This window comes from Capricornis sumatraensis, chromosome X (assembly GCF_032405125.1).
Source record: "Capricornis sumatraensis isolate serow.1 chromosome X, serow.2, whole genome shotgun sequence".
Classification (NCBI taxonomy): Eukaryota; Metazoa; Chordata; class Mammalia; order Artiodactyla; family Bovidae; genus Capricornis; species Capricornis sumatraensis.
This window is the reverse complement of record NC_091092.1, coordinates 71,591,690-71,663,778: the sequence shown is the minus strand read 5'-3', so window position 1 is coordinate 71,663,778 and position 72,089 is coordinate 71,591,690.

Here is a 72,089-nt window from a genome sequence, read left to right as displayed (position 1 = left end):
TAGGGTACATGTGTCTGTTTCAATTCTGTTTTCTGCAGGGTGTACACCCAGCAGTAGGATTTCTGGGTCATATAGCAGTGTCAGAAGATACCTCATTGTGGTTTTGATTTCCGTTTCTCTAATAATGAGTGGTATTGAGCATCTTTTCATATGTTTATTACGCATCTGTTTGTCTTCTTTGGAGAAATATCTGTTTAGGTCTTTTGCCCATTTTGTGACTGGGTTGTTCATTTATCTGTTACTGAGCTTCATGAGCTGCTTGTATATTTTGGAGATTAATTCTTTGTGATTTGTTTTGTTTGCTATTAGTTTTTCCCATTCTGAGGGCTTTATTTTCACATTGCTTATAGTTTCCTTCATTACGCAAAACTTTTAAGTTTAATTAGGTCCCATTTGTTTATTTTTGTTTTTATTTCCATTACTCTGGGAGGTGAGTCATAGAGGATCTTCCTGTGATTTATGTCATAGAGTGTTCTGCCTATGTTTTCCTCTTAAGAGTTTTATAATTTCTCATCTTACATTTAGGTCTTTAATCCATTTTGAGTTTATTTTAGTGTGTGGTGTTAGAAAGTTATTCTAGTTTCATTCCCTTACACGTAGTTGACCAGTTTTCCTAGCACTTGTTGAGGAGACTGTCATTTCTCCATTGTATATTTTTGCTTCTTTTGTCGAAATAAGTTGTTTAAAGTTGCATGGATTTATCTCTGGGCTTTCTATTTTGTTTCATTGATCTATGTTTCTGCCTTTGTGCCACTACCATACTGTCTTGATGACTTTATCTTTGTGGTATAGTCTGAAGTGAAAAAGATTAATTACTCCAGTTCCATTCTTCTTTCTCAAGATTGCTTTGGCTATTCAGGTCTTTTGTGTTTCCACAGAAATTGTGAAATTATTTCTTCTAGTTCTGTGAAAAATACCATAAGTAGTTTGATAGGGATTGCATTGCATATAGACTACTTTGGGTAATATACTCATTTTCACTATATTTATTATTCCAATACAAGAACATGGTATATTTTGCCATCTATTTGTGTAATCTCTGATTTTTCATTCTTGTTTTATAGTTTTCTGTATACAGATCTCTTTTCTTTAGGTAAATTCATTCCTAAGTATTTTATTATTTTTGTGGCAGTGGTAAATGGGACTGTTTGCTTAATTTCTCTTTCTTTTTCTTTGTCAGTGTATATAAATGCAAGGGATTTATGTGTATTGATTTTACATCTTGCAATTTTACTATATTCATTGGTTAGCTCTAGTAACTTTCCAGTGGCATCTTTAGGATTTTCTATGTAGAGAATATAGAAGAAGTTGAGGTCTCCCTTGACCACGCTAATCTTATTCTTTATACTCCCTCCTGAAAACAACTACTTTCATGAGATACTGTGTATCCTTTTACATGCATAAATATACAGTCATGAGTAATATACAATATTTTGTATGTATTCTTAATTTATATAAATATTGCACCTAGTATATGTCCAAGTTCTAGTCTTTTACCTCAGCTTTGTTTTTGAGACCTATATGTGCTGACTTATGTACATTCGTATATATAATAACCCATCATATCAACATGCCACATTTTATTTATCTATTCCCATCTTGATGCACATTTATAAACTGCTTTCATTTTTTCAGTTATAAGCAGTGCTACTGTGATTCACTGTGTCTCACTGTACACGTTTGCAAGAGTCTCTAAGGTCTATACTGGATTTGGAACTACTGGGACATTAGGGTAGAAATAGTTCTTTTGAAATGAATAAGAGTAGTACCATTTTATATGTTAAAAGGTTTTATATACTGAAAAAATGAATATTCAGAAAGGAGTTAACTTTTAATGCATTTTATGGAAGAGCTAGCTTTTCTTTGGAAATTGGTGCCTCCTTATTTCAAGAACAGTACAGTGAAATAAGATTGCCTACTGTGTGCTCAGTATTATAAAACTGATGTTATCAATAACAGATTACTGAGCTGGATGGATTCTGAATCTGATCCAGAATGGCTTTTATTATGCTTTATTCAATTAGAAGGAAAAATTATCTACAGAACAAGATCAATGTATCAGGCAAAAGTCTACAAAGAGTAAATATAGCAGGTTAATTGCATATTTGATTTGCATAGCTCTGGTGTAGAATGTTTGTCAGGCACTTCCATCCTCTCTGAACTTCAAAATTTTAAAGACTATTGTTAGCTGTAGGTGAGCTATACTAAAAATTAACATTTCCATGTATATATTAATAACTCCTTCCTAAAGTGGGGTATTGGGTAAAGCATGTGAAGATATACAGGAAAATATATATCACTTGATTCACAATAAAACTAGAATAAAAAAGGCAGCCAGTTAAAAAAAATTCTCATAAGAATGTAAAGAAAAATAAGAATTTATTAAAAAAAATGTCAAAGTATAAAAAGCCAATCCTATGGACACTCAAGACAGTAACTTGTTCAAATGGTGTTAATCAGACTTTTCATATAACTTTTCATTGAGATAACCACTCTGACTACAATAAGTCTCAGATTTTGTATCTGGTTAAAAAAGAAGAAAACCCAAACAAAAAAACTCTTATTATTCCAAACTTTGTGTATCTCAGTTGCCTGAAAATAAAACAGTGACTTTCAATGGCAACCAAATTCATCTGACCCACTTCCAAGTCAGGTCCTATGCCAAAGTTTAATCAGAACTGACAATTGTCCCGATTACACAAAAATTAATTATGGTCTGTTTCTGTTTTTCAGATTTAATTCTTTGTGAAAAAGAGATCATCTGATATTTGACATCTATCTAACTGAAGTTTCACTAACTGAAGGTAAGATAGGAAGTTTAGAGAGATGCAAGTTTACAAATTAGAGGAAAAAAGAACAGTTATATAACTTGATAAATACTGTATATCAGTTTGGTATGAATTAAGCATTGCATTCTTTATTTTGCCCTTCAGATCACACATCATTTAAGATGCTTTTATGAACAGGGTAGAGGATCATCTTGAAAATTCCCTTTGATAATAATAATAAATAAAGTATGATTTTCATAAATAGTTGTTCAACTTTGGATAGAAGAAAGATTATAGATATACACTTGACATATGCTCCATTATATTATTCTTTTGCATTTCTTTTTTTGTTTAAACTTGTATTTCTCTATTAGTATCCCTTTCTCCTTTGTTATTAACTTTCTCTATTTTGTTTTTAATTTTTGTATTCATCCACAGTACAGCTCTTTTGGATAATTCAAAAATTATGCTTGACCAAGGAATCTCAAGCTCAACCTAGCTTTTTATACTTTAAACCCAAAGGAATTTACTGGAACTCATAGGATGCAGTGCACTTAAAATGAAGTTTTAGTTCATAGTCTTATGCTAAGTGCATGAGTGTATAAGTGTCCTAGAAGCCATCAACTTCTGAAAAGATGGCATTAAAATTTAATATCAAACATTCAAAGTGATGTGGGTTTTCCAGGTGGTCCTAGTGATAAAGAACATGCCCGCCATTGCAGAAGACAAAAAAACACACAGTTCAATCCCTAGGTTGAGAAGACCCCCCCCCCCCCCACGGAGGAGGACATGGCAACCTACACCAGTATTCTTGCCTGGAGAATCCCCATGGACAGAGGAGCCTGGCAGGCTACAGTCCATAGGGTCGCAAAGAATAGGACACGACTGAAGTGACTTAGCACACATGCATTCAGAGTGATATAATTACTGTGGTAATCACACTGGTAAACAAGTTGGGTTACTACCTAAATTTATTATCATTATTATTGTTTGTATGTGTGACTTTTTATTGTTTGTTTGTTTGTTTGTTTGTTTTACGCTAAGTTATGTGTGACTCTTTTGCAAACCCATGGATTGTAAACTTCTAGGCTTTTCTGTCCGTGGGATTTTCCAGGCAAGAATACTGGAGTGGGTTGCCATTTCCTTCTCCAGGGAATTTTCCCAACCCAGGGATCAAACATGCATCTCTTGCATTGGCAGGCAGATTGTTTATCCACTGAACCACTTGGGAAGACCTATGTGTACATTACCTCTTAATTAATTTATAATCTTCCTTAGGATTAAGTCATTTTATTCCTTATGTGACTTTGACCACTGGAACCAACTGATTTACTTGCATATAGCTGAAATTTATTTAGTACACTTTTAATGTTGATGAGATTTTATTATTACTTTTAAAAATAGAATTGTTTTATTCAGAGAGCTATCTTCATATCCTGTTACATTTATTTTATTGAAAGAAATATGCAAATGTTTAAGAAGTAAGATATAACAGATAATTGCTGAAAAGAAAAGAGAAACTCTTAGGCTATTTTCAATAGCCAAAAATGTCTGTTAAAATCATCTTTCTCCTTAAGTGAACAGTATATCTAAAGTTGAGAACTGCTTGATTAATACAAATAGCAGATGCTTTATATCTTAACATATTAGTTACTTTTGATACCAGTCAGTAAATGAGCATGAATCAACTTCCCACAGAATTAGCAGTGGAAAATACTCTTTTAATGAACCTTGGATGCCTTTGGGCTGATAGTGATAAAACAACATAATTTTGGTGCTAGCAAAGCTGATCATGATTTTATGAATAATATAATTATAACTTAATTGACTGATGATCCTGCAACTTTATAGTTATTCAGTTCAGTCACTCAGTTGTGTCCAACTTTTTGCAACCCCATGGGCTGCAGCATGCCAGGCCTCCCTGTCCATCACCAACTCCTGGAGTTTACTCAAACTCATGTCCATTGAGTCAGCGATGCCATCCAACCATTTCTGTTATCCCCTTCTCCTCCAGCTTTCAATCTTTCCTAGCATTAGGGTTTTTTTTCCAATGAGTCAGCTCTTCGCATCAGGTGGACAAAGTATTGGAGTTTCAGCTTCAACATCAGTCCTTCCAATGAATATTTAGGACTGATTTCCTATAGGATGAACTGGTTGGATCTCCTTGCCGTCCAAGGGGCTCTCAAGAGTCTTATCCAACACCACAGTTCAAAAACATCAATTCTTCATCACTCAGATTTCTTTATAGTCCAACTCTCACATCCATACATGACTACTGCAAAAACCATATTCCATAAGCCATATTCCAAATAAACCATATTCCAAAACCATTATAGTTATTAAATATCATATATTAAAGTGCCTTTCTGGTTACAATTCCTTTCAAGAGAAATGTGTCCTCCCCCACCACAAAAAACAATATTTATTATGAGTAGCTAAAAAAGAAGACCCTGTCAAAATACCATGTAGTTATGTGTTACAGCAAGGAAGCCAACAAGTCCTACTTTATTATTATCTTAAACTGTATATGAAGCATTTTACTGATATTTAATAGAAATAAATGTAGTAAGAACTTTTAAATACTGTCCCTCTCTAAAATGGAATAGATAAAGAGCTGTCTTCCAGTTTATAATCATAAGAAAAATTGAAATCACAGACTTCACAGAGAACACACCGATTTTATCACAACCAATAGTTTTCTCCATGAAGCAGACTATGGTTGTAATTACTTTTAGGAATTTTTTCTTTGTAGATAGGCTTTCCCTGTAAAGTCTTTATACTAATGACATAATAGGGAATATCTTTGCTGAATCTAATTAATCAATTAGTACACATTGATGGATACCTTCTATTTCCCCACACTCTGGATGAAAAAGAAATGTAAGACATGAATTATGTCCTCAGGGAAGTTACAACTCAGTTGTAAGAATCAAGCCAGCATATATTACATAATTAGATAGTATCAAATGTCGACTTCACAGCTCTGGCATAAAAGAGATCAATGTTGATTAGAATGATCAAGGCTTTATGCAAGATCTTATACTTAAAGGATTAGGATAGGCCAAGGGAAAAAGGAAAGTAATTCCAGATTGGTAGAATGACAATAATGAGAACAGAGAGGTAAGAATTAATACCTGTTTCCACTCCAGGGGTATGCCTGTGTTTGTTTGGTCAGTAACTCCACCTTATATCCTGAGAGACTATGAAACTAAGTTTTGTATAATATCTTAATAACATTTCCCCAGTTAATTCTGTTCTAAGTAGTAGAGATTAAAGATGGAAATCTTTAAAATATAGCTCAGAGCTGTATATTAAAATAGTTTTACAGGTTTCAGAACCAGATGGGTGAGACTGAGAAATCTGTTGACCCTTTTTTATCATTTGATATTTACAACATCATTACACTTGTATGCTTAGTCACTCAATTATATCTAACTATTTTCTACCCATTGGATTGTAACTCACCAAGCTCTTCTGCCCATGGGATTGTCCAGACAAGAATACTGGAATGGGTTGCTGTTTCTTTCTCCAGGGAATCTTCCTGACCCATGGATCAAACCCATGTCTCCTGCATTGGCAGGCAGAGTCTTTACTACTGAGCCACCATAGAAGTCCATTTTACAGATAAGCAAACACAAATTGTTAGATATTTTACTGTATTATGTATAGTTACATCAACATTTTTTTCACTTTTCAGTTAATATAACAGAAAACAATGATACCACAATAAGGTCCCATTATTACTAAAGAACTCAATAGTATAAAAATAATGAGATAGTTGACTAGTTGTGAATAAAACTGAGGTTGTTAGTATTTAGAGATGCATTCTTTTTATCTGTTCTCTTGAATAAATTTCAAATTAATACTGTATCATTAGATGGGATATCAACTACCACATAGTTCTAATAGAAGAGTAAAGATGAATGAAATTTAGGCATTTGAAGCAAAAGAAATACCATTTGATTCAGGTATATGTGGAAAATATTTTGATAGTTTTAAACGTTCATTTTAAAAATTGGTAGCCTTGGTTCCTGTTCAGACTGATTAACTATACAGATTTAAAGTAGAATTTTGGTGTAAACAAAATTAATCTTACATTTGGTAAACTGGAACTAAAAAACTGGTTTTAGTAAATCATGATATTTCCTCCTTAAGTACAGAATAAAGTTCAACACAATTTCTTGGTCTTTGGAGGTCTAGGAGGATTGCAGATTGTTGGTTGCACATGATAATTGGAGAAGAGTGGTGTGTGACATTTGATAGTTTGTGATCAGAGAGGTTACAGAGCAGTAGCTCAACTTCTCTGGATGTTTGAGATAAAGGTGTGTATATTAGAAGAACTATTGATAATACTACATATTGAAACATAATTGAACATTTTAATAGCTCCAAGTCAAGCAAAGTAGTTTTGTAGAGTGTCCTTGTTATTGCTGACCTGTATATGTAGAATGCACTGTGCTTAGTTACTCAGTCATGTCCCAACTCTTTGTGACCCCATGGACTGTAGCCCGTCAGGCTCCTCTGTCCATGAGGATTCTCCAGGCAAGAATACTGGAGTGGGTTGCCATGCCCTCCTCCAGGGGACCTTCCCAATCCAGATATCAGACCCAGGTATCCCACATTGCAGGTGGATTCTTTATCATTTGAGCCACCAGGGAAGCCCAAGAATACTGGAGCGGGTAGCCTATCTCTTCTCCAGGGGAACTTCCCAACCTAGGAATCAAACCAGGATCTCCTGCATTGCAAGCAGATTCTTTACCAACTGAGCTACTTGGGAAGCCCATTTGTAGAATAGAACTATATAAAGTTTAAGATGCTAAGGCTTTTAATGATCTAGTTCAACCCTTTAATTTTACAGAGGAGAAGACTGAGGTGCAAAGTGGTGAGGTGATTACCAAGTCTCACACTCAATATTAGGGTCAATATTAAAATATAGATATCCTCCCTTCCAATCTAGTCCTTTTTGTTTGTTCTATAACATATTGCCTATATGAGATACAGTATGATTGAAAGGTTGTTGTTAAAGATGCTAACCTCAGTAAATCCTATCATTGTTCCTCTCATGCACCAGAAAATTTCAGTATCAGTAATTCTGTTTTCATATTCCCTAGGGAAATTAACTCTTCCCTGGTGGGTCAGATGGAAAAAAAATCTGCCTGTAATGCAGGAGATCCATATTCGATCCCTGAGTTGGGAAGCTCCCCTGGAGAGGGAGATGTCTACTCACTCCCGTATTCTTGGATGGAGAATTTCATAGGCAGAGGAGCCAGGCAGGCTACAATCCATCAAGTCTCAAATAATAGGACACGACTGAGTGACTAACATGCTTTTCAAAGAGAATAACGTATAGCTAGCAACCACTTTCAGGAATCAAATCCTTTTTTCCCCCTAGGAATAATGATTCATTACTTGCTAATTCAGTGTTTAGCAAATGAAACATAATTAATGCAAATAATGAGAATCAACTATATGTATTCTTAACTGTGTTTGCAGTGCTTTCAAATTCTGACAGGAAATGGATCTTTTTTTCTGTATGGTTTTAAATTATTTCTTCCTGGCCAATTGATAACATATAGTTTCTCCGAATCTTTCGTACATCTGTTGAGTTATCTCTCCATTTTTTATTTTATATTCTCATTTAACAAATGTTTGATAATCACTTTATTCAGTATGTGTTTATTGTGGAATTAAATATAAATTGTCCCAAAGTATTTTAATTTATAATGTTATGTGACCATGTAAGTGAGCTGAGTTGTGTCAGATGTTTTTATTATTTCAGTGTCATGTAATGTAAATACAACCTTTGAGCATAAGTCTAAAGCAGTAACAAAGCTTAGTCATATTTTCAAAGTAAGCATTCTAGTTCTCTTCTACTCTCTTCTTAGTAGAAGGCTTCCAGCATTCCAAGAGTTTTGTCTTGGCCTTCTTGATTCCCTCCCATTAGCTCTCTTTTGACAGTACATCTAACTAGCTCTTTGTCAACTGAGCCTATCTCTCCTAGAACCTCTACCTTAAAAGACAAAAATAATAATACAGCTCTTCTTGGTCCAGGAGCTCCTCATTTCTTTCATTCAATCAAGAAATTCCAACAGCATTTTTTAAGGGATTATGAAATAAAACATAAATCAGCCACATGGCTTAGACAATCCTTATTTGCAGTTAATAAGTCTCAGTGTCTTCTTGTATTCATTGTCAGAAAAAAAAAAAGATAGCATTTCTAGATAAAGGAAATTATAAAAAGATAAACCTGAATGAAAATTTCAAACCTGTCTCAAGATAGATAACATATGGATAAATACCATATATTGTTATGTGAACCAATCTAGTCATGCAGTGAGATTTTCATTTTGCTTAAGCTGTTATTCAGTAGAAGCCATGTAATTTTGATCAGGAATTTTAGAGGTGTTAAAGAGTACTAAACCATTGGTAATATGGAGGAAAACATGGGTCTTTAAGATTCTTGTTTTAATTTTTTAAAATTTTATTGGAGTATAGTTGATTTGCAATTTTGTGTTAGTTTCAGGTGAATAGCATAGTGATTCAGTTATACATATGCATATGTATTCATCCTTTTTCAGATTCTTTTCCCATATAGGTTATCATAGAATATTGAGTAGAGTTCCTTGTGCTACAGAGTAGGTCCTTGTTGGTTATTAGACTTAAATTGAAGAAAGTGGGGAAAACCACCAGACCATTCAGGTATGACTTAAACCAAATCCCTTATGACTATACAGTGGAAGTGAGATAGATTTAAGGGACTAGATCTGATAGAAAGAGTACCTAATGAACTATGGATGGAGGTTCGTGACATTGTACAGGAGAAAGGAATCAAGACAATCCCCCCCAAAAAAAAAGAAATGCAGAAAGCACAATGGCTGTCTGATAGACCTTACAAATAGCTGGGAAAAGAAGAGAAGCAAAAGCAAAGGAGAAAAGGAAAGATATACCCATTTGAATGCAGAGTTCCAAAGAATAGCAAGGAGAAATAAGAAAACCTTCCTCAGCAATCAATGCAAAGGAATAGAGGAAAACAATAGAATGGGAAAGACTACAGATCTCTTCAAGAAACTTAGAGATACCAAGGGAACATTTCATGCAAAGATGGGTTCAATAAAGGACAGGAATGGTAGGGACCTAACAGAAGCAGAATACATTAACAACAGGTGGCAAGAATACACAGAAGAACTGTACAAAAAAGATCTTCACAACCCAGATACTCACGATGGTGTGATTACTCACACTCACCTAGAGCCAGACATCTTGCAATGTGAAGTCAAGTGGGCCTTAGGAAGCATCACTACAAACAAAGCTAGTGGAGGTGATGGAATTCCAGTTGAGCTATTTCAAATTCTAAAAGATGATGCTGTGAAAGTGCTTCACTCAATATGCGATCAAATTTGGAAAATTCAGCAGTGGCCACAGGACTGGAAAAGGTCAGTTTTCATTCCAATCCCAAATAAAGGCAATGCCAAAGAATGCTCAAACTACCACACAATTTCACTCATTTCACAAACTAGTAAAGTAATGCTTAAAATTCTCCAAGCCAGGCTTCAGCCATACATGAACTGTGAATTTCCAGATGTTCAAGCTGGTTTTAGAAAAGGCAGAGGAACCAGAGATCAAATTGCCACCATCTGCTGGATCATGGAAAAAGCAAGAGAGTTCCAGAAAAACATCTATTTCTGATTTATTGACTATGCCAAAGCTTTTGACTGTGTGGATCACAATAAACTGTGGAAAATTCTGAAGGAGATTGGAATACCAGACCACCTGACCTGCCTTTTGAGAAACCTGTGTGCAGGTCAGGAAGCAACAGTTAGAACTGGACATGGAACAAAAGACTGGTTCTAAATAGGACAAGGAGTATGTCAAGGCTGCATATTATCACCTGCTTATTTAACTTATATGCAGAGTATATCATGAGAAATGCTGGAGTATATCATGAGGAAGCACAAGCTGGAATCAAGATTGCCAGGAGAAATACCAATAACCTCAGATATGTAGATGACACCACCCTTATGGCAGAAAATGAAGAACTGAAGAGCCTCTTGATGAAAGTGAAAGAGGAGAGTAAAAAACTTTGCTAAAGCGCAACATTCAGAAAACTAAGATCGAGGCATCCAGTCCCATCACTTCATGGCAGATAGACGGGGAAACAGTGGAAACAGTGGCTGACTTTATTTTTTGGGCTCCGAAATCACTGCAGATGGTGATTGCAGCCATGAAATTAAAAGACACTTTCTCCTTGAAAGGAAAGTTATGACCAACCTAGACAGTATATTGAAAAGCAGAGACATTACTTTGTCAACAAAGGTCCATGTAATAAATGCTGCGGTTTTTCCAGTAGTCATGTATGGATGTGAGAGTTAGACCATAAGGAAAGCTGAGCATCAAAGATGCTTTTGAAATGTGGTGTTGGAAAGGACTCTTGAGAGTCCCTTGGACTGCAAGGAGATCCAGCCAGTCCATCCTAAAGGAGATCATCCTGGGTGTTCATTGGAAGGACTGATGTTAAAGCTGAAACTCCGATACTTTCGCCACCTGATGCAAAGAGCTGACTCATTTGAAAAGACCCTGATGCTGGGAAAGACTGAGGGCAGGAGGAGACGGGGATGACAGAGAATGAGATGGTTAGATGGCATCACCGACTCAATGGACATGGGTTTGGTTAGACTCTGGCAGTTGATTATGGACAGGGAGGCCTGGCGTGCTGTGGTTCATGGGGTCACAAAGAGTCGGATACGGCTGAGCGACTGAACTGAACTGAACTATTGGTTATCTATGTTATATATAGTAGCATGTAGTAGTGTGTATATGTTAATCCCAAGATCCTGATTTATCCCCCCACGCCCTGATATTTCCCTTTTGGTAACCATAAGTTCATTTTAAAAGCCTGAGAATCTGTTTCTGGTTTGTCAATGAAGTGAAGTGAAGTGAAGTGAAGTCGCTCAGTCGTGTCCAACTCTTTGTGACCCCATGGACTGTAGCCTACCAGGCTCCTCTGTCCATGGGATTTTCCAGGCAATAGTCCTGGTGTGGATTGCCATTTCCTTCTCCAGGGGATCTTCCCAACCCAGGGATCAAACCCAGATCTCCCGCATTGTAGACAGATGCTTTACTGTCTGAGCCACCAGGGAAGTCATTTATATCATATTTTTAGATTCCACATATATGTTATATCAGATGCTATTTGTCTTTTTCTGTCTGACTTATTTCACTTAGTATGATAATATCTAGGTTCATCCATGTTGCTGTAAATGGCATTATTGCTTCCTTTTTACAGCTGATTTATACCTCATTGTATGTATGTACCACATCTTTTTTTCAAATTAATTTTTATTGGCATATAATTGATTTACAATATTGCATTACTTTCTGCTATGTAACAATTTAAATCAGTTATAGGTATACATATATCCACTCTTTTTGCATTCTTTTCCTATATAGATTGTTATAGTGCACTGAGTAGAGTTCCCTGTGCTATACAGTAGGTCCCCATTAGTCATCTATTGTATGTATAGTAGTGTGTACATGTCAGTCCAAATCTCCTAGTTTATCCCTCCCTTCTCTCTCCCTTGGTAACCATAAGTTTGTTTTCTACATCTGTGACTATTTCTGTTTTGTAAATTTGTATAATTTTTTTAAAGATTCCACATATAAGTGATATCAAATGACATTTTCTTTGTTTGACTGACTGCACTCAGTGTGAGAATCTCTAGGTCTATCCTGCTGGTGCTTCTAAGTTGTTTCAGTCGTGTCCAACTCTGTGCAACCCCATAGCCGGCAGCCCACCAGGCTCCCCTGTCCCTGGGATTCTCCAGGAAAGAATACTGGAGTGGATTGCCATTTCCTTCTCCACCAGGTCTATCCATATTGTTGCAAATAGCATTATTTCATTCTTTTTAATGACTGAGTAATATTGCATTGTATATATGTACCCCATTTTATCCATTTCTTTGTCAGTCAACATTTAGGTTGCTTCCATGTCTTGGTTATTGCAAATAGTGCTTCATTGAACTTTGGGGTGCATGTATCTTATCAATTATGATTTGCTCTGCATATATGCCCAAGAGTAGGATTACTGGATCATATTTATTGTTTAACCAGCTTTAGCATTGCTTTTCTGTTCTTGACAGACTTAGAATAGGTACTTTGTTAATTGAATATTTTAAAATACCATGACATTTTAATACATAATTATTAACTTCATGGTGCTGTGTATTCCTAACTTCCAGCATTAACTTTTAATGCCTTGAATATAAAGTCAGAGTTTCTTGTTGTATTCCTATCCTTAACACAAAATGGAGCATGATGACCAGAGTTTGTTTGCTTCCTTTTTTTGTCAAGAAAGAAATCCTGTGTGTGGAGTTTGTGCCAAGTTCCTCACTTCTTGTGGCTACTTTTCTTTATTAGGAAGTCTTTGGTGTCTTCCTTCAGCCTGGCTTCCTTTACCCTATCAAACAAAAATTCCTCAAAGTTTATTTCTGATATTGTTCCAAAATTTCCAGAGTTAGACCTGGTTTTTATACCCTGACTCTGCCACCTGTGACTTTTTTAAAGTTAATTTCCTCATCTATAAAATGAAGATAGTTATATTTTCTTCTTATAATTGTAAAGATCAAATGAGATAGTATACTTTAATAACATTTAACAGACCACAAGAAACATAGTTAAAAATTTAATAAAAATCTAACATTGTATTGTCAAGAGCAGCAGCAGTAGAATAATTTTAACAACAGTAATTGTTGTTCTTGTTGCTATACTACCTTTGGTCATAGCAATATGTTGTATCATAGCAAATATGCACATAGCAAATGTTCACTGATTAATCCATGCCTCAAAATTAATTCTTAAGTCTGTGCTGTTTGATAGTTTATCATGATATTTTAAGAAAAGTTAAAAGTATTTTGACTTTCATTATTTATAAAACTAAATAGGTTGCTCTAATGATAGGTGAGAGAGATAGAGAGATAGAGTGTGTGTGTGTATTTTTTATAGAACTTATTCCACAACTTTAATAATGAAAAAGTGTCATTTTTGAGAAAATAATACAACTGTTTTGTTTTTCTGGCACTTAATCTTTTTAATATAAATTTATTTATTTTAATTGGAGGTTAATTATTTTACAATATTGTATTGGTTTTGCCATACATCAACGTGAATCTGCCACAGGTATACACGTTTCCGATCCTGAACCCCCCTCCCTCCTCCCTCTCCGTACCATCCTCATAGATCTTATGTTGTTTACTTTATAAACTAACTAAGATTTTGCTCTTTTATTACAGTGTACTTAAGTAGTAATATTTTCACAAAAAAGTAAAACATAGTATTGTGGGCTGTAGTTTATTATTTTATTTTTTTGAATAAGGACTTTCTCAGTTATCCTTTGTCTTATAGAAGACATGAGAATTAATTATTTTTATAGTGTCATACCAGATATACACTTTTCTAAAAGTTATAGACATAGATTAAATTTGATTTTTAGGAAAGATTAAGAGAATGGATATTTTTATTGAATGCTCAGTGTGTATTTTCTCATTTAATCATCAAATAAATATATGAAGCTTATTATCATCATTACTCCCATTTCATAGGTAAGAGAACTAAAGTATGAATATCAAGCAACTTAGTTATCATAATGTAGTTTATAAGTTACAGATACAGATTTAAGCCCTGGCATGTTAGGATTCTGAGACTGTCATATTCTTTTTCTACTATATCATGCTAGTTTCGTTATTTACTGAAGAATCTATAATTTTTGAAGTACCATGCTGGGCACTCTCATAGAGCATTCTCTCATCGTAATTTTCATAGCATCCATGTGGAGATAAAGTTTATATGTTTTATAGATGAGAGACTTAAGAATTTAAGTAATTTACTCATGATTCCAAAAGGGAGGGGCTAAATGTATACCTATGGCTGATTCATGTTGAGGTTTGACGGAAAACAGCAACATTCTGTAAAGCAATTATCCTTCAATAAAAGATAAATAAATGTTTTAAATATACTCATGATTCCACAGCTATTAAGTAGCAGACCTAGAATGTGAATGTATATCAGTTTAGCTATTCCAGAGCCTAAAATCTATCATATGTTTCAACCCAGATAGCTAATAAGAAATCATCAGAATCCAGTAATCTTTGTATTGCTAATCATAATGTAACATGACCCTTTCGTTGCAAATATAATTTCTTTCACATTAACAGTTCAAATCTGGTTAGAATTCTGATTTTATATTTCTTAGTTCATTTAACACAGTACAGAGGTTAATAATACCTTAAGAAAAAAATGGTTTCAGAAGGATTCTCAAATATATCAAGAGGTTCTTTTGTCTTATAAATGGTTTTATTATTTTAAAAATCATTCAGTAATTTCCAGTGTTGTTAAATGTGTTATGCATTGTAGTCAAAATGACTTTATGAACAATGATGACATATCCATTAAGTAAATCCACTGTAAAAGTACCAAAAAGTCCACAAAACGTAGGAGAGAAAGAATGAATGAATAAATTCCTAATATACTTTTTCTTTCCTGGCCTAGAAATTTGGAATCACAAAGTAAAAAAGGCTAAAATCATACCCCTCCCCAATAAACTCTTTTAACATGTTTTCCTTTTTATTACTGTGGATTTTAAGAGTCAATAGAATTTTCTAGATAGTCTATCTAAATGCTAAAATATATCTGGTGCACTGGTATACAATTAGTTTGTCATGCTTTCTGATATATTTTTTATTATTGCATCACCTGACATTTCACCACCCAGTAATTTAATTTTGACATATAAAAAGATTGTTCAAGGTCAGATAGTCATTGAGGTATATGCTAATTTTCTGATGCTCTCATTTTCTGATGAAGGAAAATTATTCTGCTTGATAGTACAATGTACACAATTACAAACATGATTATAACAGCTAACAATAATACTTAAAAAGGGATTCTCAAACTAAATGTAAGCTTCTATAGCTGTATTTGTGTTGGTTATAGTTATCATTTACTATGGATTTCTCATAAAGAGTGACAGTGAAAGACTGAGGTTACAAAGGATTTGAAGACTGCACTTGCTAAAATAAGACTATCCTTAAGAAATATTTTTAAAATATTAATTTATTTATTTATGGTTGTGTTGGATCTTTGTTGCTACACATTGGCCTTCTGTAGTTGTGGAGAGCAGAAGCTAACTAGTTACAGTGTGCGGGCTTCTCACTATGGGGGCCTTGTCTTGTTGAAGAACACAGGCTCTAGGGAGTGGGTGCTTCAGTAGGAGAGGGGTATTTTATTCATATTTTGTGACAAGTACAGTCACCTAACAGTATTTTCAAAGTGGTAAATAATAGTGGAGAGATTGATAATGTCTAGAGAGCTCAAAAGATTTTAAAATTTCAAACTGATATCAGAGAATCCACTTGGTACTACAGTAATAAAAGATACGGTATTAATAGGAATCTTGGGAAAGATTGAAAGCAAAAGGAGAAGAGGATGACAGAGGATGAGACGGTTGGATAGCATTACTGACTCAACGGACATGAATTTGAGCAAACTCTGGGAGATAATGAGGGACAGGGAAGCCTGGCGTGTTGCAGTCCATGGGGTCGCAAAGAATCAAATATGACTTAATGATTGAACAACAAAAATCTACAGGAAAACAAAGTATTCAGAAGTAGCTGTGAGGTTTTAGCCAAATTTACCCATTAAGAGCAGGATAGGAATTAAATTAAATGCAAGTTATAAGCACCTAGACTGAAAAACAAAAATAAGATTGGAAAATATGAAAAATCTTAAATTTAGAAAGAACAATGGAAAACTCAGGTTCTTGGTGAGAAAGTCCAAAAGGGATAGAGATTCGTATGATATGCTGAACCTGAGGCTTGATTTTCTAGATGGACTCTGGAAAGAACATTTCCAAATTGAGGAAGCAATAAAACAGATAAAAACATGAAATAATGCCTTGACATTTGCTAGAATTATATGGATTAACTGGTCAGTAAATGATGAAACTTCATGTTGAGGTCTGAGCACATAAAAGTTGTGCACAATAATAGTAGTAACTATGTAGTTTGGTTCATCTCATAACCAGAGAAATTAGATCTAAAATTAGTGATGTCATGTAAAACTAAAGATACATGAATATGGCAAAACCAATACAGTATTGTAAGGTAAAATAAAGTAAAAATAAAAATTAAAAAAAAAAGACACAGGAAAATGAAGAGACAGTAAGAAAATGTTTGCAAATCATATATGCAATAAAAGATTTGTATAAAAAATAAATAAAGATACATGAATCAATACTGATTATTTTCTAACTAATTGTATGATCTCATACAGCTTTGGAAAGTCATTTTTGTAGGAATCAGCTCATGTATGTAGCTGCTGTAGGACACACTTTATTTAGTTGAACAAGCACCATTTCAAATTACATATTATGGTAATACATGGCATTCAGAATAAAAGCAGAAAGAGTACTCAGAGTCTCTAAATTTGAAGGGACCCTAAACACAGAGTAGACATTTGAATAATGTGGGGGTTAGAGGTTCCAAACCTCTGTGCAGTTGAAAATCTGCATTTAACTTTTGACTCCCCCTAAGAAGGCAATGGCAACCCATTCCAGTACTCTTGCCTGGAAAATCGCATGGATGGAAGAGCCTGGTAGGCTGCAGTCCGTGGGGTCGCGAAGAGTCAGACACGACTGAGCGACTTTACTTTCACTTTTCACCTTCATATATTGGAGAAGGAAATGGCAACACACTCCAGTATTCTTGCCTGGAGAATCCCAGGGATGGGGGAGCCTGGTGGGGTGCCATCTATGGGGTCGCAGAGAGTCGGACACGACTGAAGCGACTTAGCAGCAGTAGCAGCAGAACTCAGTTACTAATAGCCTACTGTTGACCCAAAGACTTACTTATAAGATAAACAGCCTATTAACACATATTTTGTATGTTATTAATATATGTATTATGTACTCTATTCTTAAACTAGAGAAAAGGAATATTAAGAAATTCATAAAGAAAATGCATTTACAGTACTGTATTGATACTGTTTAAGTGTTTACAGTTTGTAAAACTTTATTTACAAAGTGAATCATCTGTCAGTACACAATCAATATTGTCTTATATGATCGAAAACACTGTAGATCTTATACATAATACTAACACTCAGCATCAAAAGTGAAAAGATAATGTGAAAAGAAATCCATATTTAATTGTAGGTATAATGATTCATGCATTAATAATGAAGAAGCAGCAATACAATTAATTTGTGTTTGAAAGTGAAATCGCTCAGTCGTGTCCGACTCTTTGTGATCCCATGAACTGTAGTCTACCAGGCTTCTCTGTCCATGGGATTTTCCAGGCAGGAGTACTGGAGTGGGTTGCCATTTCCTTCTCCAGGGGATCTTCCTGACTCAGGGATTGAACCCAGGTCTCCTGCATTGCAGGCAGATGCTTTACCCTCTGAGCCACCAGGGAAGCCCTAATTTGTTCAGTTCAGTCGCTGAGTCATGTTCAACTCTTTGCGACTCCATGAATCGCAGCACACCAGGCCTCCCTGTCCATCACCAACTCCCGGAGTTCACTCAGATTCACGTCCATCGAGTCAGTGATGCCATCCAGCCATCTCATCCTCGGTCGTCTCCTTCTCCTCCTGCCCTCAATCCATCCTAGCATCAGAGTCTTTTCCAATGACTCAACTCTTCGCATCAGGTGGCCAAAGTACTGGAGTTTCAGCTTTAGCATCATTCCTTCCAAAGACATCCCAGGGCTGATCTCCTTCAGAATGGATTGGTTGGATCTCCTTGCAGTCCAAGGGACTTTCAAGAGTCTTATCCAACACCACAGTTCAAAAGCATCAATTCTTCAGCACTCAGCCTTCTTCACAGTCCAACTCTCACATCCATACATGACCACAGGAAAAACCATAGCCTTGACTGAGTGAGTGGGTGAAGTTGCTCAGTCGTGTCCGACTCTTTGCGACCCCATGGACTGTAGCCTACCAGGCTCCACTGTCCATGGGGTTTTCCAGGCAATAGTACTGGAGTGGGTTGCCATTTCCTTCTCCTAGACGGACCTTAGTCGGCAAAGTAATGTCTCTGTTTTTGAACATGCTATCTAGGTTGGTCATAACTTTTCTTCCAAGGAGTAAGCATGTTTTAATTTCATGGCTGCAGTCACCATCTGCAGTGATTTTTGGAGCCCAAAAAATAAAGTCTGACACTGTTTCCACTGTTTCCCCATCTACTTCCCATGAAGTGATGGGACCGGATGCCATGATCTTCATTTTCTGAATGTTGAACTTTGAACCAACTTTTTCACTCTCCACTTTCACTTTCCTCAAGAGGCTTTTTAGTTTCTCTTCACTTTCTGCCAGAAGGGTGGTGTCATCTGCATATCTGAGGTTATTGATATTTCTCTCGGCAATCTTGATTCCAGCTTGTGTTTCTTCCAGTCCAGCATTTCTCATGATGTACTCTGCAAAGAAGTTAAATAAGCAGGGTGACAATATACAGCCTTGACGTACTCTTTTTCCTATTTGGAACCAGTCTGTTGTTCCATGTCCAGTTCTAGCTGTTGCTTCCTGACCTGCATACAAATTTCTCAAGAAGCAGGTCAGGTGGTCTGGTATTCCCATCTCTTTCAGAATTTTCCATAGTTTATTGTGATCCACACAGTCAAAAGGCTTTGGCACAGTCAATAAAGCAGAAATAGATGTTTTTCAGGAACTCTCTTGCTTTTTCCATGATCCAGTGGATGTTGGCAATTTGATTTCTGGTTCCTCTGCCTTTTCCAAAACTAACTTGAACATCAGGAAGTTCACGGTTCACGTATTGCTGAAGCCTGGCTTGCAGAATTTTGAGCATTACTTTACTAGCATGTGAGATGAGTGCAATTGTGTGGTCGTTTGAGCATTCTTTGGCATTGCCTTTCTTTGGGATTGCAATGAAAACTGACCTTTTCCAGTTTTCTGGCCACTGCTGAGTTTTCCAAATTTGCTGGCATATTGAGTGCAGCACTTTCACAGCATCATCTTTCAGGATTTGAAATAGCTCAACTGGAATTCCATCACCTCCACTAGCTTTGTTCATAGTGATGCTTTCTAAGGCCCACATGACTTCACATTCCAGGATGTCTGGCTCTAGGTGAGTGATCACACCATCATGATTATCTGGATCGTGAAGATCTTTTTTGGTTAGCCTAATGCAAACAATATAATTTCCTTACAGTAGCCTAGTCTGTACACTAATAAATGAATCATTATAAAAATTTTATGGCACATAGTATTACAGACATATTCATAATAAAATATTGGGAACATGCTTATACTTTTTTTTTTTAAGAACCACTTACTTGTGATTATAGACTGATATGCAGTTTCTGCAATTAAGAGAGAAAAGCATATGGTACAGTAAGGTAATTGTTTGAAAGCTATGTTAAAATCATTAACAAAACTAACACATTAATTTTATATTAAATATCACTTGTATTACACCTATGTGATGATAAGACTGTCTACTTCAATATAGACCTTGCGCATGACGTTCTTCATGATGAATGCTTAGGCAAGGATGATGATGATGACAGGAAAATGTCTCACACAGTTCTTGCCATACAGTGATTAGATTTTCACACAAAGACACAGATACACAACAGATAAATGTATTATCTGTATGGAATGATAATTATTTACTATTCATTAAGTGGAAATGAATCATCACAAAGATGTTCATTCTCTTCATGTTGAGTAAGCTGAGAAGGAGTTCAGTTCAGTCAGTTTGGTTGCTCACTCATGTCCAACTCTTTGCAACCCCATGGACTGTAGCACACCAGGCTTCCTTGTCCATCACCAACTCCTGGGGCTTATTCAAACTCATGTCCATTGAGTTAGTGATGCCATCCAACCCTCTCGTCCTCTGTCATCCCCTTCTCCTCCCACCTTCAACCTTTCCCAGCATCAGGGTCTTTTAAGATGAGTCAGTTATTCACATCAGGTGGTCAAAGTATTGAAGTTTCAGCTTCAGGATCTGTCTTTCCAATGCATATTTAGGACTTATTTCCTTTAGGATGGACTGGTTGGATCTACTTGCAGTCCCAGGGAATCTCAAGAGTCTTCTCCAACACCACAGTTCAAAAGCATCAATTCTTCGATGCTCAGCTTTCTTTGTAGTCCAACTCTCACATCCTTAAATGACTACTGGAAAAACCATAGCTTTGACTAGATGGACCTTTGTTGGCAAAGTAATGTCTCTGCTTTCCCTGTCTAGGTTGATCATAACTTTTCTCCCAAGGAGTAAGCGTCTTTTAATTTCATGGCTTCAGTCACCATCTGCAGTAATTTTGGAGCCCAAAAAGATAAAGTCTGTCACTGTTTCCCTATCTATTTTCCATGAATAGATGCAAAGATGGGCACTATAAAGGCTGAGAATTGGTTTTGCTGTCTCACAGATGGCAGAAGAAAAAGACATAGAGAAAGTGGAAGTGGAGGCAGGAGAGAAAGGCACACTTGGTGTAACTATAGAAATATAATTTCTGACATTTTTCCTTTTCCATTTATCTAAAATTGTTTCTATTTGGTTCCAATACTTCTTCCATGATTTGCTTTAGTTTCAATGCCTGTATCATAGAAGTGTTGTAAATGAAATAAAAAAAAAAAACAGATTGTCAAAACCTGTGTGTTTGTTGCCACTGCTTTTAGTATGTCTTCATCATCTGGCATCAGTTTTGAAGCACTTATTCTGCATCAAGCTGTGTTCTGTTTTTGTTTTCAACTTTTCATTTTGTATTGGAGTATAGCTGATTAACAATATTGTGATAGTTTCTGGTGGAAAGCAAAGGGACTTAGCATAAATATATATCAATTTCCCCGCAATTCCCCTCACACCCAGGCTGTCACATAACATTGAGCAGAATTCCGTGTTCTATACAACAGAATTACCTTGTTGCTAATCCATTTAAAATATAGCACTGTGTACCTGTCCATCCTAAACTCCTTAACTAGACCTTCCCCTCTTCCTTCCCCCAAAACAACCATGTTTGCTAAGTCTGTTAGTCTGTTTTGTAAATAAGTTAATTTGTATCATGTCTTTTTAGATTCCTCATAAAAGGGATGCTGTATGATGTTTCTGCTTCTCTGTCTAACTTACTTCACTCAGTATGACAATCTAGATCTTTCCATGTTGCAGTGAATAGCATTATTTCACTCCTGTTGATGACTGAGTAATATTCTGTTATATATAAGTACTACATCTTCTTTATCCATTCCTCTGCCAATGGACATTTAGATTGCTTCCATATCTTGGCTATTGTAAACAGTGCTGCAATGAACACTGGAGTGCATATACCTTTCAGAACATGTGTGTCTCCAAATATATGCCCAGGAGTGGGATTCCAAGGTCATATGGTAGCTTTATTTTTAGTTTTTTTTTAAGGAACTTTCATATTCTCCATAGTGACCATACCAATTAATTCCCCTCCAATGGTATAGAAGGTTCCCTCCCCTCCACACCCTCTCTAGAATTTATTGTTTCTAGATTTTTCAATGATAACCATTTTGACCAGTGTGAGGTGATATCTCGTAGTTTTCATTTGTATTTATCTGTTAACGATGTTGAACATCTTTTCATGCACCTGTTGATCACCTGGATGTCTTCTCTGGAGAAATGTCAATTTAGATCTTCTGCTCATTTTTTGATTGGTTAGTTTGTTTTGATGATGTTGTGCTTCATGAGCTGTAGATTTTGGAGACTAATTCCTTGTCGGTCACATCATTTGAGAATATTTTCTCCCAGTCTGTTGATTGCTTTTTGTTTTGTTTATTTTTGCCTTTGCTGTGCAAAAGCTTTTGAGTTTAAGTATGTCCCATTTATTTGTGTTTTTATTTCCATCATTATGGGAGATGAATCAAAAAAAAGATATTGCTGCAATTTATGTGAGAAACTCTTCTGCCTATGTTTTCCTCTAGGAGTTTATAGTGTCTGGTCTCACATTTAGGTCTTTGATCCATTTTGTGCTTATTTTTGTGTATAATGTTAAAGAAGGATCTAATTTTATTTTTTACATGTCGCTGTAAAAAACACAGGACCATTTGTTGAAGAGAAAGTCTTTCCAACATTGTGTAGTCTTACCTCCTTTGTTGTAAATTAATTGACCATATATACACGGGTTTATTTCTATTTGTATCCTGTTCCATTGATCTATATTTCATTTTTGTGCCAGTATCATACTGTTTTGTAGTCTAGACTTATATCAGGGACCGATTCCTCCAGTTCCATTTTTCTTTCTCAAGATTGCTTTCAATATTGGAGGTCTTATGTGTCTCAATACAGATTATAGGAGTTTTTGTTCTAGTTCTGTGAAAAATGCCATTGGTAATTTGATAAGAATTGGACTGATTCTGTAAATTCTGTAGATTCAGTAAATATTATTTTGATGATATTTATTCTTCCAATCTGCAAACATGGTATTTCTTTCCATCAGTTAGTGTCTTCTTTATTTATTTCATCAGCGTCTTACAGTTTTTTGGAGTACAGGTCTTTTGTTTCCTTAGATAGATTTATTCCTAGGTATTTTAATTCTTTTTGATGCAGTGGTAAATGGAATTGTTTCCTGAATTTTTCTCTCATCTTTTGTTATTGCTCTACAGAATGCAACAGATTTTTTTGTATTAATTTATTCACCTGCAAAAATTTACCAAATTCATCAGTGAGCTCTAGTAGTTTTCTATCAGCTTCTTTAGGATCTTCTGTGTGTAGTATCACGTCATCTGCAAACAGTGATGGTTTTACTTCTTCTTCTCAAATTTGATTCCCTTTATTTTTCTTCTCTTTGATTTCTGTAGCTAGGATTTCCAAAACTATGTTGAATAAAAGTGGCAAGAGTGGACATCCTTGTCATGTTCCTGATTTTAGAGGAAATGCTTTCAGCTTTTCACCATTGAATATGATGTTAGCATAGGTTTGTCCTACATGGCCTTTATTATGTTAAGGTATATTCCCTCTATGCCTACTTGTGGGAGAGTTTTTGTCATAAATAGGTGCTAAATTTTGTCGAAACTTTTTTCTGTATTATGATGATCATATGATTTTTACCCTTCAACTTGTTGATGTGGTGTATCACACTGATTTATTTGTGGATAATGAACAATCTTTGCATCTGTAGGGAAAATCCCTCTTGATCATGGTATATGATCCTTTTAATGTATTGTCAGCTTCTGATTGCTAGTATTTTGTTGAGAATTTTTGCATCTATGTTCATCAGTGATATTGACTTTTAATTTTCTTTTTGTATGGTATCTTTGTCAGGTTTTGGTATCAGATTGATGGCGGGCTTGTAGAATGAGTTTGGCCGTGTTCTTTTCCTCTGCATTTTTTGAAAGAGTTTAAGAGTAAGTGTTAGCTGTCCTCTAAATGTTTGATAGAATTTGCCTGTGAAGCCATCAGGTCCTGGACTTCTGTTTGTTGAGAGTTTTTAAATCATAGTTTCAATTTCAATGCCTGTGATTGGTCTGTTCATATTTTATATTTCTCCTTGTTTCAGTCTTGGGAGATTGTACCTTTCCAGGAAATTTTCTATTTCTTCCAGTTTGTCCATTTGGCATACAGTTGCTTGTAGTAGTCTCATGATCCTTTTGTATTTCTAGGGTGTCAACTCTAAATTCTTTTTCATTATTAATTTTATTGATTTAAGACCTCTCCCTTTTTTTCTTGGTAAGTCTTGCTAAAGGTTTATTAATTTTGTTTATCTTTTCAAAGAACTTGCTTTTAGTGTCAATGAACTTTGATATCGTTTTGTTTGTCTCTATTTATTTTTCCTCTGATTCTTATCATTTCTTTCTTTCTGCTATCTTAAAGTTTTGTTTTTCTTCTTTGTCTAGTTGTTTTAGGTGTAAGATTACAGGGTTTATTTGAAATTTTCCTTGTTTCTTGAGGTAAGATTGAATTGCTATAAACTTCCCTCTTAGAACTGCTTTTGCTGTATCACCTAGGTTTTGGATCATGTGCTTTTATTTTCAGTTTTCTTTTTTTAAAACGTCCTTATTCCTAGTTTATTTATTTATTTTTAATTAATTAATTTTAATTGGAGGCTAATTACTTTACAATATCGTAGTGGGTTTTGCCATACATTGACATGACTCAGCCATGGGTGTACATGTGTCCCCCATCCTGAAACACCCTCTAACCTCCCTCCCATCTCATCCCTCAGGGTCATCCCAATGCACTGGCCCTGAGTGCCCTGTCTCATCCATCAAACCTGGACTGCTGATCTGTTTCATATATAGTAATATACATGTTTCAAAGCTATTCTCTCAAATAATCCTACCATCGCCTTCTTCCACAGAGTCCAAAAGTCTGTTCTTTACATTTGTGTCTCTTTTGCTGTCTCCCATATAGAGTCATAATTACTATCTTTCTAAATTCCATATATATGTGTTAATATACTGTATTGGTGTTTTTCTTTTTTACTTCACTCTGTATAATAGGCTCCAGTTCCATCCACCTCATTAGAGTAATAGTCGATTGTGTGTATTTACCACAGCTTTCAGATCTATTCCTCTGCCAATGGACATCTAGGTGTGTTCCATGACCCAGCTATTGCAAACAGTATTGCAGTGAATATTGGGGTACATGTGTCTCTTTCAATTTTTTTTTCCTCTGTGTGATTGCCCAGCAGTGGGATTGCTGGGTCGTATGGCAGTTCTGTCTCCCGTTTTTTAAAGGAATCTCCATGCTGTTCTCCATAGTGGCTGTACTAGTTTGCATTCCCACCAACAGTGTAAGAGGGTTCACTTTTCTCCGCATCCTCTCCAGCATTTTTTTGTAGACTTTTTGATAGCAGCCATTCTGATTGGCCTGAGATGGTACCTCATTGTGGTTTTGATTTGCATTTAGCTGATAATGAGTGAGGTTGACCATCTTATCATGTGTTTGTTAGCCATCTGTATGTCTTCTTTCAAGAAATGTCTGTTTAGTTCTTTGGCCCATTTTTTGACTGGGTCTTTTATTTTTCTGGTATTGAGCTGCATGCGCTGCTTGTATTTTTTTGAGATTAATTCTTTGTCAGTTGCTTCATTTGCTATTATTTTCGCCCATTCTGAAGACTGTCTTTTCACCTTGCTATAGTTTCCTTTGTTGTGTGAAAGCTTTTAAGTTTAATTAGGTCCCATTTGTTTATTTTTGCTTATATTTCCATTACACTGGGAGGAGCGTCATAGAGGATCCTGCTGTGATTTATGTCAGAAAGTGTTTTGCCTATGTTTTCCTCTAGGAGGTTTATAGTTTCTGGTCTTATGTTTAGATCTTTAATCCATTTTGAGTTTATTTTTGTGTATGGTGTTAGAAAGTATTCTAGTTTCATTCTTTTACAAGTGGTTGACCAGTTTTCCCAGCACCATTTGTTAAAGAGATTGTCTTTTCTCCATTGTATATTCTTTTTTTCCAACATCTACTTTATTTTTTTTTATTTTTTTATTTAAATATATTTATTTTAATTAGAGGCTATTTACAATATTGTATCATGGCAGATTCATGTTGTTGTATGGCAAATCCATTGTATATTCTTGCCTCCTTCGTCAAAGATAAGGGATCCATAGGTGTGTGGATTTATCTATGGGCTTTCTATTTTGTTCCATTGATCTATATTTCTGTCTTTGTGCAGTACCATACTGTCTTGATGACTGTGGGTTTGTAGTAGAGCCTGAAGTCAGGCAGGTTGATTCCTCCAGTTCCATTCTTCTTTCTCAAGATTGCTTTGGCTATTCGAGGTTTTTTGTATTTCCATACGAATTATGAAATTATTTGTTCTAGTTCTGTGAAAAATACTGTTGGTAGCTTGATAGGGATTGCATTGAATCTATAGATTGTTTGGGGTAGTATACTCATTTTCACTATTTTGACTTTCCAACCCATGAAAATGGTATATTTCTCCATCTATTACTGTCCTCTTTGATTTCTTTCATCAGTGTTTCATACTTTTCTATATATTGGTCTTTCTTTTGTTTATATAGATTTATTCCTAAGTGTTTTATTTTTTTATTGCAATGGAATGAAATTCCATTGGTGAACGGAATTATTTCCTTAATTTTTCTTTGTTTTCTCATTGTTAGTGTATAAGAATGCAAGGGATTTCTCTGTGTTAATTTTTTATCCTACAACATTACTATATTCATTGCTTAGCTCTAGTTATTTTTTAGTTGTGTCTTTAGGGTTTTTTATGTAGAGCATCTTCCCATCTGCAAATAGTGAGAGTTCTGTTTCTTCCTTTCCAATCAGGATTACTTTTATTTCTTTTTCTGCTCTGATTGCTGTGGCCAAAACTTCCAAAACTATGTTAAACAGTAGTGGTGAGAGTGGGCACGCTTGTCTTGTTCCTGACTTTAGGGGAAATGCTTTCAATTTTTCACCATTTAGGATAATGTTTGTTCTGGGTTTATCATATATGGTTTTTATTATGTTGAGATATGTTCTTTCTATGCCTGATTTCTGGAGGGTTTTTATCATAAATGAATGTTGCACTTTGTCAAAGGCTTTCTCTGCATCTATTGAGATAATCATATGGCTTTTATCTTTCAATTTGTTAATGAGGTGTATCACATTGATTGATTTGCAAATATTGAAGAATCCTTGCATCCCTGGGATAAAGCCCACTTATTCGTGGTGTATGATCATGTCAATATGTTCTTAGATTCTGTTTGCTAGAATTTTCTTGAGAATTTTTGCATCTATGTTCATCAGTGATATTGGCCTGTAGTTTTCTTTTTTTGTGACGTCTTTGTCTGATTTTGGTATTAGAGTGATGGTGGCCTCATAAGATGAGTTTGGCAGTTTACCTTCCTCTGCAATTTTCTGGAAGAGTTTGAGTGTGAAAGGTGTTAGCTCTTCTCTGAATTTTTGGTAGAATTCACCTGTGAAGCCATCTGGTCCTGGTCCTGGGCTTTGGTTTGTTGAATTTTTTTTTTTTTTTTTTTTTTTACATTTTTGATTTCCGTGCTTGTGTTGGGTCTGTTAAGATTATGAACCAGATTTATTCCTGGTTCAGTTTTGGAAAGTTATACTTTTCTAAGAATTCATCCATTACTTCCAAGTTGTCCACTTTATTGTTTTTGGTTGCTGATATAATAGTCTCTTATGATTGATTGTATTTCTGTGTTGTCTATTGTGATTTCTCCATTTTCATTTCTAATTTTGTTGATTTGATTCTTCTCCCTTTTTTTCTTGATGAGTCTAGCTAATGGTTTGTCTATTTTATTTATCTTCTCAAAGAACCAGCTTTTAGTTTTGTTGATTTTTGCTATAGTCCCCTTTGTTTCTTTATCATTTATTTCTGCCATAATTTTTAAGATTTCTTTCCTTCTACTAACCCTGGGATTCTTTATTTCTTCTTTTTCTAGTCGCTTTTGGAGTAAAGTTAGGTTATTTATTTGATTTTTCTCTTGTATCTTGAGGTAAGCTTGTGTTGCTATGAACCTTCCCCTTAGCACTATTTTTACTGAATCCCATAGGTTTTTGTTTGTCATCCAGTTAAGTTATTTGTTTTTTTGTTGTTGATTTGTTTGTATATTTTGTAAGTTAAGCCCTTGTCTGTCACATCATTTGCAAATATTTTCTTCCATTCCATAGATTGTCTTTTCATTTCTTGTGGTTTCCTTTACTATGCAAAACCTCATAAGTTTGATTAGATTCCATTTGTTTATCTTTGGTTTTTTTCTACAAAGTAGAAGACCTCTGTAGTAGATCTACTACAATACTGAATAAATGAACTATCTTATCCATCATAACTAAGAAATTATTTCTTGTCAATTCAATTTATTCCACTATCTATTTTAGTAGAGAACCTGACTTTCTCTGCAATCTTATCACTCATGTCTCTACATAGCACAACATGTTTTCCTCTTTAGCTTCTTTTCCTCCAAGCACAAATATTCACATTTATATCAAATACTGAAAGTTAGTCTCAACACCTTCATTACAATCCATACCTACTGTTTGACTTTAAAGAAGTCATTTAACCTTTTTGAAACTCATTTTTTTTCTGATATAAATTGAAAAGATTGCATATTTTTGTACATATATACTTGCTTGCTTTACACACACACACACACACACAAAGACCTAACATTTACAGTATTCAAGGTACTGTTCTAAGTACTTTATATATACCTTATGTGTGTATCTCCTAAGTCACTTCAGTCATGTCTGACTCTTTGTGACCCTATGGACTGTAGCCTGCCAGGCTTCTCAATTTATGGGATTTTCCAGGCCAGAATACCGAAGTGTGGTGCCATTTCCTACTCCAGGGGATCTTCCCAACCTAGGAATAAAACCCACGTCTCTTATGTTCCCTGCATTAGCTGGCAGGTTATTTCTCACTAGTGCCAACTGGGAAGCCCATATAATTCATATAATCTTCAAAATAACCTATGAAGTACAAATGTTATTATTCTCATTTTACAGATATTGAAACTTATTCAGAGGGTTATAAAACAACTACCTTAAGGCGAAACAGCTAGTACATGCTAGAACCTGGAAGTAAATCCAGATAGACTTCAGAATCTGACACTCACTTTTACTGCTATGTTATACTTCTTCAAAGTTTATTAACTCTACATTTCTGGCTTTCCATTTTATATACATTTCTCCCCCCCACCCCCCTCCACTCTTCCCCCTTCTCTTTCCTTATTTTCTCTCCTCCTCAGGTCTTGCTTTTATCTTATCTCTGTAATGTTGTCCCCTTTCTTCTTTCATTTGGGTTTCTGATTCCATACAACACTGGTTCAAAATTCTCATTTTCAAGGATGTGTTTCTTGGTAAACACCACCATACTCTAAACATTCCCTTATGGATATTTATATAATAATTTTAAGAGTTATTCTCATTTATTTATGGTTGCATCAGGTCTAGGGTGAGCAGGGGCTACTCTTCATTGCAGTGCTCTGACTTCTCATTGCAGGGCTTTCTTGTTGCAGCTCACAGGCTCTAGAGCAGGAACCTGGACCAGGGATTGAACCCATGTCCATGCCAATGCAAGGGGGATTCTTAACCTCTGGACCACCAGGGAAGTCCTATATAATGTTTTAGTACTGTACCTGGTTTATTTCTGTTTGCTTGTTTTTAATTGGATTTCCATCATTGCCAGGTATAGTTTTGTCTCATCTGCAGTTTATGCACTTTATTTTCACAAATGTGAAAAAAAAAAACTTTTAGTAGAATTACAATTTAAATTCATGGGGTAACTCACTGAAGAAACACATGAGAAAATAGTTTCTAATATAATTACCCAGTAGTTCATCTATTTTGTAAATATTTTGTTTGATTATGGAAAAACCAAATTGTATAATTGTTTGCACCATATTTTGTACAAACAGATATATAAACAGAACTTGTCATTAATCAATGGAAAAATTTTAGTATGTAATATAGGTTGTGTTTTTAGTTGAATCTCATATGTTTCATCTTTTTTTAAATTGAAGTTGATTTACACTTCGTATGTTTTTTTGAAGACAAAAATGGTCTATATTTCTCACAAACCATCTGACCTAGAAAATGCAATGAGCATATAGAGTAGTGGTCCTCACTCTTTGCTGCACATGAGAATCATCTAGGAGCCTTTAGTATTCTCAGTGACCAGGCCAGTTCCATCAGAATCTTTCCTACGGGGCCCAAGCATCAGTGCATTTTAAACTCTGAAGGTGCCTGTTGCAGCAGGTGCTCAGTGAAAGCTGCTAACAAAGATAAAGTATGATGCAGGGAACCCAAAGCCAATGCTTTGTGGCAATCTGGAGGGATGAGATGGGGAGGGACGTGGGAGAGGGGTTTCAGGAGGGAGGAAGCACATGTATGCCTGTGGCTGATTCATGCTGATGTATGGCAAAAGCATAAAAATATTGTAAAGTAATTATCCTCCAATTAAATAAATTTTTAAAAGATAGATAATTGTATTGTAATTAGCCTCCAATTAAAATAAATTAATTAATTTTAAAAAGAATAGATAATTATAATGAAGAAAATAATGGATAATTATGTTGAAGAGTATTTGTGTTCCCATGTACCTTCATTAAATCCCTGGTAGCCTATTAACTAACTTATTTTAGTCAAGTTACTCTTCTGCATCTTGGTTTGCACGTTGTAAACTGGAAATAGTATATATCTAGTGGGGTTGCTGTGAGATAAGTGGGACAATATGTGTAAAACAATGAGAACTGTGCCTGTGAATATTAATTGTTTAATACCAGCTTCCTCTTAATGCATAGATGTTTGCTTCATGTTAAAAATGAGTGGTTTTGTCACAGTGCTGTGATCACATTATTTTGATGTGTTACAAAATAGAAAGTGAAAAGTGAAGTCGCTCAAGTTTTGTCTGACTCTTTGCAATCCCATGAACTGTAGCCTACCAGGCTTCTCCGTCCATCAGATTTTCCAGGCAAGAATACTGGAGTGGTTTGCTATTTCCTTCTTCAAGAGATCTTCCAGACCCAAGGGACTGAAACCGGGTCTCCCACATTGTAGGCATTGTAGACAGATGCTTTACTGTCTGAGCCACCTGGAAAGTCCTACAAAATAGAAGCTGGTAATAATCTAAGGATAGGATGTCCCTTTAGGTCATGGTTGAATAATAGCTGTCTGAGTATTATTGAACTACCTTGCTGTAACTATTTGGTTCATAAAGGATTTTATTTAATGTACTTGCCAATATATAATCTTTTATACACAGGCTAAATTCATCGTTGTTTTAAAAATAAAAAAGAAAGAATTAAATCCAAGGCAAATTTCTTTTTTTAATACTTTATAAAAGTATGCCATGATGTTTGTGTGATTTCAGTGTTTGGGGGTGCCATATCTTCTTATCTTGGTGTCTTCATTCTAGGCTATAGAATTTGTAGAGTCCTGTAAGACAGAAAAAAGAAAAAAACTGGAAAAACTCTACATATAATTGTTTTTTGAGAACTTAAATTGTTGTTTAGTCACTAAGTCATGTCTACACTTTGTGACCCCATGGACTACAGCATGCCAGACTTCCTTGTCCTTCATTCTCCCTCAGAATTTGCTCAAACTCAAGTCCGTTGAGTTGCTGATGTGACCCACCATCTCATCTGTCATCCCCTTCTCCTCCTGCCGTCAGTCTTTCCCAGCATCAGGGTCTTTTCCAGAGAGTCATCTCTTCACATCAGATGCCCAGAATATTGGAACTTCAGCTTCAGCATCAGTCTTTCCAATGAATATTCAGGATTGATATCCTTTAGGATTGACTGGTTTGACCTCCTTGCAGTCCAAGGGACTCTCAAAAGTCTTCTCCAACACTACAGTTCAAAAGCATCAATTTTTTGCTGCTCAGCCTTCTTTATGGTCCAACTCTCAAATCTATTAATGATGACTGGAAAAACCATAGCTTTGCCAACAAAGTAATGTCTCTGCTTTTTAATATGCTGTCTAGGTTTTCCATAGCTTTTCATCCAAGGACCAAGTGTCTTTGAACTTTGTGGGTGCAGTCACCATCTGCAGTGATTTTGGAGCCCAAGGAAATAAAGTTTCTCCCTGTTTCCATTGTTTCCACATCTATTTGCCATGAAATGATGGGATTGGATGCCATGATCTAATTTTTCTGAATGGTGGGTTTTAAGCCAGCTTTTTTTCACTCTCCTTTTTCACTTTCATCAAAGGGCTCTTTATTTCCTCTTCACTTTCTGACATAAAGGTGTTGTCATCTTCACATCTGAGGTTATTGATACTTCTCCCAGCAATCTTGATTCCAGCTTGTACTTCATCCAACTCGGCATTTTTCATGATGTACTCTGCATATAAGTTAAATAAACAGGGTGACAATATACAGCTTTGATACTCCTTTCCCAATTTGGAACCAGTCTGTTGTTCCATGTCTGGTTCTAGCTGTTGCTTCTTGACCTGCATACAGATTTCTCAAGAGGCAAGTCAGGTGGTCTGGTATTCTCATCTCTTTGAGAATTTTCCCACAGTTTGTTGTGATCCACACAGTCAAAGCCTTTAGCATAGTCAATAAAGCAGAAGTAGATGAATGTGGGATCCTGAAAACCAAGAAAACAAAGTGTTTAAAAGAAGAAAGAGTGATTAAGTGTGTCAAATGCTGCTGATAGGCCCAGTAATATGAGACTTAAGAAATGAGTATTGAATATAACAAGTTGGATGCCACTGGATAATATTTTAGTGGTGAGAAGAGATAATATCAAGACAAGATATATAGCTTAGGTTACAAAGGGTATTTCTGTAAAGGGAAGAAGAGAAAATTATAACATTCTTTTTAAACTACCATAAGTCTTTGGTTTTGTTTTGTTTTATTTTTGAGCAAAATTCCAGTAAATTCAGTTCCCAAAATTCTGACCATCTTGCTAGCAAAATTTTCTGGTATATATCTACCTCAAGTTTCCATAAATGATATGGGCATCACCTCTGTTATGATAGTAAAAAAATATATTATGCCTGGAAAAGTAAAACCTGAGTATATAAATAAGGAATACACACATTATGTATAAAATATCAGAATTCTAGAGATCCTTAATTAACTGAATATCCCTTAAAATATAAAACAAGTAGTAGTAAAACAGTATTATTAGAAGTGAAGATACAGGTTAAAAATAAAATGAGAACTTGTGATGTCATTTTCCATAGAGTAGTGTTTATTATATGCTGGACATTCCAAGGCTCCATTTGAAGAGGTTTAGTTGAAGTGCCTCTAGGCACTATATACTTTCTGTCCTAAATCAACTTCCTCATTGTGTATTCCAAATATAGGATATTATAGCAAACCTCATCAAGGCAGTTTGATATAATAGAAAGTGTATGATGTTTGAAACCAAATGGGCTGAGAACTTTTATCCTACTTCTACCACTTAAAAGCAATGTTACCTGGAACAAATTAGTTAATATATATAAGCCTCAGATTTCTCATCTTTAAAATATATGTAATGATATTCACTGCAAATTATTTGTGATTATTAAATTATATAAAAATATAAATGGCCTAATGATACCTAACACTTAGTAGGAGCTTGACAGACATTGATATACTTCATTTTTCTCTTCAATTCTGTGTAGTATGTTTAAAAATTAAGTCTGTATGCTATTTTATAATATTCTCTTAAGGGAAAAAGTGAAAGTGTTATTTGCTCAATCATGTCCAACTCTTTGCAACCACATGGACTATAGACCATCAAACTCCTCTATCCATGGGATTCTTCAGGCAAGAATACTGTAGTAAGTTGCCATTCCCTTCTCCAGCAGGGGATCTTCCGGACCTGGGATCAAACCCAGTTCTCCCACACTGCAGGCAATTTTTTTTACCATCTAAGCCACCAGGAAAGCCCCAATATTCTCTTAAGAAACCCATAAATCTTTTGGAGTTTAACCTTAATACCTGGAAATTAATATCATACTTTTCTACAAGTCACTTTGGTGCTCTGTTAAAGGTCAGTTTCAGTGGGCCAATGCCTATGGTCTTAGATGGCTTAAGATTTTCAATATGTTTACAGTGTTATAATTTAATTCTTTCTTTAAAGTATAAACACATATATTCTAAGCAGAATGGACTTTTTATTTTAATTTTTAAAACTTATTTATTTTAATTGGAGGATAATTTCTTTACAGTATTTTGATGGTTTTTGCCATACATCAATATGAATTGGCCATAAGTATACATGTATCCCTTCTATCCTAAAACTCCCTCTCACCTCCCTCCCCTCCCTATCCCTCTAGGTTGTCACAGAGCACCGACTTTGCATGCCCTGATTCATGTATCTAGCTCACACTGGTTATCTATCTTACATACTGTAATATATATGTTTCAATGCTCTTCTCTCAAGTCATCCCACCCTTTCTTTCTCCCGTTTTATTCTTAAAGCATATTTTTTTCTGTTTCTTATCTTACAGTATGATTAAAATTTCAGTGATTCCCATCATTTACATGATAAAAACTGATTTTCTTTCACTTTGTGTGTGTGTGTGTGCTCAGTCAAGTCCGAATCTTATGACACCTGCCAGGCTTTTCTGTCCATGAAATTACCTAGGCAAGAATATTGGAGTGGGTTGCCATTTCTTTCTCCAAGGGATCTTCCTGACACAGGAACTGAACTTACATCTCCTGCGTCTCCTGCATTGCATGCAGATTCTTTGCTGCTGAACCATTGGGGAAGCCCTTTCCTTTAGTTTATACTTCCTCAAAACCCATTTGTGCTATAATTATTGTAGTCATATGCTTCTCTTTAAAAGTCTTTGTAAATATTACCTATTACTGATTAAGAGGCTACAACTACCTGTGTGTGAAATTAAGCAGCAATTTTGGGGGCATATGTTACATAGAGAAGAATTGTGAATTCTTTGTAAATCAGTCAACAATCAATTTGATTGAAATTATTGGGACTAGAGCCAGACATCTTGGAATGTGAACTCAAGTGGGCCTTAGGAAATATCACTACCAACGAAGCTACTGGAGGTGATGGAATTCCAGTTGAGCTATTTCAAATCCTGAAAGATGATGCTGTGAAAGTGCTGCACTCAATATGCCAGCAAATTTGGAAAACTCAGCACTGGCCAAAGGAATGGAAAAGGTCAGTTTTCATTCCAACTCCAAAGAAAGATAATGCCAAAGAATGCTCAAACTACCACCCAGTTGCACTCATCTCACACTCTAGTAAAGTAATGCTCAAAATTCTCCAAGCCAGGCTTCAGCAATACATGAACCATGAATTTCCAGATGTTTAAGCTGGTTTTTGAAAAGGCAGAGGAACCAGAGATCAAATTGCCAACATCCACTGGATCATGGAAAAAGCAAGAGAGTTCCTGAAAAACATCTATTTCTGCTTTATTGACTATGGCAAAGCCTTTGACTGTGTGGATCACAATAAACTGTGGAAAATTCTGAAAGAGATGGGAATAACAGACCACCTGACCTGCCTCTTGAGAAACTTGTATGTATGTCAAGAAGCAGCAGTTAGAACTGGACATGGAACAACAGACTGGTTCCAAATAGGAAAAGGAGTACATCAAGGCTGTACATTGTCACCCTGCTTATTTAACTTATATGCAGAGTACATCATGAAAAACGCTGGACTGGAAGAAACACAAGCTGGAATCAAGATTGCCGAGAGAAATATCAATAACCTCAGATATGCAGATGACACCACCCTTCTGGCAGAAAGTGAAGAGGAACTAAAAAGCCTCTTGAGGAAAGTGAAAGTGGAGAGTGAAAAAGTTGGCTTAAAGTTCAACATTCAGAAACCGAAGATCATGGCATCCGGTCCCATCACTTCATGGGAAATAGATGGGGAAACAGTGGAAACAGTGTCAGACTTTATTTTTTGGGCTCCATAATCACTGCAGATGGTGACTGCAGCCATGAAATTAAAAGATGCTTACTCCTTGGAAGAAAAGTTATGACCAAGCTAGATAGTATATTCAAAAGCACAGACATTACTTTGCCGACTAAGGTCCATCTAGTCAAGGCTATGGTTTTTCCTGTGGTCATGTATGGATGTGAGAGTTGGACTGTGAAGAAGGCTGAGTGCTGAAGAATTGATGCTTTTGAACTGTGGTGTTGGAGAAGACTCTTGAGAGTCCCTTGGACTGCAAGGAGATCCAACCAATCCATTCTGAAGGAGATCAGCCCTGAGATTTCTTTGGAAGGAATGATGCTAAAGCTGAAAGTCCAGTCCTTTGGCCACCCCATGCGAAGTGTTGACTCATTGGAAAAGGCTCTGATGCTGGGAGGGATTGGGGGCAGGAGGAGAAGGGGACGACCGAGGATGAGATGGCTGGTTGGCATCACTGACTCGATGGACGTGAGTCTAAAGTGAAGTCCGGGAGTTGGTGATGGACAGGGAGGCGTGGCTTGCTGCGATTCATTTGGTCGCAAAGAGTCAGACACGCCTGAGCGACTGAACTGAACTGAGGATTCGAGGTAATTTTTTTTTTTTTAATATCCTGGTTGTATTTTTTACTGTTGCTTAAATATTTAAGTGAACACGTGTCACTTTTACTAAAATGAAATCACTGTGCTAAAAAATCAATTAAATGCATTTAAACTGATTCTTTCTTAGACTTAAAAAAGTTGAATCTACCACAAAAATCAGTAGGAAAACAATGTGAAATACCTTTAATAGACTCTTAATTACCGACTAACATGCTATTATTTTCCTTTCTTAAACCAGAAATTTCTGAGTGTTTCACAAAATGGAACCTTAAGTTTTAGAGACTTTGGTATCCTTTACTATCAATACTTCTCATTGAATTCATTGAATCTAAGTAAATGTGTGCTTCCTAATGGCAAAGAGTTTCTCAACCTTGGCACTATTGATATTTAGGCTGGATAATTCATTTTTGTGGAAGCTGCCTTGTTCTTTGTAAGATATTTAGATTCCTAACCTCTACCCACTGGGTACCAGTAATAATTCCCTGTCCACAGTTTTGACAACCAAATAAATCTCCAGAAATTGTCAGATATACTCTGGGGGTGAGGAAAATTATTCTTGATTGAAGACCACTGTGATAATAGCACTTTGGAGGAACTATTTATTTTTCCATGGTTTTAATAATTGAAGAAAAGTTATGGTATTTTATCTCACTGATTCTAGTGGCTTAGATGGTAAAGCGTCTGTCTGCAATGCAGAAGACCCGGGTTCAATCCCTGGGTTGGGAAGATCCCCTGGAGAAAGAAATGGCAGCCCACTCCAGTTTTCTTGCCTGGAAAATCCCATGGACCGTGGAGCCTGGTAGGTTACCATCCATGGGTTCGCATAGAGTCAGACACGACTGAGCAATTTCACTTTCACTTTATCATTAGCCATAACTGAGGGAGAACTTCTATAAATTCTTGCCCCAAACCTTCCTTTGACATTATTATATGATTATATTATATTACATTATACTTTTAATTTACCATCATATAGCTTGCTATTTTCATGCTTAATTTCCCCCCCAAATAGATTATAAAAGCTCAGAAGTTAAGAATGGTTATCTGTTTCATATATACATAACTTAGTTTTGTACGTTACACATTATATAACTTCACCAAATAGGTTTATAGGTTCATATCAACATATTCTTATTGAGAAAAACATCATCCTGAGAATTCCATGGACAGAGAAGCCTGGCAGGCTACAGTCCATGGGGTCACAAAGAGTCAGACACTACTGAGCGATTTTCATGTTCACTTTCAGGCCTTGAAGAGTACACATATATGGGAAAGACTAGTCTACTCCTTCATAAAATATATTAGTACCAGAAGTAAAATAAATATAGTAAAAACTCATAGAAAGGAAAATATGCTGAAAGCCATAAGAAAGATACAAGCAAATGTCAAAGGTAAAAGAGATCAGGAAAGGCTTCAAGGATGAAATGTTCTTGAAATGCACCTAAAGGATGGCGCCTAATGATTTAAGGAGACTAGAGAGTAGAGAAGGGCTTTTATAGGCATAGTTTAAGGGAAGTGTTGAGGAGTAAGGAGCAAATTATTGGAGATAAAAAAGCTTTTAAAAGTATGTTTTGGAAATAGCAAAAAGTGATGATGTAAATACCATTAGATCTTGCTTGATTAAAGTCATGTTCTATTTTTTTTATTTCTGCCAAACATAAAACTTTCTGCCATCAAAAAGATCATGATGTTTTATGTAAAGGATTTGTATTAATTTTCTAGAAGTTTTATTAGTATAGTGAACCTTTGGAATAATATTAAAGCAAAGGGGTTCTCATACAGCTTTATTTTTTTATCTAAGGTTTTAAAAAGTTATTTAAAATCACCCCTTATGAGTTTTATATAATTTTTCTTTATGCTTATTTCTTTATTTCATTTTTAATTATTAATATACACAGTGAACCATGATTTTGTTTACCAAATATTTTCTGTTCATTTTTTTCTCACATTTAATGTGAGTTTTGTTCATCCAAGTGGCAGTAGAGAATAACACAGCTCTGGTGTATAGATGAATTTGTAAATAGAAAATAGCTATTAAATTGTAGTTCCCCTTTTCCCATAAGAAAAACAGCAAAAATATTTCTATTCAACAAAAGTATTCAAAATGTCATTATATAAAGCATACAGGAACCTAAACTAAGCTTTGGGTGCAAATAAAAGCCAGTGAAAAACTCATGCTTTTAGTTATAATGCTTTTGAGTCACTTTCAAAGTGTAGGCCAAGGATGCCTAAGAGGCCCAAAGATACTTCTGGAGATCCATGAAGTCAAACTGTTTTCATAATACTAAAACACTATTTGCATTATGTACTATGTTGACATTTGCACAATAAGTAAAACTACTAGTGCTTTAGCATGAATCAAAGCACTAATACTAAACTGTAGTAGTAATTTGTATTGTTCATCACAATGCACTCAGAGGAGGAAGAAAAGTCAGTTTTGCTTAATGTCTTTCATTCAGCAGTAAAAATATTAATTTTATTAGATTAAGACCCTTGAGTATACATCTCTCTAATAATTGGTACAACAGGATTGAAAGTAGGCAGAAACCACTTCTTTCACTTACCAGGAATATAGTAGTTATCTCCAGAAAAAAAAAAAAAAAAACAGTTATAAGATTGTTTGAATTGTGAAACTTTCCTAACTGCCTTTTTCATGGAATACCATTTTTACTTGGAAGAACTGGTGACAAACAATGTTCATTTTGATTTGGCTATTTGACAGATTCTTTTTTTCAAAAATAGATGATTTGAATTTTTTACTTCAAGGAGGACAGCTGATGATTTTCATTGCCAATAACAAAATATAACCCTTTAAGCGAAAATTGGAATTTTGGAATTTTAAAAAAATTTCTCAGTTTTCAGGTTTACAATATTATATTAGTTTTACGATATACAGGAAATGACTCAGTTATACATATATATTTTCAAATTATTTTTTTATTTTAGGTGATTGCAAACTATTAAATATAATACCCTGTGCTATGTGATTAATCCTTGTTGCTTATCTATTTTACGTATAGTGGTTTGTTAAGCCTATACTCCTAATTTATCCCTTCCCCTCCTTTTCCCCTTTGATAACTGCAACTTTGGTTTCTATGTCTGAGTCTGTTCTGTATAATTTATACATTCATTTGCATTAGTTTTTAGATTCTACATATAAGTGATACCACATAATATTCATCTTTGTCTGATTTTCTTCACTTAGTATGATATCATCTTAGTATGATATCATGGACCATCCATGCTGCTTCAAATGGCAATATTCCATTCTTTTCATGGCCGAATAATATTCCACTGTGCATATATACCACATCTTCTTAAACCAATGTTCTGTTGATGGGCACTTGAGTTGTTTACATCTCCTGGCTACTGTAAATAGTGGTGCTATGAACATTGAAGTGCATCTATCTTTTCGAATTAGAGTTATTCTTTTTTTCAGATAAATGCCCAGGATTGGGATTGCTAGACCATATAGTAACTCTATTTTTAGTTTTTTGTTTTGTTTTGTTTTTAATGAGCCTCAATACTGTTTTCCATAGTGGCTGCACCAGTTTACATTCTCACCAACAGTACACAAGGGTTCCCTTTTCTCCACAGCTTGCTCAACATTTATTGTTTGTAGACTTTTTGATGATAGCCATGTGAACAAAAGATGCTTACTCCTTGGAAGAAAAGTTATGATCAATCTAGACAGCATATTAAAAAGCAGAGACATTACTTTGCCAACAAAGGTCCATCTAGTCAGAGCTGTGTTTTTTCCAGTAGTCATGTATGGATGTGAGAGTTGGACTATAGAGCAAGCTGAGCACTAAAGAACTGATGCTTTTGAACTGTGGTGCTGGAGAAGACTCTTGAGAGTCCCTTGGCCTGCAAGGAGATCCAACCAGTCCATCCTAAAGGAAATCAGTCCTGAATATTCATTGGAAGGACTGATGTTGAAGCTAAAACTCCAATACTTTGGCCACCTGATGCAAAGAGCTGACTCATTTGCAAAGACCCTGAGGTTGGGAAAGATTGAAGGTGGGAGGAGAAGGTGACGACAGAGGATGAGATGGTTGGATGGTGTCACCAACTCAATGGACATGAGTTTGAGTAAACTCCAGGAGTCGGTGATGGACAGGGAGGCCTGCTGTGCTGCAGTCCATGGGATCACAAAGAGTTGGATACGACTGAGCACCTGAACTGAACTGATTGTGAACAGTGTGAGGTGATACCTTATTGTGGTTTTGATTTGCATTTCTCTAAGAATTACCAGTGTTGAGCATCTTTTTATGTGCTTGTTGGCCATCTGTATGTATTCTTTGGAGAAATGTCTATTAAAGTTTTCTGCCCATTTTTTGATTGAGTTTTTTTGATATTGAGTTATATGAGCTCTTTGTATATTTTGGGTATTAACCTCTTGTCAGTTACATCATTTTCATGTATTTTCTCCCATTCTAAGGGTCATCTTTTTGTTTCATTGATGGCTTCCTTTGGTGTGCAAAAGCTTTTAAGTTTGATTAGGTCCCACATGTTTATTTTTCCTTCTATTTATTTTGCCTTGGGATATTAATCTAATCTAATTATACTGCTGCAATTTATACTGGAGAATGTTTTGCCTATTTCACGTATCATATTTAGGTCTTTAAACCATTTTAAGTTTATTTTTGTATATGGTGTGAGGAAATGTTCTAATTTCATTGAATTACATGTAGCTTTCTGGCTTTCTAACATAGCTTATTGAAGAAACTCTTTTCTCCACTGTATGTTCTTGCCTTCTTTGTTGTAGATTAATTGGCCGTAGGTATGTAGGTTTATTTATGGGCTTTCTATTCTGTTTCATTGATCTACATGTATGTTTTTATGCCAGCATTATGCTGCTTTTATTACTGCAGCTTTGTAGTATAGTCTGAAGTCCAGAAGGGTTATGCCTCTAGCTTTATTATTTTTCCCTTATGATTAATTTCACAATTCTGGGTTGTTTGTGATTCCATACAAAATTTTGGATTCTTTGTTCTAGTTCTGTGAAAAAATGTCATGAATATTTTATAGGAGTTGTGCTAAATCTGTAGATTGCTTATGGTAGTATGGCCATTTTGACATTACGAATTCTTCCAATTCAAGAGAATGGGATATATTACCATTTTGTTGAATTATCTTCAATTTCTTTGATCAATGTCTCATAATTTTCAGCATATAGATCTTTCATCTCCATGGTTAAGTTTACTCCTAGATATATTTTAAAGTGATTTTAAATGGGATTGATTTTTATTTTCTCTTTCTGGTATTTCATTGTTAGTGTAAAGAAATGCAACAGATTTCTGTATATTAATCTCATATTTTGCCATCTTGCTGAATTAATTAGTTCCAAGTCTTTGTGTGGAACTCAGTTTTCATTTCTAATGGGTAAATCTGGATAAATATAATCCATGTAAACAAAAGCTTTTCAGTTCCTCAATTCTTTAGAGTGCATAAACATCCTAAAGCCAAAATGCTTTGAGTATTGCTGGTCCACTGCATTAACTGCCTTAGAGATACCAAGGGAACATTTAATGAAGAGATGGGCACAATGAAGAAGAGAAAGAGTATGGACATAACAAAAACAGAAGATATTAAGAAGAGATGGCAAGAACACACAGAAAAACTGTACAAAAAATATCTTAATGAAACAAATAACTACGATGGTGTGATCACTCACCAAGAGCCAGACATCCTGGAGTGGGAAATTAAGTGGGCTATAGGAAGCATCACTACAAACAAAGCTAGTGGAGGTGATGGAATTCCATCCGAGCTATTTCAAATCCTGAAAGATGATGCTGTGAAAGTGCTGCACTCAATATGCCAGCAAATTTGGAAAACTCAGCAGTGGCCACAGGACTGAAAAACATCAGTTTACATTCTAATGCCAAAGAATGTTCCAACTAGTGCACAATTTTGCTCCTCTCACATGCTAGCAAAGTCATGTTCAAAATCCTTAAAGCTATGCTTCAACAGTATGTGACCTGAGAACTTACAGCTGTACAAGTTGGATTTAGAAGAGGCAGAGGAACCAGAGATCAAATTGCCAGCATTTGTTGGATCATAGAAAAAGCAAGGGAATTCTATAAAAACATTGACTTCTGCTTCATTGACTACAGCAAAACGTTTGACTGTGTGGATCACAACAAACTAAAAAATTCTTAAAGAGATGAGAGTACCAGACCACCTTACCTGCCTCCAGAGAAACCTGTATGCAGGTCAAGAAGCAACAGGTAGAACCAGACTCCTTTCACATTTAGTAAAAGAGTACGTCAAGGCGGTATATTGTCACCCTGATTATCTAACTAGTATGCAGAGTACAGCATGCAAAATGCCAGGCTGTATGAATCAGAAGGTGGATTCAAGATTGCCAGGAGAAATAACAACCTCAGATATGCAGATGATACCATTTTAATAGTAGAAATTGAAGAGGAACTAAAGTGCCTCTTGATGAGGGTGAAAGAGGAGGGTGAAAAAGCTGGCTTAAAATTCAGCATTCAAAGAACTAAGAACATGTCATCCAGTCGCATCACTTCATGGCAAATATATGGGGAAAAAGCAGAAACAGTGACAGATTTCATTTTCATGGTCTCCAAAATCACTGCAGAAATTGGCTACAGTCATGAAATTAAAAGGCACTAGCTCCTTGGAAGAAAAGCTATGACAAGAGTGTATTAAAAAGCAGATATATCACTTTGCCAAGAAAGGTACATATACTTTGTTTTTTCCAGTAGTCATGTATGGATGTGAGGGTTGGACCATAAAGAAGGCTGAGCACCGAAGAATAGATGCTTTCAAATTGTGGTGCTATAGTTGACTCTTGAGAGTCTCTTGGGCGACAAGAAGATCACACCAATCAGTCTAAAAGGAAACCAACCCTGAATGTGCATTGGAAGGACTGACACTAAAACTGAAGCTCCAATACTTTGGCAACGTGATGCAAAGAGCCAGCTCATTGGAAAAGACCCTGATACTGGCAAAGATTGAGGGCAAGAGGAGAAGGGGCTAACAGAGAATGAGATGATTGGATGGCACCACTGACTCAATAAATATGAGTCTGAGCAAACTCAGGGAGATAATGAAGTACAGGAAAGCTTGGTGTGCTGCAGTTTATGGGGTTGCAAAGAGTTACACACAACTTTGCAACTGAACAACAACAACAAATTCATCTGTATATGTTATTTATTTATTTTTTTTAGTATTTTTTATTGAAGTCATAATAACTTGAGAAATGTTTTTAATCCTTAATATGTCCAATGTAGCATTGTTTTATTTGAGACTTGGAAATCATAATAGTCTCATATAAAATGCTCATTTGAAAATACTCTTAACTATAATAGTGGTAATGATGCAACAGTAATATTCTTGGTATCCTAGCAACAGTATCCATGTGATTGTTGCAAGTGAGGTACAGAGAATGTGAGGAGATCAGTTTATGGGGGACTCTGGAGAAGAAGGTTAGTCTTCAGAGAAGGTGGTGTTAAATTCAACAAATTGTGCTAACAAAAGACCTGGTAGGAAATCTCATAGAAAGGGAATTTTATTACTTTTAGTTTCAGCTGTCTGTAAACATTGAAAATATGTTTTATTCAAAAACTGATTTTATTCAACTAAAGTATATATACTGAATGTCTTAGAAAATCAGCTCTTTTATTAATAATTGTGTCAATATGGCTCTGGTAAAATTGAGCACAGTTAGTGTGCTGAAAAAAGCATCAGTGATTATTTTAAGGTTTCAGTTTCTGTGCTAAGTCAACAGTAATAAATGGCAGATATGACCCATGTTAATGAAGTATCAATAATTATGTTTATTTGCAAATCCAAAGTAAAGGAAATACAAAACCCCCAGGTCAATTGACTAACACATTGACATCTCAATAACCTGATAGGGAATGTTTTTCAGAATTCAACTTCATAGATTTCTAAAATGAAGTATTAAAGTTTTGTACTTAATTTTTTCTTTAGATATCAAGTATGTTTAAGTACTACATATCAGTGAATGAAAGTTAAAACTAAGGTGAGCAATAATCAAGTATGTTTACATATGTGTGTGTGTGTGTGTGTGTGTGTGTGTGTGTGTGTGTGTGTGTGTGTGTGTGTGTGTGTGAGTTAATCACTCAACCATGTCTGACTCTTTGCAACTCTATGGACTGGGGCCTGTCAAGCTCCTTTGTCCATGGGATTTCCCAGGCAAGAATACTGGAGTGGGTTGCCATTCCCTTCTCCAGGGGATCTTCCCAAGGCAGGGATAGAACCTGGGTCTCCCACATGGCACTCTTTACTGCCTGAGCCACTAGGGAACACTCATATTTCTTCCTACAAAGCACTCATTAGTTACCTCTTTTGCACAGTCTTTCAGTACCTTGAAAGTGAAGTCTTATTTTGTGCTAGTAGAACAATTAAACAATGTTGAATAATTGTTAATAACCTTTATTACAAGCAAAGGTTAGAAACAATAGTCAGATTAATGAATTTAATATTACTAATCATAGCTTAGTATATTTCAGTAGTGTTCAGTTCAGTCGCTCAGTCATGTCTGACTTTTTGGCGCCATGGATTGCAACAAATCAGGCTTCCCTGTCCATCACCAACTCTCGGAGCTTATTCAAACTCATGTCCATTGAGTTGGTGATGCTATCGAACCATCTCATTCTCTGTCATCCCATTCTTCTGCCTTCAATCTTTCCCAGTATCAGGGTCTTTTCAAATGAGTCAGTTCTTCGCATTAGATGGCCAAAGTATCGGAGTTTCAGCTTCAGCATCAGTCTTTCCAATTAATATTCAGGACTGATTTCCTTTGGGATGGACTGGTTGGATCTCCTTGCAGGCCAAGGGACTCTCAAGAGTCTTCTCCAGCACCACAGTTCAAAAGCATCAATTCTTTAGTGCTCAGCTTGCTCTATAGTCCAACTCTCACATCCATGCATTACTACTGGAAAAACCATAGCTTTGACTAGATGGACCTTTGTTGGCAATGTCTCTGCTTTTTAATATGCTGTCTAGGTTGGTCATAACTTGTCTTCCAAGGAGCAATAGTCTTTAAATTTCATGGCTGCAATCACCATGTGCAGTGATTTTGGAGCCCCCAAAACTAAAGTCTGTCACTGTTTCCATTGTTTCCCCATCTATTTGCCATGAAGTGATGGGACCAGATGCCATGATCTTAGTTTTCTGAATGTTGAGTTTTTTTAATATAAATTTATTTATTTTAATTGGAGGTTAATTACTTTACAATATTGTATTGGTTTTGCCATACATCAACATGAATCCGCCACAGGTATACACGTGTTCCCCATCCTGAACCCCCCTCCTCCCTCCCCGTACCATCCCTCTGGGTTGTCCCAGTGCACCAGCCCCAAGCATCTAGTATCATGCATCGAACCTGAACTGGTGATTCTTTTCATATATGATATTATACATGTTTCAATGCCATTCTCCCAAATCATCCCGCCCTCTCCCTCTCCCACAAAGTCCAAAAGACTATTCTATATATTTGTGTCTCTTTTGCTGTCTCGCATATAGGGTTATCTTTACCATATTTCTAAATTCCATATATATGCATTAGTATACTGTATTGGTGTTTTTCTTTCTGGCTTATTTAATTCTGTATAATAGGATCCAGTTTCATCCACCTCATTAGAACTGATTCAAATGTATTCTTTTCAATAGCTGAGTAATACTCCATTGTGTATATGTACCACAGTTTTCTCATCCATTCATCTGCTGATGGACATCTAGGTTGCTTCCATGTCCTGGCTATTATAAACAGTACTGCAGTGAACATTGGGGTACATGAGTTTTAAGCCAACTTTTTCACTCTCCTCTTTCACTTTCATCAAGAGGTTCTTTAGTTCTTCTTCGCTTTCTAACATAAGGGTGGTGTCATCTGCATATCTAAGATTATTGATATTTCTCCTGGCAGTCTTGATCCCAGTTTGTGATTCATCCAGTCTGGCATTTCTCATGATGTACTCTATATATAAGTTAAATAAGCAGGGTGACGTATACAGCCCTGATGTACTCCTTTTCCTATTTAGAACCAGTCAATTGTTTCATGTCTAGTTCCAACTGTTGCTTCTTGACCTGCATACAGATTTCTCAGGAGGCAGGTCAGGTGGTCTGGTATTCCTATCTATTCAAGAATTTTCCACAGTTTGTTGTGATCCACACAGTCCAAGGCTTTAGCATAGTTAATGAAGCAGAAGTAGGTTCATTTCTTGAATTCTCTATCTTTTTTTATGATCCACTGGATGTTGGCAATTTGATCTCTGGTTCCACTGCCTTTTCTAAATCCAGCTTGAACATGTGGAATTTCACAGTTCATGTACTGTTGAAGCCTGGCTTGGGGAATTTTGGACATTACTAGCATGTGAGATGAGTGCAATTATGCAGTAGTTTGAGCATTCCTTGGGATTGCCTTTCTTTGGGATTGGAATGAAAACTGACCTTTCCCAGTGGCCACTGCTGAGTTTTCCAAATTTGCTGGCATATTGAGTGCAAAACTTTCATGGCATCATCTTTTAAGATTTGAAATAGCTCAACTGGAATTCCATCACCTCCATTAGCTTTGTTCATAGTGATGCCTCCTAAGGCTGACTTGATTTCACATTCCAGGGTATCTGGCTCTAGGTGACTGATCCCACCATTGTGGTTATCTGGGTCATGAGGATCTTTTTTGTATAGTTCTTCTGTGTAGTCTTGCCACCTCTTCTTAATTCTTCTGCTTTTGTTAGGTCCATACCATTTCTGTCCTTTATTGTGCCCATCTTTGCATGAAATGTTCCCTTTGTATCTCTAATTTTCTTGAAGAGATCTGTAATCTTTCCTATTCTATTACTTTCCTCTATTTCTTTTCACTAAACACTGAGGAATGCTTTCTTATCTCTCCTTGCTATTCTTTGGAATTCTGCATTCAAATGGATAAATCTTTCCTTTTCTCCATTGCCTTTCACTTCTCTTCCTTTCAGAGATACTTTTAAGGCCTCCTCAGATACCCATTAAAGTAATTATACTTTAACCATTCATTAAAGTAGTTCTACTTTAAACTGTCAAAGATAGAATTTTGAAATTGTGTCCTTAAGGAATGCCATCCACCTGTTTTCACTAATGAGAAGTGGCTAAAGATACAGAGAAAGACATAAGGACCTAAAATATTTCTAGCAAAACAAAGAACAGATGGTGTTAAAGTAAGGGAGGGAACTCATGATAAAGTGAGTTTAAAACCCCTCTTTTTTTCAGAAGTATTGTCTTCTGAATTTAAGTCTGTGTTTGTGTTGACAAAGATTGAAGTCAGTGAGTTACTCATTTGTGTGTGATAGGAGGTGTTGGATGAGTGAAAGGTAGGAATGACAAAAGCAATACACTATTTATGGGAATGAGAAGAAATCCCCCAAGTGTTACTCCATTGGAGAAAGTTCAGCACTAAAGAAAAAAGGAAAGTAGTGGAGAGATCACCAGCCTGGTGTAGGAGGTACTCATGACTCAATATTACAGACGACCTTTTGTGTGACTACAGATTACCATGGAAATGGTTTTACTGTATAGAGCAAGTTAAGCCTGGCAGGAAGGGGAATCTGTGGAGTGAGTGAATGGGACTAGAGGAGTGTATTGGGGGAAGTAATTTCAGCACTCATTTGCCTTTGAACGACAGTGGTTTAGCAGCCCTGGCAGTTGCTGAAAGTGCTTGCTCTCTTTGTTCTCCTTCCTTCCTTCCTTAATTTCTTTTCTTTTTCTTTCCTTTTTCCCTTATTTATTTTTGTTTTAATTTCTTCATTTTTATTTCTCTCTATTTGACACCCTTCCCATTCTCCTGTGTGATTACCAGCAGGCCCCCTCCAGAGCCTCACTCTAGTGCCACATCCCTGCCTGCTTCAGTTGCTCTTTGCCTGGAAGAAACTGAAGAGAGTAGCAGTTGGTGAAGTGAGTTCTTGCAGCCTCCCAGAGGGTTCAGTGAGGGGAGAGGTAGGGAGAGATGAAAACAAAGAGATTTTTTTTTTTTTCTTCTAAGCTGTGGCTTTTTCCTTGAGCATTCTGGTGAGTTCCGACTATCCTGCTTCTTCAGATAGTGTTCCGGAGTCATGTGGAAGGTGTATATGTTGTTTACTATAATTCTGAAGTCCCCTTCATTCTCTGGAGGATCCTTGATCCCTTCAGTAATGGCAGGGTTATCCACAAAGGGATAAGAGATCTGGAATAATGAAGGGAATGCTTACCTGGTTACTGGATTTATTATGATAACAAATTCATTATTTATTATCATGAGGATCTGAACAGGGTCCAGTGCAGAAAGGATGGCCATTTGGAATCACTAGGTAGCTTTAGCCTACAGCTTGCCCAGAAACCCATTGCACTTTAGAGTCTTCTTAGTGATATCCCCACCCAGTCACTCCCTTCAAAGGAAACTAGAGTTCTCTCTAGCCAGCTCCCTTCACTGAGGTTAATGGCAGTTTGGGAGAGTCAGCAAGTCTTTTCATTAGATATGTCAGAAGTCAAAGAGGCCTGATTTGGTGGCCCATTGAATTTGCATAGCTATCAACCTCTGTCAACGAAGTAAGGAAATATGGGAAAGAAGGAGGAGTCAGTGCCTCCAGCTCTCATACTTCCCACCATAAAGGATTGGCATTAAAATTGAAAGGAGTTGGGAGACAATTTCTTTAGAATAGTGCATGCTTTTGAAACTGAAAAGCAGTAAACAATATCCATAACAACACACACAAAAAATGAATACAATAGAGTGCGTGTATGTGGGTTGGAACAGAATGGGAAGAAAGTATTAAGATTTCTCAGGGATCAGGGGCAGAGGTTTAACCTGGGAGAAGGCAGTTCATTTTCAGCTTCTATAAATCATGCCTTTAGATTCAGAGCTGCTTCTCTTTGGGAACTTTGTGTTCTTTTTTTTTTTTTTTTTTTTTTTGGAGACTTTTATTTATTTTATTTTATTTTTTACTTCAATAAAATTTTTTTTTTAATTTTAATTTATTACTTTACAATACTGTATTGGTTTTGCCATACATTGACACGAGTCCACCACAGGTGTCCATCAGCAGACGAATGGATAAGAAAGCAGTGGTACATATACACAATGGAGTATTACTGAGCCATTAAAAAGAATACATTTGAATCAGTTCTAATGAGGTGGAAGAAACTGGAGCCGATTATACAGAATGAAGTAAGCCAGAAAGAAAAACACCTTTGTGTTCTTTTCTCTAGGTACCTGCCATGTTTATCTTTATTGTCCCAATGCACTTTTCACTTGAGCTTTTCCACTCAAAAGACCATCTTTTAGCATGGTGCTACCCATATATAAGAATTTCATGAACAAGTTATTTCCTTTTCATCTGGCAAAAACTGAGAATTCATGTAAATTTTCAGTCAGTAAGAACACTGAATTTTAGAATGTGAAATGGAAGCATAGTATTTGAAGAGAGATGGTCATAAAATGGAGAGAATGACAGATCAGGATATAAATAACACTGAAATAGAAACTATATGTGTGCCTTGTTCTGGGTGTGAGTGAAAGCTTGCACACTTCCAATATTTTCTGGTACAAGAGAAATGGATGTTCTCTTTTATTTCCCTCCATGGGTCAAGCCTAATTACAATAAGCACAGCAACATCTCAGCATTTTATCACTTCTAGTAGTTGAAAACTTTTATTAAAAACATTTTTAAATTGGCTTAAAATGTCATATTAAAAATTATGAAAATTAAAAAATAAAAACTTTTTCTAAAGCTTCATAATCATCTGAGGTACATTTGTAAAAAGTTATAAATTTGGAAAATGAAAGTGAATCTTTGAAAATGCAATAATTTTGTGAATTGACCTAAACTGTAACAGTTTTAATATTACAAATAATGTGACTCATTCTTCAGAACCAAATTTGAAAATAACTAATGCTAAAAATGAACAGGTGTTGAGAACTCCCTCCTGAATCTTTAAATGCTGTAAACTTGTAAACTAAACAGTGTCTTATGGCATAAGTGGTACATGTTGTAAGACTCAAGTACTGAGATCAATTATAAATCTGCTAAAATAGCATAGGTCAATATTGTAATTCTAAATTCAGTAATATATAAATTAAATATTAGAATGTTATCTGTATTAGAAACTTTGAAAATGTGCAGTTCTACTTTTAAAGGTATATGTTTTCACTTAAAACATTTGTCTGTTGCCACATTTTAACCTGAAATATGTTTTAACATTGCTTTGTAGCTAATCTTTTGAATGTAATTGGCTAACAGAAAAGTCCACAAAGAGGAACAAATGCTTTATCTTAATCAATAATTTTTAGTCAAGATATTTATTTTGAACAGATTTTAAAATAACTGTCTAATAGAGCAACTGATAAACACATTGTGATTGTGGTGTTTATAAAAAAATTTCATAGATTTCCCACAGAGCTTAATGTTAGTACTAGTTTTTATAGAAAATGTCATTTGTCTACAATTTGACTTAAAACACACGTTTATTTCTATCCTTATATGTAAAACCTACTCCAATTTTAGTGGAACAAGTAACTAATGAATCTCATTGAAAGGAAAAACAAGTTCTTTGGAATTGTCTTACTTCAGTTTTACTTTATACACACTTTTAAAACTTCAGCCATCCCCAAGCATCCTACAATACTGTAAAGTAATTAGCCTCCAATTAAAATAAATAAATTTAAATTTAAAAAAAAAAAAATTTCAGCCATCACATTTTAAAAACTTCAGTTATCACAGGCATAAAAATTAGTATGACAGCCAAAAAAAAGGTCTACCTCAAGGTGTTACAGCTAAGAATTTTTATTTAAAGATGCATTAGACTGCATGAGGTCAACCTTAAGTACATCTGTCTTTATTTTCTTACATCCTGCAACTAGTTTCATCTGTCATATACAGGCCTATCTCATTTTATTGTGCATTGCTTTATTGCGCTTCAGAAATACTGTATTTGTTTTATTACAAACCAAAGGTTTGTGTCAACCATTCTTTTTTAAAGTTTATTTATTTTATAATTAAAGGATAATTGCTGTACAGAATTTTGTTGATTTCTGTCAAGCCAGCATGAATCAGCCATAAGTATACATATGTCCCCTCTCTCTTGAATCTCCCTCTCATCTCCCTCCCCATCCCATCCCTCTAAGGTTGATACAGAGCTCCTGTTTGAGTTCCCTGAGACATACAGCAAATTCCCATTGGCTATCTATTTTACATATGGTAAGTTTCCATGTTACTCTCTATCTACATTTCACCCTCTCCTCCCCTCTCCCTATGTCCATAAATCTGCTCTCTATGTCTGTGTCTCCATTGCTGCCCTGCAAATAAGTTACTCAATACCATCTTTCTAGATTCGTTAGTATATATGTATTAGTATACAATGTTTATCATTCTTTCTGACTTGCTTCACTCTGTATAATAGGCTCTAGGTTCATCAACCTCATTAGAAATGACTCAGATGTGTTCCTTTTTATTGCTGAGTGACATTTCATTGTGTATATGTACCAGAACTTCTTTATCGATTCTTCTGTCGATGGCCATCTAGGTTGCTTCCATATTGTTGCTATTGTAAGTAGTGTTTCAATGAACAATGGGGTACATGTGTCTTTTTGAATGTTGGTTTCCTCAGGGTATATGCCTAGGACCCATATATTGCTGGGTCATATGGTGGTTTATTCCTAGTTTTTTTTAAGGAATCTCCATACTGTCTTCCATAGTGTCTGTGTCAATTTACATTCCCACCAATGGTGCAAGAGAATTCCCTTTCTCCACACCCTCTCCAGCATTTATTGTCTGTAGACTTTTTGATGGTGGCCATTCTGACCGGTGTGAGATATCTCATTGTAGTTTTGATTTGCATTTCTCTAATAATGAGCCATGTTGAACATTTTTTCATGTGTTTGCTAGCCATCTATATGTTTTCTTTGGAGAAATCTCTGTGTAGGTCTTTTTTTTCCCACTTTTTGATTGCGTTGTTTACTTTTCTGGTATTGCATTGTATGAGCTGCTTGTATATTTTTTAAATTAATCCTTTGTCAGTTGTTTTATTTGCTGTTATTTTCTCCCATTCTGAGGGTTGTCTTTTCACCTTGCTTATAGTTTCCTTTGCTGTACAAAAGCTTTTAAGTCTAATCAGGCCCGACGTTTACTTCTGTTTTTATTTCCATTACTGTTGGATGTGGGTCATAGAGGATCTTGCTTTGATTCATGTCTTCAAGTGTCCTGCCTATGTAACCATGGTTTAAATGAGTATATTGGCATCATTTTTCCAACAGCAGTTTCTCACTTTGTGTACTGTCACATTTTGTGAGTTCTTGCAATATTTCAGACTTTTCATTGTTATTATATTCGTTATAGTCTACTGTGATTGGTGATCTTTGATGTTACTGTTATAATTGTCTTGGAGCACCAAGAACAATGATCTTATAAGGCTATGAACTTAATTGATAAATGTTGTGTGTGTTCTGAGTGCTCCACTGAACAGCCTTTCCCCCATATCTCTCCCCTCCTCAGACCTTCCTATTCCCTGAGATATAACAATGTTGAAATTAGGCCAATTAATAACCCTACAATGACTTCTCTAAGTGTTCACTTGAAAAAGTCACACATCTCTCACTTTAAATCAAAAGCTAGGAATGAGTAAGCATAGTGAGGAAGGCAGGTAGAAAGTCCAGCTTAATTGAAAGTTAGACTTCTTACATCAAACAACCAATTCATGAATGCAAATGTAAAGTTCTTGAAATTTAAAATGCAGCTCCAGTGAAGAAATAGATTATAATAAAGTAAAACAGCCTTGTTGCTGATATGGAGAAATGTTTAGTGGTCTGGATGTATTAAACAACTGATTTTCAATATAGATGAAGCAGTTTTTGTATTGGAAGAAAATGCCATCAAGGTCTTTCATAGCTGGAGAGAATCAGTGCTTGACTTCAAGGGTTCAAAGGGTGATGTGACTCTCTTGTTTAGGGGCCAGTGGATATGGTGACTTTAACCTGAAGCCGATGCTGATTTACCATTCTGAAAATCCTAGAACCCTTAAGAATTATGCTAAATCTATTCTGCTTACATCTATAAATGGAACAACAAAGCCTGGATAACAGTACACATGTTTACAGAAAGGTTTGCTGAATCTTAAGCCCATTGTTGAAACTTACCATTCAGAAAAAAAAGTTTCCTTTTAAAATATTACTACTCGTTTGCAATGTGCCTGATCACCAAGGAGCTCTGATGGAGATGTACAAGATTAATACTGTTTTCATGCCTGTCAAGGCTATGGTTTTCCCAGTGGTCATGTATGGATGTGAGAGTTGGACTGTGAAGAAAGCTGAGCACTGAAGAATTGATGCTTTTGAATTGTGGTGTTGGAAAAGACTCTTGAGAGTCCCTTGGACTGCAAGGAGATCCAGCCAGTCCATCCTAAAGGAGATCAGTCCTGGGTGTTCATTGGAAGGATTGATACTGAGGCTGAAACTCCAGTACTTTGGCCACCTGATGCGAAGAGTTGACTCATTGGAAAAGACCCTGATCCTGGGAGGGATTGGGGGCAGGAGGAGAAGGGGACAACAGAGGATGAGATGGCTGGATGGCATCACCGACTCGATGGACATGAGTTTGAGTGAACTCCAGGAGTTGGTGATGGACAGGGAGGCCTGGCATGCTGCGATTCATGGGGTCGCAAAGAGTTGGACACGACTGAGTGACTGAACTGAACTGAACTGAACACAATATCCATCCGGAAGCCCATAGACTTATTCTGACTTCATGTTTTGTTATTTAAGAAATATCTTTTGTAAGACTGTAGCTGCCATAGTGGTTCTTCTGATGGATCGGGGCAAAGTAAATATAAAACCTTCTGGAAAGGATTCACCATTCTAGATGCTATTAAGGACATTAGTGATTCATGGGAAGAGGTCACGACATTAACATGTAATAGGAGTTTGGAATAACCAACCCTCATGGGTGATTTTGAAGGATTCAAGATTTCAGTGAAGGAAGTAACTGCAGATATGGTAGAAATAGCAATAGACTTTGAATTAGAAGTGGATCCTAGAGATGTGACTGAATTGCTGCAGTCTCATGATAAAACGTTAGTTGATTAAAAATCTAGAGTATTGTAAAGTAATTAAGCTCCAATTAAAATAAATAAATTTATATTAAAAAAAAAACTTTAGTGGATGAAGAGATAATTCTATGGATGAGCAAAGAAGGTGATTTCCTGAGATGAAAGCTATCCTTGAGGAAGATACTGTGAAGATTGTTGCAATGACAGCAAAGGATTTTAGAATATTACATAAACTAAGTTGATAAAGGGTTTCAGAGGATTGACTCCAATTTTGGAAGAAGTTCTATAGTGAGTAAAATGCTATCAATCAGAATTGCATGCTACAGAGAAATCATTCATGAAAAGAGTCAGTTGATGTGCCAAAACGTCATTGTCTTAGGAAATTGCCATAGGCACCCCAATCTTAAGCAGTCACCACCCTTATCGGTCAGCAGCCATCAACATTGGGGCAAAATCCTTCACCAGGAAAAGATTATGATTCACTGAAGGCTCAGGTGATGGTTAGTGTGTTTTAGCAGTAAAATATTTTTAATTAATGTATGCACATTTTTTTAGACAATACCATTGCACACTTAATAAACTACATGCATGCATTCTAAATCGCTACAGTCTTGTCTGACTCTTCGCGACCCTATGGACTGTAGCCTGTCAAGCTCCTTAGTCTATGAAATTCTCCAGGGAAGAATACTGGAGTGGGTTGCCATTTCCTACTCCATCAATAAACTACAGACCAGTGTAAATACAAATTTCATATGCACTGAAAACCAAAAAATATATGACTTGCTTTATTGCAATATTTGCTTTATTTAGTAAGACAGACCTAGCTTTTCATTTGACCTAAGGTCTTTATTAATCTCACCCTACATGGCTGTCTCTATTTTTCTAGCTCTAAGAGTTCAGAATGAAGGAGTGGCTCCAACATGCCCCACACTACAAGGCTTGTGGGATCTTAGTTCCCTGACCAGGGATTGAAACTGGGCCCTTGATGTTGAGAACCCAGAGTCCTAACCATGGGACTGCCAGTGAATTCCCAATATTTGCTTTATTGTGGTTGTCTGAAACCAAACCCACAATGTCTTTGAAATATGCCTGTAATCTGAAATATTCTATGGAGTCATCCCTATCTCTGTAAAGGAATATTTGTTTTGATTTGGTGACCATTCTAAGCATTTCCTTAAGATCATATAGGTGGATATTGTAGGAATTTAGAAAAAGAAATATGCATGATTACTGTGGACTCAAGGTAGTTGAGATACATAGATAAATTGTTGATATATAGTAATAACTGCAAAATATTCATGTCTTTCAAGGCAAAGTAAGTTAAAAGTGCATTAATCTTCAATCTCATTCCTATCAATTATTATGTATATTAGAAACAGACTTACTGTAATCAGGCAACTAAATCACTGAAACTCTCTACTGTCGCAGAGATCATTTTATCCCATTTAAAGCAACTCACTTACTTTGCCTTTCACTGTTTTATTTCTTAAATTATTTTATTTTTTTAATTGGAGGATAATTACAATATTGTGGTGATTTTTGCCATGCATAGACATGAATCAGCCACGGGTATATATGTGTCCTCCCATCGTGAAGTCCCATCCCATCTCATTCCCCACCCTGTCCCTCTGGGTTGTCCCAGAGCACTGTCTTTGGGTGCCCTGCTTCATGCATCAAACTTGTGCTGGTCATCTGTTTTACATATGGTAATATACATGTTTCAATGCTTTTTTTCTCAAATCATCCCACCCTCACCTCCTCCCACAGAGTCCAAAAGTCTGTTCTTTATATCTCTGTCTCTTTTGCTTCCCTTTCATGTAGGATCATTGTTACCATCTTTCTAAATTTCATATGTATGTGTTAATATATAATATTTTTGTTTCTCTTTCTAACTTACTTCACTCTGAATAATAGGCTTCAGTTTCATCCACCTCATTAGAACTGACTCAGATATTTTTATTATCTCTAACTGGTATCACATGCTATGGGTTAGCACAATAATCAAGCAAAAATTTTTTTTCTGCTGGGAATTTTTAAAAAATTAATTTCTATTGGAGTACAGTTGTCTTATAATGTTGTATTTCTACTGTTCAGCAAAATGAATCAGCTATGCATATACAAATATCCCCTCCTTTTTGGACTTCCTTCTCATTCAGGTCACCATAGTGCATTAAATAGAGTCCCCTGTACTATACAGTATGTTCTTATTAGTTATCTATTTTATACATAGTGTCAATGCTGTATATGTGTCAATCCAAATCTCCAAATTAAAAAAAAAAAACTATTAAGATACTGATAGCTTACAGTGTTTAGTGAATGGTGCTACCAGATTCGTGGTCTCTGAAGAAGATTTAACTCTGGGACCAAAGACATGGTCTCAGTCATTCAGAGCTTTTGTGTAACAGACACAACCGGCTAGTTGGGCTAGGGGCATGGTTTTCACTTTAGTCATGAGAGGTCCCGGGTTCATATCCTGGATGAGCCCCCAAGATGATAGTTTAGCATATGGTGAATGGTGGTCGGTGCCAGATTTGTGGTCTCTAAAGGAGAAGATTTAATTCTGGGACAAAAGATGCAGTCTCAATCACTCAAGAGCCTTTGTGTAGCAGGGATTTTATTAAAGTTAAAATGATAGAAAAGCTTTTGACATAGATATCAGAAAGGGGTAGAAAAAGTACCTGCCTCACTAGTTTAAGCAGAGCATTATATACTTTTCTGTTAGCTGTTGAGAATAGATAAAAGGAATGCCTCAAGGTTGTGAAAATTTTCCCCAGACCCTTTCCTGTAACATACATTCTGAGATGACATCAGCATGAGATTAGCCAGAAGGAATGGATTAACCCAGAGCTCAAGGCTGTGAAAGTTTTACCCAGACCTTTTTTTGTAACATACATTTTGAGATAACATTGGTTCAAGACTAGCCAGGGAGAGCTTGATCTGAGCAGCATGTCCCTGCATGAGAAATATTGTTTGTAATCATTATCTCTTGGCCTAAAAAAGCTAGTTTTTAGGCAAGATACTGTTGTCATAGTAACACAGAGCTTAAGCAAAACATATCCTGTGTGAATAAGGCAAAAGAATGTATGAATAAAAGAAAATGTTTGCTGCCTCCTCCTTCTTGGGGGACCTAGACTCTCCGAGACTCCCTGTCAACTTGCTCTCTCGTCCCCTGCTTTTTCTTTTAGGAGACTATTGCTGCTGAAGGGAAAGGGGCAAATAAATCTGTCTATAACTGCTTCCTGCTGGTGAGCAGTGCTGACACTAAATTGTTGAAGCAACATATTCTCCTTACCCTTAGATTTAGGGTCTCTGATATAACGGCCCCAAGTAATAACTAGAGGAGGCAATAGAAACTTCAGGGGCATGAACAATCATTTGTAATTTAAAAGCTTTCAAATAGTTAGAAACAAATCCCATTATACAGATACAAATGTAAGGAGCAAACAGCAAGAATAAGATAATTACAATTATTATGGTCAAGATAGTTTTTCACCAAGGAGAGCTTGTAAACGAAGATTGTATATGTGACTAGAGTGGAACATCAGGGGAGTCCATTTTGAAGAATGTCCAGAATATCTGTATCACCATTATTTTGTCTAGGAAGTTGTATCCTTTAGAAAGTAAAAAGGTAGACACCAAAAATCAATAAAAGAATTATTATAATCAGTGGTCCAAACAAGAATAAGAATCAGCTTACATTTGGTAGTAATTTTGATCCTGGTCCAGACAGAGTCAACACATGGGTTGCCCTGTTTATAAGAATGGAACAAATCCAGTTACAAGTAGTTGAAAGGGTGACAACCTGAACTTTAACAGAAAAATCTTATAACAATTTTAGTGTTTTTTTGAGATATGAGAAGATGTAAGAACTTGGGCTCAAGAAAAATTGTTTTCCTGAAAATATCTGACTGTCTTAAGGCCTGTTTTGTCCGTTTTTCCCAGAGTACAGAGTGCGTGCCTAATTTCTGATTGCTACCTGAATTCCTTTCAGGGGATGTTGCATGTTTTTCTTTTTTCTTTTTTTAATTTAAATTTATTTATTTATTTATTTATTTATTTATTTATTTTCTTTTAGAAGCTTTCTTTTTTTTAATTTTTATTTTTTTTTTTTTACTTTATTTTACTTTACAATACTGTATTGGTTTTGCCATACATTGACATGAATCCACCATGGGTGTACATGCTTTCCCAAACATGAACCCCCCTCCCACCTCCCTCCCCATAACATCTCTCTTGGTCTTCACCGTGCACCAGCCCCAATCATGCTGTATCCTGCATCGGACATAGACTGGCGATTCGATTCTTACATGATATTATACATGTTTCAATGCCATTCTCCCAAATCATCCCACCCTCTCCCTCTCCCTCTGAGTCCAAAAGTCCGTTATACACATCTGTGTCTTTTTTGCTGTCTTGCATACAGGGTCGTCATTGCCATCTTTCTAAATTCCATATATATGTGTTAGTATACTGTATTGGTATTTTTCTTTCTGGCTTACTTCACTCTGTATAATTGGCTCCAGTTTCATCCATCTCATCAGAACTAATTCAAATGTATTATTTTTAATGGCTGAGTAATACTCCATTGTGTATATGTACCACAGCTTTCTTATCCATTCATCTGCTGATGGGCATCTAGGTTTATAATAGCCAGGACATGGAAACAACCTAAATTTATTTATTTTATGTACTTATTTTTTAAAATTTTTATTTTTTAATATAAATTTATCTATTTTAATTGGAGGCTAATTACTTTACAATATTGTATTGGTTTTGCCATACATCAACATGAATCCACCATGGGTGTACACATGTTCCCAATCCTGAACCCCCCTCCCAGCTCCCTCCTCATACCATCCCTCTGGGTCATCCCAGTGCACCAGCCCCAAGCATCCTGCACCCTGCATTAAACCTAGACTGGCGATTCATTTCTTATATGATACTATACATGTTTCAATGCTGTTATCCCAAATCATCCCACCCTCTCCCTCTCCCTCTCCCTCTCCCTCTCCCACAGAGTCAAAAGACTGTTGCATACATCTGTGTCTCTTTTGCTGTCTCACATACAGGGTTATCATTACCATCTTTCTGAATTCCATATATATGTATTACTATACTGTATTGGTGTTTTCCTTTCTGGCTTACTTCACTCTGTATAATCGGCTGCAGTTTCAATCTTCATAGAGGCAGATAGCAAGTGCCAGTTTTCAATCACGGGGCCCCTTCGTGGCTATGAGTTTGACCATGGTTTGGGGGCATTTTATGACCATCTTGTAGGAAGATTCATTCCCAGGTCTGTTGAAGATTTCACTGATAGGCCACTCAATGTGCTATTACTGGACTAGGCCCTTTGAGTAGCAAAAGTTTCTGGACCACACCTGTCTTACTAGCCTCTTGGTCTAGGAAAATATTCTCTGTTGTTGCTTCTTCTCATATAGAGTCACTCTATTACAATCATTGTCACACACTTTATAATGTAAGGGACAACTTTTGAAACAGGTGACATTATAAGTAAGAACTTAATTCAAGAACATCCATTAGGTATAGCCCAGTGATATCTCCAGGTTATCTGAATTAGTTTGTTAAATGAATATAGTCTGTTGTTAATCTCCTGATTGTAGATCTTGGAGCATCTGATCTTTATTTAAAGATTGGTTACTGAGATAAGCTTTATTTTTTTTTTCTTTTTAAATTAGTGTTTTTATTTTGTTTAGATAAATTCCCCAAAGTGGAATTTCTGGATTATATGGTTCAGTTCAGTTCAGTCTCTCAGACGTGTTCGACTCTTTGCAACCCCAAGGACTGCAGCACGCCAAGCCTCCCTGTCCATCACCAACTCCCGGAGTTTACCCAAACTCTTGTCCGTTGAGTCACTGATGCCATCCAACCATCTCATCCTTTGTCATCCCCTTCTCCTCCCACCTTCAATCATTCCCAGCATCAGGGTCTTTTCCAGTGAGTCAGTTCTTCCCATCAGGTGGCCAAAGTATTGGAGTTTCCGCTTCAGCATTAGTCCTTCCAATGAACATTCAGGACTGATTTCCTTTCAGATGGACCGGTTCGATCTCCTTGCAGTCCAAGGGACTCTCAAGAGTCTTCAACACCACAGCTCAGAAGCATCAGTTCTTTAGCACTTGGCTTTCTTCATAATCCAATTCTCACTTCCATACCTGACCACTGGAAAAACCATAGCCTTGACTAAATGGACCTTTCTTGGCAAAACCTCTGCTTTTTAATATGTTGTCTAGGTTGGTCATAACTTTCCTTCCAAAGAGCAAGTGGATTATATGGTAGTTCTGTTTTAAAGTGTTTGAGGAACCACCATTCTGTTTTCCATAGTGGCTACACAAATTTACATTTCCAACAACAGTTCTCCACATCCTCTCCAACACTTGTTATTTCTTATCTTTTTTGATAATAACCATTCTAACAGGTATGGGGTGATATCTCATCATGGTTTTGATTTGCTTTTCCCCAATGATTAGTGATGTTGAGCATCTTCTTACGTGTCTGTTTGTCATCTGTATATCTTTGGAAAAATATTTATCCAGATATCCTGCCCATTTTTAAATTGGATTGTTTTGCTATTGGGTTTTGAGTTCTTTATATTTTTTTCTATATATTTTTGTAAATGTTTTAAACCATTTGGGAGGTAGCTTTTTCATTTTGTTAGTGGCTTCCTTTGCTTTGCATAAAATTTTTATTTTTGAAATTTATTTATATATTTTTAAAAGATTGTGCAAATTTATGCTCTTATTAATTTTGTGTGAGAGAATGTCCACTTTCTCAATCCACATGGATTTTTAAAAGCTTTTCTTATGAAAAATTTCAAATATACAAACAATAGAAAATATGTAATGAGTCCCATATACACAATATCCAGTCTCAGTAATTATCAATTTCATCTTTGTCTCCTCCTGTTAAACTATTCTGAAGCAATTCCAAGCCTGAAATTCTCTCATGTAAAATATAACTATTAATTATTATTATTTTTATTTTTACTTTATAATATTGTATTGGTTTTGCCAGACATCAACATGAATCTGCCACAGGTGTACACTTGTTCCAAATCCCAAACCCCCGTCCCACCTCTCCCTCAACAACATCCCTCCAAGTCATCCCAGTGCACCAACCCCAAGCATCCTGCACCCTGCATCGAACCTAGAGGCGATTCGTTTCTTATATGATATTATACCTGTTTCAGTGCCACTCTCCAAATCATCCCACCCTCTCCCTCTCCCACAGAGTCCAAAAGACTGTTCTGTACATCTGTGTCTCTTTTGCTGTCTCACATACAGGGTTATCATTACCATCTTTCTAAATTCCATATATATGTGTTAGTATACTGTATTGGTGTTTTTCTTTCTGGCTTACTTCACTCTGTATAATAGGCCCCAGTTTCATCCACCTCATTAGAACTGATTCAAATGTATTCTTTTTAATGGCTGAGTAATACTCCATTGTGTATACGTACCACTGCTTTCTTATCCATTAATCTGCTGATGGCATCTAGGTTGCTTTCATGTCCTAGCTATTATAAACAGCGCTGTGATGAACATTGGGGTACATGTGTCTCAATTCTGGCTTCCTTGGTGTGTATGCCCAGCAGTGGAATTGCTGGGTCATAAGGCAGTTCTATTTCCGTTTTTTTTTTAAGGAATTTCTGCACCGTTCTCCATAGTGGCTGTACTAGTTTGCATTCCCACCAACAGTGTAAGAGGGTTCCCTTTTCTCCACACCCTCTCCAGCATTTATTGCTTGCAGACTTTTGGATTGCAGCCATTCTGACTGGCATGAAATGGTACCTCACTGTGGTCTCGATGTGCATTTCTCTAATAATGAGTGATGTTGAGCATCTTTCCATGTGTTTGTTAGCCATCTGTATGTCTTCTTTGGAGAAATGTCTGTTTAGTTCTTTGGCCCATTTTTTGATTGGGTCATTTATTTTTCTGGAATTGACCTGCAAGAGTTGCTTGTGTATTTTTGAGATTAGTTGTTTGTCAGTTGTTTCATTTGCTATTATTTTCTCCCATTCCGAAGGCTGTCTTTTCACCTTGCTTATAGTTTCCTTTGTTGTTCAGAAGCTTTTAATTTTAATTAGGTTCCATTTGTTTATTTTTCCTTTTATTTCCAGTATTCTGGGAGGTGGGTCATAGAGGATCCAGCTGTGATTTATGTCGGAGAGTGTTTTGCCTATGTTCTTCTCTAGGAGTTTTATAGTTTCTGGTCTTACATTTAGATCTTTAATCCATTTTGAGTTAATTTTTGTGTAGGATGTTAGAAAGTGATCTAGTTTCATTCTTTTACAAGTAGTTGTCCAGTTTTCCCAGAACCACTTGTTAAAGAGATTGTCTTTTCTCCATTGTATATTCTTGCCTCCTTTGTCAAAGATAAGGGGTCCATAGGTGTGTGGATTTATCTCTGGGCTTTCTATTTTGTTCCCTTGATCTATATTTCTGTCTTTGTGCCAGTACCATACTGTCTTGATGACTGTGGCTTGGTAGTAGAGCCTGAAGTCAGGCAGGTTGATTCCTCCAGTTCCATTCTGCTTTCTCAAGATTGCTTTGGCTATTCGAGGTTTTTTGTATTCCCATACAAATTGTGAAATTATTTATTCTAGCTCTGTGAAAAAATACCACTGGTAGTTTCATAATGATTGCATTGAATCTATACATTGCTTTGGGTAGTATACTCATTTTCACTATATTCATTCTTCCGATCCATGAACACGATATATTTTTCTATCTACTAGTGTCCTCTTTGATTTCTTTCACCAGTGTTGTATAGTTTTCTATATATAGGTCTTTAGTTTCTCTAGGTAGATATATTCCTAAGTATTTTATTCTTTTCATTGCAATGGTGAATGGAATAGTTTCCTTGATTTCTCTTTCTATTTTCTCATTATTAGTGTATAGGAATGCAAGGGATTTCTGTGTGTTGATTTTATATCCTGCAACTTTACTATATTCATTGATTAGCTCTAGTAATTTTCTGGTGAAGTTAGGTTTTTTTTTGTTGTTGTTGTTCTTAAAAGTTCAATTTTTTTTATTTATTTATTTTTACTTTATTTTACTTTACAATACTGTATTGGTTTTGCCATACATCAACATAAATCCACCACAGGTGTACACGAGTTCCCAATCCTGAATCCCCCTCCCACCTCCCCCACATACCATCTCTCTGGGTCATTCCAGTGCACCAGCCCCAATTTATTCTGTGATTTGTTGGTTATTCAGAAGCATGTTGTTCAGCCTCCATATGTTGGAATTTTTAATAGTTTTTCTCCTGTAATTGAGATCTAATCTTAATGCATTATGGGCAGAAAAGATGCTTGGAATGATTTCAATTTTTTTGAATTTACCAAGGCTAGATTTATGGCCCAGGATATGATCTATCCTGGAGAAGTTTCTGTGTGCACTTAGGAAAACGGTGAAATTCATTGTTTTGGGGTGAAATGTCCTATACATATCAGTTAGGTCTAACTGGTCTATTGTATCATTTAAAGTTTGTGGTTCTTTGTTAATTTTCTGTCTAGTTGATCTGTCCATAGGTGTGAGTTGAGTATTAAAGTTTCCCAATATTATTGTGTTATCGTTAGTTTCCCCTACCATACTTATTAGCATTTGTCTTACATATTGCAGTGCTCCTATGTTGGGTGCATATATATTTATAATTGTTATATTTTCTTGGATTGATCCTTTGATCATTATCTAGTTTCCTTCTTTGTCTCTTTTCACAGACTTTGTTTTAAAGTCTATTTTATTGGATATGAATGTTGCTACTCCTGCTTTGTTTTGGTCTCTATTTGCATGGAATATCTTTTTCCAGCCCTTCACTTTCAGTCTGTATGTGTCCCTTGTTTTGAGGTGGGTCTCTTGTAGACAACATATATAGGGGTCTTGTTTTTGTATCCATTCAGCCTGTCTTTGCCTTTTGGTTGGGGCATTCAACCCATTTACGTTTAAGGTAATTATTGGTAAGTACAATCTCATTGCCATTTACTTTATTGTTTTGGGTTTGGGTTTATATGCTGTTTTTGCATTTCCTGTCTAGAGAGTATCCTTTAGCATTTGTCAGAGAAGCTGATTTGGTGGTGCTGAATTCTCTCAGCTTTTGCTTGTCTGTAAAGCTCTTGATTTCTCCTTCATATTTGAATGAGATCCTTGCTGGGTACAGTAATCTGGGCTGTAGGTTATTTTCTTTCATCACTTTAAGTATGTCTTTTCATTCCCTCCTGGCCTGAAAAGTTTCTTTTGAAAGCTCAGCTGTTATCCTTATGGGAATCCACTTGTGTGTTATTTGATGTTTTTTCCCTTGCTGCTTTTAATATTTGTTCTTTGTTTGATATTTGTTAGTTTGATTAATATGTGTCTTGGGTGTTTTGCCTTGTGTTTATCCTGTTTGGGACTCTCTGGGTTTCTTGGACTTAGGTGATTATTTCCTTCCTCATTTTAGGAAAATTTTCAACTATTATCTCCTCAAGTATTTCTTCATGGTCTTTCTTTTTGTCTTCTTCTTCTGGGACTCCTATGATTCGAATATTGGAGCGTTTAATATTGTCCTGGAACTCTCTGAGATTGTCCTCATTTCTTTTAATTCGTTTTTCTTTTTTCCTCTCTGATTCATTTATTTCCACCATTCTATCTTCTACTTCACTAGTCCTATTTTCTGCCTCCGTTATTTTACTATTTGTTGCCTCCAGAGTGTTTTTGATCTCATTTATTGCATTATTCATTATGTATTGACTCTTTTTTATTTCTTCTAGGTCCTTGTTAAACCTTTCTTGCATCTTCTCAATCTTTATCTCCAGGTTACTTATCTGTGATTCCATTTGATTTCAAGATTTTGGATCATTTTCACTATCATTATTTGGAATTTTTTATCAGGTAGATTCTCTATCTCTTCCTCTTTTGTTTGGTTTGGTGGACATGTGTCTTGTTCCTTTAGCTGTTGGGTATTCCTCTCTCTCTTCATCTTGTTTATATTGCTGCTTTTGGGGTGGCCTTTCCATTCTGGTACTTTAGGAGTTCTTTATTGTGGAGCTTCCTCACTGTGGGTGGGGTTGTATCAGTGGCTTGTCAAGGTTTCTTGGTTAGGGAAACTTGTGTTGTTGTTCTGGTGGGTGGAGCTGGATTTCTTCCTTCTGGAGTTCAATGAAGTGTCCAGGAATGAGTTATGAGATGTCAGTGATTTTGAGGTAACTTTGGGCAGCCTGTATATTGAAGCTCAGGGCTGTGTTCCTGTGTTGCTGGAGAATTTGCATGGTATGTCTTGCTCTGGAACTTGTTGGGCCTTGGGTGGTGCTTGATTTCAGTGTAGGTATGGAGGCTTTTGATGATCTCCTATCGATTAATGTTCCTTGGAGTCAGGAGTTCTCTGATGTTCTCAGGATATGGACTTAAGTCTCCTGTTTCTGGTTTCAGTCTTATATTTACAGTAGTCTCAAGACTTCTCTTTCTATACAGCACCATTGATAAAACATCTAGGTTAAAGATGAAAAGTTTCTCCACAGTGAGGGACACCCAGAGAGGTTCACAGAGTTACATGGAGAGGAGAAAAGGTGACCCAAATGAGATGAAATTAGGTGGAATCAAAAAAGGAGAAAGCAAGCTAGCCAGTAATCACTTCCTTATGTGTGCTCCACAGTCTGGACTGCTTAGACATTCACGGAGTTATACAGAGAAGAGAAGGGGAGGGAAGGAGACAGAGGTGGCCAGGAGGATAAAAGGGGGAAATGAAAAGGAGAGAGACAGATCCGGCCAGTAATCAGTTCCTTAAGTGTTCTCCACCATCTGGAACACACAGAGATTCACAGAGCTGGGTAGAGTAGAGAAGGGGGAGGGAGGAGACAGAGGCAACCTGGTGGATAAAAAGGAGAGTCCAAAGGAAGACAGAGCAGTCAAGCCAGTAATCTCACTCCCCGGTAAAATTGGGTAGTGAAGATTGGGTTTTTAAAGGTACAAACTTGATAACAACTACCAAAAAGCAAAGATTAAAAATCTAGAGTAGAGGTTCGATTTTCAAAAATACAATATGAAAGAAGAAGAAGAAAAAAGTCACAAAAATTATTATATATATATATATATATATATATATATATATATATATATGAAGTTTGCTTTAAAAATAGGGTCTTTTTTGAAAAGTAATAGTAGGTTATAAAAATGAAAATTAAAGGTTTAATAGAGGACTTAAAAATTTTTAAAAGTTAAAAAAAAGAAGAAAAAGGGAATGATCATAAAAATAGTAAAGATATATCTAGGACTTGCTCTGGTGTTGTTGTGGGCAGTGTGGGGTCAGTTCATTTTTGGATAGTTCCTTGGTCTGGCTTATATTTCTCAAGATCTATAGGCCCCTTCCTATGTAGTCTGTACTAATGACAGGGTTTTAATCTGTCGCACCTGTCACTTCCAAGGTCACCTCTGTTTTAGCTTCTTCTGTTTGCTGGTCTCTTCAGCATCTTATTTCTGCCCTGACACAAGGGGGTGGTGGTGGACACTTTTTTTAGGCTCACTTGTTCAGTTGCGCTGTGGGGAGGGAGGGACGCTGCAAACAAATAACACTGGCGTGTACTGACAATGTCCCAGCCACACTGGGCCTACCTCCGCTCGCAGCGCACACAGCTCAGGCTCTAGGTTGCTCTTCCGGGAACCGTCTGAAGCTGGCCCTGGGCTGCATGCACCTCCCAGGTCTAAGCCACTCAGGTTCAGGCACTCAGGTAGTCCTCAGAGGCACAGACTCAGTTGGGCCTGCGTTTTGTGTCCTTCCCAGGTCCGAGTAGCTCAGGTGTTTGGTGAGTGCAGTTGCTGCGACTTAATCACCTCTCCTGTCCCTGCTGCTCTGTTTTCTGGGTATACAACTGGCTCACCTTCTCATGTGGATGATGACTATCCAGAACCCCAAAAAGTCTTAGTTAGCAAAGGAGCCTGCTTGCCATTTGGTAGATAATGTCTCTCTGGGGCTGTGATTGCCCCCTTCCAGCCTTTCCAGCTCTGGCTGCCTGTCACCAGAGGGGATGGTCTGCAGTGGGCTAGCTCTGTTCCGTCCTTTGTTCTGTGCATGGTCTTGGCGGTGTCTTATGTTAGAGCTTTTCGTGTGGTAGCTATCCCACAGTCTTGTTTGCTAGCCCAAGTTAGTTCGCTCTGATTACCATATGGGCATTCAGGCCCAATCCTTACTCTAAGCAATGCAGCACGCCCCTCCCTGCCCAGCCCCTGCTTGCTAGTGGCGGATGCAGGTGTCTGTGCTGCTTCTCCACTGGGGGAGTTACCGTTGGGCTCGTACTCTGTGGGATTTAATTATTTATTTATTTTTCCTCCCTGTTATGTTTCCCTCTGTGATTCCAAGGCTCGCCACAGACTTGGCAGTGAGAGTGTTTCCTGGTGTTTGGAAACTTCTCTCTTTTTAAGACTCCCTTCCCGGGACGGAGCTCTATCCCTACCTCTGTTGTCTCTTTTTTTGTCTTTTATATTTTTTCCTACCTCTTTTCAAAGACAATGGGCTGCTTTTTTGGTGCCTGATGTCCTCTGCCAGCATTCAGAAGTTGTTTTGTGGGTTTTACTCAGCATTTAAATGTTCTTTTGATGAATTTGTGGGGGAGAAATAGGTCTCCCCATCCTATTCCTCAGCCATCTTCATAAAATATCTGAGATAAGCTTTACACTGAGAGTCTTTTTAATAACGTAATTAAACCTCTTGGCAATATAACATATCAAAAGCCATATTCTAAGAAAACTTTGTTCTTTTAATAAGGAGAGAAAACCAGCTTCCAGTTTGGTACCAGCTTGTATTCAATGTGAAGCAACAGTTATTACTTAGCCCAAGTAATAATAAAATATTTCAAAGACAGTTTAATGTGTTAAGGTACTTATGCCATGCACAAAACTCTCTTCCACTTGTCACATACTTTTTGTATACTTACTACAAACCTTTTTTACACTTTCTGAATTCATCATTTTATTTGTGCATTCAGAGAACAATCACCTATAAGTCAGACTTTTCCTTTTCCTTTAATAGAATGTAATTCCATCCCTTATGTCTGTTTATTAAAAACACACATCTTACTTTCCTTCAGCAACTATAACAAATTAACCTCAGCAATATTATCCAAAGAAGAAGACCACTGAGACATATATAAATCTGGACCAACAGAGATCTCACAGCTTTCTTCTTGAGATTTAAAATGTCTCTTTGTCCCTTTTTTCCCCTTGGCTTGAAGTTCTGCTAATTTGCTCACAGCTGGAGTTTCAGACAGGGTGGGCTGCATCTCTCAAGGACATGGAAAGAGTTAACTTCAGGATTTTTCTAGATATGTTCTTGTTTCTCAGACAGGATCATAGTTCCAAAAAAAAAAAAAAGTATTTTAATAAGCTAGCTTTTTCCTAATTGTACATGTAAAAAGAACCAGTTTTTCAATTTAAAAAAGTTTTTATTTTAACCAATTTTCCCCGAACTCTAAAGACTATCATGGCCATCCAGTGTCAAAAATATCATCTCTCCTTCATAGCTAAAATTTAAACCAAATTGGCTCTGATGACAGGGGCAGACTGACTGATAAGATGTTGTTCCAGCAGGAATTGTCTCTCTGGGGAGATGAGGTCTTCTCTGAAATGAAAGAATGCCTGTATATAACGGACTTTTTAGGCTCTGGGGATCAAACTTATCCCAGTTTTTGAAGATGCAATCTATAGGGGTAGTACTGGAACTATGTGAAGCGCCCATCTATAAGAGAGAAAAAGCAGCATCCAACACTTTTGTTTCTCTACCAGAGATGATAAAGGACTAGACATCAATTTGTGATGCTCCCAGGTCCGCCCCTGGTGCATCTCCACCCATCCTTACTTGTGAGACGAGGAAGGCGGACACCTAAGACAGTTTGGGATGCCACCAGGTCCACCCCTGGGTGCATCTCCACCCCCTGAGGCATCCTTCCCTGCTCTAGATTGGAAAGAAGTAGACTCTCCACCAAAAGCTTCCTCCTTCTGACCATCTGGTTGGACTTCATCTACCTTACTGACACAGGTGCATTGTTTGTTTCATCTGGCCCTCCTCATTCTACCACTGAGCAGGGGTGGAGATGTGCCAAGGGTAGACATTGCAGCATCCCAAAATGCATTTGTTTATTTCCACCCTTCCTCTTTCCACAAATGGGGGGGGGTAGAGATGCACCCAGGGGTGGACCTGGTGGCACCCCAAACTGTCTTAGTTGTCCGCCTTCCTCGTCTTACAAGTAAGGATGGGCGGAGATGCACCAGGAGTGGACCTGGGAGCATCCCAAATTGATGTCCAGTCCTTTATCATCAAGATCTTTATTTGATTTCCCCTTTTCCCCCTGATGCCACCTGGGGTGTTACAAAGTAGCCTTTTGGCATGCTTTCCATGTACCCAAATCTTGAATTCCATGATTTGTTTTCTCAGAAATCTCATGTTTGCTAGCATTGCCTCTATCCATATAGTCCAGAGGCATGATCGTGACAAAGACTCATCTCTGGGTTTCAGGGATCTCATGCAGGCTGCCAGGAGAGTTATTTCTTGCCAAGGAAATGTTCCTAGAGCTAGAGCTCCACCTAGCTCCCTAATGTGTTCCTGCCTGTAGTTTATAAGAAAACAGCTGAGATGTAACTTTTGATCTCTAATAAGGTTAGGTACTATAGTACTAGCAAAACTTAAGATGGGGGTCTAGCTAGAAGAACAACACCATGGATTGAAAAATCCTCCGAAAATCTACAATATGGCATACAAGGTTAGTAGCTTCAATTCACTAAACAGTTACGAAATGGTCAAAGAACCCAGGAAAAGTTGACCAGGAAAGGAAAGCTCAGATGATATGCTCATCCATTTTTGGCTGCTCCCCTGATGTGGACAAAGGACACCTCTTGACAAGAATCCCCCTTCAGGGCTGCCTTAAGCAATATGATGCAAATCCATGGAACCACAGAGCCAGATACAGCTATCACTCTGTGCTTGGTTGTACATCAGGCTCAGGGCATTCACACAAACAGGACACCTTAATGTTATTAAACTGGAGGTTTTACAGTAAAAGAGCACTGGTTTCCTGTCCAGGCTGTAGCAAATTGCTTATTTCTGGTTGGTTTTATTTACATATAAATGTTCTGGAAACTTTTGTATGGAAACAAATTTGATAACTTCAGTAATGTCAGTATAGTAATGTAATTGATCTTTATTTTCAGATCACTGGTGATTAGAAGTAGGGATTAAATGAAGATTGTAAGTGTGGGGTTAGGCCATTGATTTATTTTTCCTTTTTGCCACATTGCATGGCTTATGGGATCTTAGTTCCCTGACCAAGGATTGAACCCAGGCCCTAAGCAGTGAGAATATGTAATCATAACCAGTGGGTCGCCAGGCAATTCCTTTGGACATTGAGTTTTTAACTTTTACCTAATATTGAACAGGAAATTTGCCATTACATAAATAAAATTTTCCATTTACAAAATAAATTTGCATTTAAAAAGATTTAGGGAATGTATTTATATATAAGTTAAAATGGCATAATTTACTTGTGGTATTGCTAAAATATGTATTAAGTAAATGATTGAATTCCCTAAAGTCTTTACATGAAACTAGCCAATGTCAGTTTTCCAGATTGAGAATTTAAGGATAACAAACTTCTTTAGCTTCAAATAATTCAGTGATAATTCCAAGAAAATTAATTAGAAAATAAACACACCAGTTCTTATTGCATACTCTGTCCTTCATATAGCATTTTGTTCTTTCCATTGTCCTAAAGATATAAAGTTAGTTTATACTATAAAGGTAATTTCACTTGACAGATGAATGAGCAGCCCAATGTGTAGTCAGTTCATTTATCTTTAAGGATTGATTTGGATATTGACTTAGCTGATAAAATTGTATGAACATTGGCAATTAATATGATTTAAAATAAAACACACAAGACGTTATGTGGACCATTTCATCACATAATAAAAATAACTACTCTAATTAATATTCATGGGGATTCCATATAAAACGTCTCACTGACACAGATCTGCCATTGCTTAATTAGCCTTTTGCAACATGCTTAGGCTGTCAAAGTTGGTTCTACAGATGTGAAATGGTGTTTGTTCTTCAGTTGCTAAGTTGCGTCTGACTCTTTGCAGCCCCATGGACTATAGCACACCAGGGTTCCCTGTCCTTCACTACCTTGAAGTTTTCTCAAACTCATGTCCATTAAGTTGGTGATGCCATCCAACCATCTCATCCTCTGTCACCTCCTTCTAATACTGCCCTCAATCTTTTGCAGCATCAGAGTCTTTCCCAGTGAGTCATCTCTTCATATCAAGTAGCTCAAGTATTGTAGCTTCAGCTTTAGCATCAGTACTTCCAATGAATATTCAGGGTTGATTTCCTT